General features: G+C 38.0%; 1 long non-coding RNA gene across 1 annotated transcript; it reads left to right on the top strand.

The window, feature by feature from the left end:
• Positions 1-24,193: 24,193 nt before the first annotated feature.
• LOC147378673 (uncharacterized) lies at positions 24,194-64,921 on the top strand. Its single transcript, XR_015153028.1, has 2 exons — positions 24,194-24,283; positions 64,707-64,921. It is a non-coding gene; the product is annotated as an uncharacterized LOC147378673 (long non-coding RNA).
• Positions 64,922-72,089: the final 7,168 nt, after the last annotated feature.

Genomic DNA, 72,089 nt, shown 5'->3' with positions numbered 1-72,089 from the left:
ATAGTAGGTGAAAAGAAAGAAATACATTTTCATAAACTCTATTAAGTACTCACAGACATGCCTTGATTTGGAGGGGTGAGAGGTGAGATGAGGGCAGGCCATGGGAGAGATAGGGGCTGACAACACTGAAGAAACTTGCTCTCATTCTTAAACACCCCATCGGAGCTGGAAGGAGAGAAATGCATAGCCTTATCAAACTCCAAGTCAGGAGTGTCATGTACTGGGAAGGGTGCAGTTGACACTAGGAAGCTTTTATGAATCATAAAGTAGCCTCTAATCTGGAGTACTAGCGACTATCAAGAAAGGCTCTGAAAGAAATGATGACCAAACTCCACTTAAAGACGAGTTTTCTGTCACAATACCAATATGAATCATAGCTGGCTGCCACACACACACACACACACACACACACACACACATCCCTTCCCACCCTCACACACACACACACACACACACACACATCCCTTCCCACCCTCACACACACACACACACACACACACATATACAAGCAGTCCAATTTTCTTTCTTTCTTTCTTTTTACCAATTTTCTTTGCTCAGAGCTTGCGCTTCTCATCTGTAATTTACACTGGTCCCTCAAGTGGTTTTAAAGCTCATACCTATGCTGATGACTTTCAAATTTGTATCTGCAGTTCTGACCTCTACCCTGAACTTGATTTGTGAATCCCCTTGCCAACTCAAGTAGCTGATGTCTAATATGCATCTCATAGCATCACGTTTTAAACTCAACTCCTGATTCCAGTTGCTCTGCACCTTTGCCCTTCTCCAAGTTTTCTTCATCAGAAAATGACAACAAAAACACAGAACTTGTACTGGATTCTTCTCTTTATCTTATTTTCTAAATCTAATCCATCAATACATGCATGCATGCTTCAGTCACATCCAACCCTTTGTGACCGTATAGACTGTAGCCTGCCAGACTCTTCTGTCTGTGGGATTTCCCAGGCAAGAATACTGGAGCCCATTGCCATGCCCTCCTCCAAGAGATCTTCCTGACCCAGGGATCAAACCTGCTTCTCTTGGGTCTCCTGCATCAGCAGGTGTGTTCTTTACCACTAGCACCACCTGGGAAGCCAAATCCATCAACATATTGTTTAATTTACCTTGAAAGAGTATCAGAAACCTGACCACATTTGGTCTCTTCCACTGCTACCTCCTCTTACGGGCCTCTGCCAATCACCCAAACCTCTGCAACAGGCTTCTACCTGGTCTTCCTGTTCTGCTCTTGCCAACCCCCTCCATTGACAGAGGAATTCTTAAAAATACAAATCTTAATACTTCCCTATTTAAAACTCTGAGATGGCTTTGCATCTCAAAGTAAAATCCAAACACTGTGACCTCCAAGCCTGCTGGTGATTGGGCCCCAGACACAATCTCATTTCTTCCCATTCATTCTAGGTTCTCTCAAGGCTCTCTTTGCTGAGGGGACAAGAGCCTAAGTTGGTTCAGGGAGGACAGTCAAGGGTTCAGTTGTAGAGATACTGATTTTAATGTACTTGTGACATGTCCTAGAGACATGAAGAAGGGAGTTTCATCATGGATCTGGAGTCCAAGCAGAAATGTCTGAAACTAGAGATATATATCTGCAAGTCATCTGCGCATGTGTCATTTGGAACTCTTGGCATGGATGTCCTAGAAAGAGGAGATAAGGAACCTAGAACCACAGGAATATAACTTTATAAAAAAGACAGATAAGCAGCCACCAAGAGGAAAGAGGAAAATTGGGAGAGTGATTTGGTAGAAGCCCAGGAGGTGAGATGGAGAAGGCAATGGCACCCCACTCCAGTACTCTTGCCTGGAAAATCCCATGGACGGAGGAGCCTGGTAGGCTGCAGTCCCTGGGGTCGCTAGGAGTCAGACACAACTGGGCGACTTCACTTTCACTTTCATGCATTGGAGAAGGAAATGGCAACCCACTCCAGTGTTCTTCCCTGGAGAATCCCAGGGATGGGGGAGCCTGGTGGGCTGCCGTCTATGGGGTCGCACAGAGTTGGACACGACTGAAGTGACTTAGCAGCAGCAGCAGCAGCAGCAGGTGGTGAGAAATGGGAGTTGGTATCAACAGCTATCTTTTAAGAAGTTTGATAGTGAGGAAAGGAGAGGATGCAGTTGCAGGGAGAGATGTGCAGTCATGGAAAAAAGATTCCTTTTTATAGGTGAGATATGAACATGCTTAAAAGCAGATAAGAATTATACATTTGAGGGGAGAATGATAATAAGTAAAACTTTTTTAAAGGAGGAAGGAAATAAAAGCATCACAAGTCTGAGAAGGTGGGATGCCATGATACCAGAAACATAGCTGATTAATTTTTGAAGTCAGTAACTTAGAAAATAAACATTTACAGAGTTTTTCAAGAAGCATTTAACAGATGTCTAAATGCAAATCTTATACATTAAAATTGCAAGAGAGAAATAAATGAAAGAAATCTTAGATAATACAGCTAAAGGAAAATAAACAAAAAACACTGGGAAGCAAAAAATTAAAAGATGAAACTAAAGTAAAAGAGAAAGAATGAGTGGGAAGGAGAGTCAGCCTAAAAATGACAAGATGAATAGGATAAATATATTACTGAAATAAAGAGATTTCCAATATTTGGTCAAAAAATTAAAATCTATATGCTACATACAAAATATCTATAAGCGATACACATAATGAAACTCAGTGAATAAAAGGAAAATGTTGGATAATCTTACTATTTATTTATTTAGCAGTTCAACTTGCTTTAAAGACAACCAAAGCCTAATATGACAGTATAATTGCTGTAATCATAAAATGCTGAATAATTTAGTATCAAAGTATTTATGAAGTAAAACTAAAGAAAAAACACAGAAAAGTAATGGGAAACTTTAGCTCACAGGTTTTTTTTTTAAAGAACATCAGATAAAAATGATTAAGGTTATAGAGGACATGAATGATACCAGTCCTAAAGTTTATTTAACAGTTATATCATGAGTTCTGTACCTTATAAGGAGGGAGTCTCCATTTTTCAACTGTCTTTGAAAAATTTACCAAAAAATGATCATATGTAATAACCTCAAAACAACCAATACAAGTATAACAGACCAATATAAGCCATTTTCATAGATCATAGTGCAATAAAATTTCATAAGTAACTTTAGGTCAGCACGCTTTTAGAAAGAACCATTTGCAGAATGTATGTTAACAGAATATGTCATGGTTGTGAAACTGTGGATTTACTTACTTACCAGTCATTTTCCATGGACAAGTGTTTATGGAGCTATTTATCAAAAGACTATTTCATAATTTTCAGAATATTTTCAGTGACTTCTTTTAATGAATGTTTACAAGGTTATTCAGATTAATATAATAATTTAGCTTACTCCAACTAGTAGTTATGTACCGACGTGAGAGTTAGACCAGAAAGAAGGCTGAGTACCAAAGAATTGATGCTTTTGAACTGTGGTGCTGGAGAAGACTCTTAAGAGTCCTGGGACTGCAAGGAGATCAAAGTAGTCCATCCTAAAGGAAATCAACCCTGAATATTCATTGGAAGGACTGATGCTGAAGCTGAAGCTCCAATACTTTGGCCACCTATGCGAACAGCCAACACATTGGAAAAGACCCTAATTCTGAGAAAGATTGAAGGTAAAAGGAGAAAGGGCAGCAGAAGATGAGATGGTTGGATGGCATCACTGACTCAACAGATATGAATCTGAGCAAATTCTGGGAAAATGTGAAAGACAAAGGATCCTGGTGTGCTGCAGTCCATGGGGTCACAAAGAGGTGGGCACGACATAGCAACTGAGCAACAACAACAACTCCAACCAAGGTATGTGCTCCAGATCCAGATCTGCAACTGTCACATTCAGTACTGATTTCATGTGGAATAATAATAAATTTTGTTTACCTTGAAAGAATAAATTTAGTCTATTCAAAGGAGAGAAAATATATCACTGACGTGCTGATCTGCAAAGTCAATCTAAATTATGCATATGTTCCTACTCACTGTGTAGATCTTATCATGAAAGACATGAAATTTTTCTCCAAATTATCACAGAAAACAGTAATTGTTTGTCATCATTGCTAATACTTTCTCACAGCTGAGACAAAAATAGAGCATTCAATTTGTCTGTCCTTAGCACAATTGACAATCATTATAGCTTCATTTGGTTCTTTCCCTTAAATTTTAAAAACATCTCTGGTAGGGAGAGCTTCTGGGATGCACGACATAGCTAGTAGATCTTATTTTCAGAACAGCACCTTAAACATATGGAACAAGTTGTTCTCATTAGGTACCACTGCCTTAGCACCATCTATGCATAACCCAGTACATCACTTGTGTGCTATTGTTCACCTTGAAGTTATCAATAATTTTAAAATTTCTTTCCCAGTTCTAAGAGTTAATAAAGAATGGCCAAACAATATTTCTTCTTGGACTGCTTTATCCAAATTACGTTTCACAAACACCAAAAGATCAGCTGAGTGGCTATATCAGAGAATTCGTCTTAGAGACTCCGGGGAGTATTATGGACTCTTTTGTAATCAACACAACAAATGGAACCCCATATTTGGACTACCTCTGTCATTGTTTGATAAATTATTACATTTGACAGAGTTGCTCCACAGGATTTTTTTTTCCTTTGCTTTGTTCCAGAGAGCATTATTTGCACTGTATGGCAGCCAAACAGTAATGGGTGTCTCATCAATAACTCGAATAACTCTAAATTTGACGTTGAACACACTGTAAACAAGACTTCTGCAACTTTTGCAGTTTCATCTACCACCCTGCGTTGATGTTTCTGTCTATCCAATGCCTTCCTGCTTTGTTTTAAAAAGCTCAACATTTCCCGTAGTAGTCCTTGTACATTTCAAAATTGATGTTTCAGATAGAATGCTTCCTTGCCACCACTGTGAATGTCCCTAAACATGCTTATTCTATTTTTTTGTTTGTTTGTTTGTTTGTTTATTAAATATTTAAAAAAAAATCACATGCTCCCCATCCTGAACCCTCCTCCCTCCCAACCTCCCCATACCATCATGGAAGAATTTAAGTTCATTTTCAACCCACTAAAATCCAAATATAAAACAATTTTCACTATATGTCCATATTTCTTGTTTACAGCTGGTGTTTTTACAACAGTAACAGGTGGTATCAGATGGTTCATCAATTTGACCTTCCTACTATTCTGAAAGCATATGACTCATTTCATTACAAACACCATTGCACCCATATTTCCATCAACCTCTTCAGGTATAATGCTTTAAAAGACTTATATATAAAGCCCAGAACTGTGTGTGATAGGTTCAAGGAAAAAAAAGGAAATCAAAGAATCCACAATCCCAAATACAGTTAATATTTACTGTTTAAAATGATAGGTAGGTGCCATCAATGAAAAAACGCCATAAAAACACAAAAATTCAGTATATGAGGATCCATTTTAGTGATCAAACAAGCTATTTCATACTAACATCCTAGGAGTTTCACTTCAAAGGGTCTTAATAGGTGTGCCTGAACACCATCACAAGACACACGAGGCCTAGGTACACAGTCGCCCCTTGGGCTAACTAAGTTAGCCACATCCCATGTGAAAATATTTTAAGAACACTGGATCTATGGCTACTCTTCATCCCCTACAAAAGCAGTCATTGACCCAAATGTCAACTTATGCTTTTTGCTAAAAACAAACAAGACTGCTTTTGGTATTTCTTCATAGTTTCCTGCTACGGAGGGATGAGGAGGTTGGAAAAAAAAAAAAAGAACACTGATTTAAGTCAAAATCTTAAAATACATATTTAAATAACTATGTAAATTATTTTAAATCCTGTAACATATATATTATACATTTAGAAATACTGTATGTTACACTATAATGTAATGTATGATTTTCTGTGATTAACTTTCAGTTCTAATTAATATTTCATACTGGTAAACTTCAGGCCTTGGGGCAAGTTTATATAACTTCTCTAGTCTTCAGATCTTTGACCCATAAAAGGAAAAATAATAGTATACTTCTATCATTGAGTTATTGTGAAGATTAAATGAAATTACCCATATGGAGTGTCTAGAAGAGAGTAAATTTTTATAAATCTTGACTACTATGATGATATAAACACTAGATTCATACAGACTTTTTTGTTGTTAACTAAGAATATTAGGATTTGCATTTGTATATCAGCCCATTAACTCTATGCCCTCAGTAATTAAGCAGCAATCACTTCAGAGAACAAAAAACAAGTTAGCCCTGCTGTACTAATGTGATTTTTTAGCTGAAGAAATTAATGACTAAAGCTGGACTTTCTACTCTTGTGAAGGGTAGTGCACAGTTCTGCTTGCACAAACAGTTATATAACTTCATATGGTCATGTAACCAATAATATTGATAGTGAATATTATATTAAATTGAATATTGGCTATATAAGTTCAGTTCAGTTGCTCAGTCATGTCCAACTCTTTGAGATACCATGGACTGACTGCAGCATGCCAGGCCTCCCTGTCCATCACCAGCTCCCAGAGTTTACTCAAACTCATCTCTACTTAAGAGTTGGTGATCCCATCGAACCATCTCATCCTCTGTCGCCCCCTTCTCCTCCCACCTCAACCTTTCCCAGCATCAGGGTCTTTTCTAAGGAGTCAGCTCTTCACATCAGGTGGCCAAAGTATTAGAATTTCAGCTTCAACATCAGTCCTTTCAATGAATATTCAGAAGTGATTTCCTTTAGGATGGACTGGTTGGATCTCCTTGCAGTCCAAAGGACTCTCAAGAGTCTTCTCCAACACCACAGTTCAAAAGCATCAATTCTTCGATGCTCAGCTTTCTTTATAGTCCAACTCTCACATTCATACATGACTACTGGAAAAACCATAGCCTTGACGAGATGGACCTTTGTTGGCAAAGTAATATCTCTGCTTTTTAATATGCTGTCTATGTTGGTTATAATTTTTCTTCCAAGGAGTAAGCATCTTTTAATTCCATGGCTGCAGTTACCATCTGCAGTAATTTTGGAGCCCCAAAAATAAAGCCTGCTACTGTGTCCACTGTTCCTCCATCTATTCGCCATGAAGTGATGGAACCAGATGCCATGATCTTTGTTTTCTGAATGTTGAGCTTTAAGCCAACTTTTTCACTCTCCTCTTTCACTTTCATCAAGGCTATATATGAACTGCTTTATAGCTGTTACCTAAGTCATTTCTTACCACATCCCTACAACACTGTGTATCATTACTTTTCCTATTTTATTAAGGAGGGGTCTGAGATGCAGAGAAGTTATGTAACCATATAGCCATACAGCTAGTAACTATTGCTACTGCTAAGTCACTTCAGTCATGTCCGACTCTGTGAGACCCCATAGATGGCAGCCCACCAGGCTCCCCCGTCCCTGGGATTCTCCAGGCAAGAACACTGGAGTGGGTTGCCATTTCCTTCTCCAATGCATGAAAGTGAAAAGTGAAAGTGAAGTCGCTCAGTCATGTCCAACCCTCAGTGACCCCATGGACTGCAGCCTTCCAGGCTCCTCCGTCCATGGGATCTTCCAGGCAAGAGTACTGGAGTGGGGTGCCATTGCCTTTTCTGTGGTTTCAGACCATAAATTTTAAATCATTATAACTAGGCTCAAAGATATCTTTATTAATCAAAATAGGAACCATTACAATCAACACATTTTTGCCAATGAGAAATAAGTTTATTCCTGTAGCATAAAAATACATGCTTTGGGATTCCATGAACTCTTGGAATGCATTTTCTGTCTTCTGCTGTTTGCAGAAGCGTTTTCCATGCAAAAAGTTGTCAAGATGCTTGAAGTAGTGGTGGTCAGTTGGCCAGAGGTCAGGTAAATATGGTGGATGAGGCAAAACTTCTCAGCCCAATTTGTTCAACTACTGAAGTGCTCGCTGTGTGAGGTGTGCTTGGGTGTTGTCATGATGAAGAATTGGGCCCTTTCTGTTGACCAATGCCGGCTGCACACACTGTAGTTTTCGGCGCATGTCATCAATTTGCTGAGCATACTTCTCAAATGTAATGGTTTCGCTGGGATTCAGAAAGCTCTAGTGGATGAGATGGGCAGCACACCACCAGTGACCGTGACCTTTTATGGTGCAACGTTGGCTTTGGAAAGTGCTTTGGAGCTTCTCCTCGGTCCAACCACTGAGCTGGTCATTGCTGGTTGTTGTATAAAATCCACTTTTCATCGCATGTCACAATCTGATGGAGAAATGGTTCATTGTTGTTGTATACAGTAAGAGAAGATGACATGTCAGAATGACCAGCTTCTTGATTTTCAGTCAGCTCATGAGGCACTCACTTATCAAGATTTTTTACCTTTCCAATTTTCTTCAAATGCCAAAGGATCATAGAATGTTCGACATTGAGTTCTTTCGTAACTTCTCACATAGTTGTAAGAGGATTAGCTTCAATGATTGCTCTCAACTGATTGTTGTCAACTTCTGATAGCTGGCCACTGAGCTCCTCATTTTCAAGGCTCTCGTCTCCTTTGCAAAACTTCTTGAGCCACCACTGCACTGTATGTTCGTTAGCAATTCCTGGGCCAAATGCATTGTTGATGTTGCAAGTTATCTGCTGCTTTACAACTCATTTTGAACTCGAATAAAAAAAATCATATGAATATACTTTTTGGCTACCATCATTTCTATAGTCTAAAATAAACATAAAATAAACATCAAGGAATAAGTTATTAACAAAAAACATAAAGTGAGAAGTGCACATTAAAATGATATAGAGCATAATCACATTTAAGAATGTATTCTAATATCAAACAGCATAGTTCAACAATGCAAAACGGCTATTACTTTTGCACCAACCTAACAGAACAACCATGATTCAAAGAGAATTCATTTAGAATCCTGGCAAATGAGTTTATGACTTTTATATTTTGTTGCCATTTAACAGGATGCTGCATAACATAATCCTATTGTGCAGAACTTGTCTGCATAACAATATTTCCTAGGGATAATCTAGTAGAATCATATTTCCAGAATATTTGGGCTCTTGAAAAATTAAATATCGCACAATTGATAGAGATTAATTTTAGATTGTTTTAAAGTTAATATATGTATGAATTTTTATTTGCTGGTAGTTTTATTAACTTTTAAGCACATCTTTAAAATATATTAATGACAGATTAGAGAGAGGCCTGAAAAATTCTCAGAATCATTAGGATCATTTTGTTAAGGGTTTTGTACTTCTGGTAGGAGTTCTCTCTACAACATTTAACAAGGTTTCAGAAATGGTGAAGGTGCAAAATTCAGTGGTTAAATTACAACTTTACTCCATTCTTGAAAAATTTTATCATAATGGGGTTATATTGTACCTTGAAATACTCCATCACAAATTTTTCGTTTTTCTTTTATTTAAAAATGCATGTGATAGTTATTCTTACTGGACTCTTGGGAGATGCACTGAACAAGGTAAATAGATAGGTGCCTGGCATCAAGGAATTTATATTCTAGCTTGTCAATATAGCCAATTCGAAAAAGAATTTCAGAAATTTGGGAAAAAATAATCATACTGACAACTTCTCCAGTGGCTCAGCTGGGAAAGAACCCAGCTGCAAGAGACACAGTTTCGATCCCTGGGTCAGGAAGATCCCCTGGAGTAGGAAATGGCAAACCACTCCAGTATTCTTGCCTCGACAATCCGGTGGACAGAGGAGTCTGGCAGGCTACAGTCCATGGCGTTGCAAAGAGTCAGGCACAAATGAGTGCACACACACACGCACATGTGCACACACACAATCATTCTGAAGGTTACTTTCGAACAGCTTGAATACTAATAAAACTTTGAGTCTTAGTTCTAGTATAAAGGTTCAGGTTCTGGTATATTACAAACAGAAAACAATTATGTAGCTAATACCAAAGAGGCCAGGAAAAAAAATCCAAGATCTTGTAAGTAATTTCTCTCTCCCTGAAAATAGATTTTTTTTAAAGTCACAATTTAATTTTCCTTCAGTTTCTTTTTTCAATCAGCAGGGTTTCATCACCACAACCCAATAAGCAGTGGGAGTCAAAATATGGAGCAGAACACCGTGGCAGAAAAGGCAATCAGCTGTGAAAATGATATAAAAACTGAGAGGCTGAATACTGGTCCCATTGATGCATGATAAAGAATCGTCTTTCAGTGGCACTTATAAAACTCAGGTTTATCCAGAAGGGTACAAAAAATTCTATTTAGTACGTTTACCAGAGTCTGTTTATATGACACTGAGAATGTTAGGGGACAGAAAACTCTGTTCTGTGATTTGTAAAGACATAATCTTTGACCCTGGAGAAGGAAATGGCAACCTACCTCAGTGTTCTTGCCTGGAGAATCCCAGGGACAGGGGAGCCTGGTGGGCTGCCATCTATGGGGTCGCACAGAGTCGGACACGACTGAAGCAACTTAGCAGCAGCAGCAGCAGCAATCTTTGACGCAACACTGTTGGTCACATTTTGTTTTCATGGTCACAATACAAACAGGTTTGCAACTTTTATTTGCTCTGTTTAAAGTGCTTTACCCTCCTGCACTGTCAGTGGGAATGTAAATTTGTATAACCACTTTGGACAATAGCATGGAAGTTCCTTAACAATCTAAAAATAGAGCTATCATATGATCCTGCAGTCCCATTCCTGGGCATACAGTGAAAGAAAGTAAAAGTGTTAGTTGCTCAGTTGTGTCTGACTCTTTGCAACCCCATGGACTGTATCCCACCAGGCTCCTCTGTCCATGGAATTCTTCAGGCAAGAATACTGGAGTGGGTAGCCATTCCCTTCTCCAGGGGATCTTCCCAACCAGGGATCAAATCCAGGTCTCCTGCACTGAAGGCAGAGTCTTTACTGTGTGAGTCACCAGGGAAGCCCTCCTGGGCATATACTTGGAGAAAAGCATAGTCTGAAAGGACACATATATGCCAATGTTCATTGCAGCACTATTTAGAATAGCAAGAGATGGAAGAAACCTAAATATCTATTGACAAAGAAATGGATAAACAGGCGTGGTACATATGTACAATAAAATATTACATTTGATATTTGGCAAAACTAATACAATTATGTAAAGTTTAAAAATAAAATAAAATTAGAAAAAAAAAAAGAATTAAACAATGTCATTTGCAGCAACACGGATAAACCTCTAGAGATTGTCATACTGAGTGAAGTAAGTAAGAGAGGGAGAGACAAATATTATAGGATATCACTTATATGTGTAATCTAAAAAATTAATATTAATAAACTTATTTACAGAACAAACAGACTCACAAACTTATGGTTACCAGAGGGGAAGGATGGGGGAAGTGACAGTTAAGGAGTCTGGTATTGACATGTACACACTGCTATATTTAAAATAGATAACCAAAAAGGATCTACTGTATAGCACAGGGAACTCTGCTCAATATTGTGTAATAACGTAAATGGGAAAATAAAAAAGGATAAACACATGTGTATGTATAACTGAATCACTGTGCTATGTTTCAGTATATTTCAACTATACTTCAGTAAAATAAAAGTTAAACTATACACATTAAAAAAAAATGAAGGGCTTTAAAAACATTTAGTTTTCCTTAGGAAAGTTTGTAGAACAAACAGTGATATGGATCAGGCCTCTTTGTTTTACCAATGATTAAACAAATTTAATTAACCAAGACTCAAGAACATTTCTGAATATTTCTTTACTTGAAAATCTCCTATACTTTGACATGTTCAAAAAAATAAAAATCCCTACCTAGTTAAGAAAATGCAAACTTTAACTTTTCAAGCATTACTTGAAAAAAATTAAGTCCCTTGTATACTCTATAGGCACAGAGGGTTAAAGCAGTAGTTCCTTACCTTGGTTTCATATTAGAATGCAAATCTTAAAAAGTGTGAGGATGCCGGCACCCCAGCCCAGAATAGCTAATCCTGAACCCCTAAGGAGGCGGGGGGGGGGGGGGTGCCCAGGTGCATTTTAAAGTTTCTCAGGTGATTCTAATGTACAAGAGTTGATTATCATTGTGCTAGAGAAATAATGCTGGAGGGGAAGTAAGTGAAGTACAATAAAACTTGATTGTATTTGATTACTGGTATTTAATAGAAATATAACTCAGTTCAGTTCAGTTAAGTCGCTCAGTCGTGTTTGACTCTTTGCGACCCCATGAATCGCAGCACACCAGGCCTCCCTGTCCATCACCAACTTCCGGAGTTCACCCAAACTCATGTGCATCGAGTCGGTGATGCCATCTAGCCATCTCATCCTCTGTCGTCCCCTTCTCCTCTTGCCCCAAATCCCTCCCAGCATCAGGGTCTTTTCCAATGAGTCAACTCTTCGCATGAGGTGGCCAAAGTATTGGAGTTTCAGCCTCAGCATCAGTCCTTCCAATGAGCACCCAGGACTGATTTCCTTTAGGATGGACTGGTTGGATCTCCTTGCTTTCCAAGGGACTCTCAAGTCTTCTCCAACACCACAGTTCAAAAGCATCAATTCTTTGGCACTCAGCTTTCTCTATAGTCCAACTCTCACATCCATATATGACCACTGGAAAAACCAGAGCCTTGACTAGATGGACCTTTGCTGGCAAAGTAATGTCTCTGCTTTTTAATATGCTGTCTGAAAGTGAAAGTGAAGTCGCTCAGTCATGTCCGACTCTTTGCAACCCCATGGACTGTAGCCTACCAGGCTCCTCCCTCCATGGGATTCTCCAGTCAAGAGTACTGGAGTGGGTTACCATTTCCTTCTCCAGGGGATCTTCCCGACCCAAGGATCGAACCCGGGTCTCCTGCATTCTAGTCAGATGCTATAACCTCTGAGCGACCAGGGAAGTCCTTTGGCTGTCTAGGTTGGTCATAACTTTTCTTCCAAGGAGTAAGCATCTTTTAATTTAATGGCTGCATTCACCATCTGCAGTGACTTTGGAGCCCCCCAAAATAAAGTCTGACACTGTTTCCACTGTTTCCCCATCTATTTCCCATGAAGTGATGGGATCGGATGCCATGATCTTCATTTTCTGAATGTTGAGCTTTAAGCCAACTTTTTCACTCTCCTCTTTCACTTTCATCAAGAGGCTTTTGAGTTCCTCTTCACTTTCTGCCATAAGGGTGGTGTCATCTGCATATCTGAGGTTATTGATATTTCTCCTGGCAATCTTGATTCCAGCTTGTGTTTCTTTCAGTCCAGCGTTTCTCATGATGTACTCTGCATATAAGTTAAATAAGCAGGACAACAATATACAGCCTTGATGTGCTGCTTTTCCTATTTGGAACCGGCCTGTTGTTTCATGTCCAGTTCTAACTATTGCTTCCTGACCTGCATATAGGTTTCTCAAAAGGCAGGTCGGGTGGTCTGGTATTCCCATCTCTTTTAGAATTGTCTACATTTTATTGTGATCCACACAGTCAAAGGCTTTGGCATAGTCAATTAAGCAGAAATAGATGTTTTTCTGGAACTCTCTTGCTTTTTCCATGATCCAGCAGATGTTGGCAATTTGATCTCTGGTTCCTCTGCCTTTTCTAAAACCAGCTTGAACATCTGGAAGTTCACGGTTCACGTATTGCAGAAGCCTGGCTTGGAGAATTTTGAGCATTACTTTACTAGTGTGTGAGATGAGTGCAATTGTGCAGTAGTTTGAGCATTCTTTGGCATTGCCTTTCTTTGGGATTAGAATGAAAACTGCCCTTTTCCAGTCCTGTGGCCACTGCTGAGTTTTCCAAATTTACTGGCATATTGAGTGCAGCACTTTCACAGCATCATCTTTCTGGATTTGAAATAGCTCAGCTGGAATTCCATCACCTCCACGAGCTTTGTTTGCTGTGATGCTTTCTAAGGACCACTTGACTTCACATTCCAGGATGTCTGGCTCTAGGTGAATGACCTACAGTAACAAAATTATCTAATGGTTATATTATAAAGTTTTTAAAAGATAAATTTTATTTTAAGAATATATTTTATTTAACCTAGTTTAATTAAAATGTTACTTCATAACATAATCAATGAAGTTATTAATAAGATATTTTATATTTTTTGGTGCTAAACCTTCAAAATCTGATGAATATTTCATATTTATAGCATATTTCAATTTGGAATAGCCATATATCAAATATTTGAGAGCTACATGTTGCTAAAGCTGTCTATTACATACTGCAGCACATACACTGCAATGTATGATGTATAAAACCTTTACCTTCATTGAAAAATATTTAGTTTCTAATATATAACAAATTATTATGTGCATTAACAAATAATATTATAAAAAAGTATTTGTAAAGAATCATATTCTTTAGATAAATGAAGGCTGTAGATTCTCTCCTTTCCCTTCTTTCCTTCCTTTCTAAATATGTATTTCTCTTACAAAAGGGTGCACACTCTATATACTTTTATAATTGTTTATGTAGTATAACAGTATAGAATTGGCTGGGTTTGTATAGTAGTCACACTACATTCTATCTTGGTCATTAAAGGAAACTTTTCCACACTTCAGTTTGTTTTTTTTTTTTTAATCTGTAAATAACAGTATAAACATCATAGGGATATTATAAGGATTAAATGAATTCATACAAATTAATTGTTAAACAAATGATAAGCATTATTATGACTTTAATGGCTTCTTCATTTTATTTCATGTACTATTTTAATACTTCTTTGTCATCCCACATAATGAATGTAGCAAAACCTTTTTACCAGTTCTCTATTAAAGACTTGGCTTGTTTCTAATCATCATTATTGTACAAATGCTCCAGTGCATATCATGGTAGAAGTATTAGTCACTCAGTCATGTCCAAATTTTGCAAACCCATGGACTGTAGCCCTCTGGGCTCCTCTGTCCATAGGATTCTCCAGGCAAGAATCTTGGAGTGGGTTGTCATTCCCTTCTCCAGGGGATCTTCCCCACCCAGAGACTGAACCGGGTCTTCTTCACTGCAGGCAGATTCTTTGTCATCATTCTTTGTTGTTCTTTGAGCCATCAGCAAAGCCATATCATGGTACATGCAGCATTTTGCATATGAATCTGTATGTACAGAGGATAAATATCTAGAAATGGAACTTATAGATCAAATATTACACACTTTAAAAATTTTAATGTATGTTGCCAAATTGTTCCTTACAGAGGCTCTACCAATTTACTACCTAATAATAATATACAACAATGTCCATTTTTCCTTTTATAGGATGTTAAGAATTTAAGGTATTTTTTAAATGACACCTCAAATGCAACCTAAGATATATATTTTGTGCTTTCTTTAAATATGCTTTAAAGAAAGCATATTTAACTGATTTGAATGAAAAATCAAAGTTTATTTCAGAAATTTTAAACACATATCTTAGAACTCTTAGAGAATTCAGAAGAGATGTGATATAGGAGAAAAATAAGAAGAGATATAATCACTTAATTTCTCCCATATTTTTCCTATCTGATTGGAGAGTACTAATATTTCAATGTCTCACAATAATTAACAAGTTAATTTCACTAATTTATCACTTTTAAAAGTTTAATTATTTCTATATATCATTTTGGATCACTTTACATTCAATTAGGAAATAAAAGTAGTGAACTGTGTTATTATAATTTAATTTATACAACATTATGGCTTTATAACTAACTCATATTATTAAAATAACGTCTCAAGATTGGACTTTTTGATTGCTGATCTGTAAATTCCTACAGACTATGATTATAAAGTACTAATGATGAAGGTCCTGGGAAGCACTTCTGTCCTTATTCTGGTTAGGCCCATCACCCCTGAGTCAGGGCATGAGCTGTGTCAAAGCAGTGTCCTGTCTGGGGCTCCTGTCTCATTAGCAAGAACAGGAAAAAGTAGGATGTCCCAGAAATTTTCTGGCAAGGCTATAGCATGCAGTCACAAGTTAAGCAAATTGAATAAATCTGACAATATTATACTTAGGAAGGCAAATTGCAATATATTATATGCTTTAGATAGACTGAGGATAAATATGTATTTTTTCAATTTTCCTACTTGTGGTCACTGAAGCTTTTTGAAAACTGGCTTTCTCTCCTGGCTTTGTTACTCTCAGTAAAGAAAGAGGTTCTTGTTGAAGCTGAGTGAGAGGTTAAGTGCCCAGAAATAATGCACCAAACACGATATTGCAAAGGGAGAATCTGCAACAACATGGGTGACTTTGAGGATATTATGCTAAATGAAATAAGTCAGACAAAGACAAATACTGTATGATCTCACCTCTATGTAGAATTAAAAAAGCAGTAACAAAAACAATCCTCATAGAAATAGAGTTCAGCCCTGTGGTTTCTAGAGGCAGAGGGTGGGGAAAGGAGGAACTGGAGAAAGGTGGTCAAAAGGTACAAACTCCCAGCTACCAGATAAAGAAGGACTGTGGATGGAATGTACAGCAGGATGGTTGTAGTTAACACTGCTGTAAGTTATTAAGAGACTAAACAAATCCTAAGAGCTCTCATCACAAGAATATCTTTCGAGTTCTTTCTATCTATATGGGAAGATGGATGTTAGCTGAACCTATGGTGGTAATTATTTTACAATATATGTAAATCAAACTGCCATGCTGTATGCCTTAAACTTATATAGTAATTATTTCAATTATTTCTCAAAAAAAAAAAAAACTGGGGAGAGGGGGAGAAAATGAACTATAAAATAGCTTCACTTTAGGAAGCAACAGTTTAGAAGAGATTTCATTCTGTACGTTTTCTAAATATTGTCTTTAATGGAAAAATAAAGAGGCAAAGATTCAACAATGTGGCTGGAAGCCTTCTTTCAGAATCCTCTTTATTATGATTAATATGAGCCTTATAATCTTATGAGTCCTTCCTGAATAAGATTTACAAATAAGAATAGATAGGTGGGATATATATTTTTAAAATACATATAAATATGGAAATATAAATATGTGTGAATGAGAGAGGAGAGCGTGCCAAAAATAAAAGACAGGGAGCTTCCCAGTGGCCCAGTAGCTAGGACTCCATGCTCCCAATGCAGGGGCCCAGGGTTGATCCCTAGTCAGGGAACTAGATCATCCCACAGGCCACAGTTAAAAAAAGATCCTGATTGCCCAACTAAGACAGGCACAGCCAAACAAATAAGTTTATAAATAAATAAAAATAAAAGAGAAGCTGTGGCAACAAGGTATGAAGAGAAAGACAGGGAAATCTTCTGTGTGTTCATCTACAGAGTGATACCACTGAACAATATTCTATTTTCTGGGGAAAATGTTAGTAGACAAATAAAGAAAGGGATATACATGACAGAGAATATGTACCATGACAAACTCCATTCAAAAGAAATAACATCTATTAGACTGCTCAGTCGCTCAGTCGTGGTGGACTCTTTATGACCTCAAGGACTGTAGCCTGCCAGACTCCTTTCTTCATGGGGAGAATACTGGTGTGGGTTGCCACGCCCATATACAGGTATCTTCCCAACCTAGGGATTGAACCCAGGTCTCCCACATTGCAAGTGGATTCTCTCCTGTCTGAGCTACCAGGGAAGACATAGAACACTAGAGTGGGTAGCCTATCCCTTCTCCAGAGGAACTTCTCAACCCAGGAATCAAACTGGGGTCTCCTGCCTTTCAGGCAGATTCTTTACCAGCTGAGCTACCTGGGAAGCCAGATATTTTTATAATTTACATTTTAGTCTTAATATGAGTATCCATATTCTCTAAGCCTATATTCATTTCTATAAGAATAGGAAAACATACTCTTGTTATGCTCTAAAATTGGATAAAATATTAGTTATGTATTATTTTCTTCATCATATATGTTGTTATTGTTCAGTTGCTCAGTTCATATCTGACTCTTTGCGACCCCATGAACTGCAGCACACCATACTTTCCTGTCCTTCACTATCTCCTGGAGTTTGCTCAAACTCATGTGCATTGAGTCGATAATGCCATCAAATCATTTCATACTGTGTCACTCCCTTTTCCTCCTTCCCTCAATCTTCCCCAGCATCAGGGTCTTTTCTAACAAGTCAGCTCTTTGCATCAGGTGGCCAAAGTATTGGAGCTTCGGCATCAGTCCTTTCAATGAGTATTCAGGGTTGATCTCCTTTAGGATTGACTGATTTGATCTCCTTGCAGTCCAAGGGACTCTCAAGAGTCTTTTTCAGCACCACAATTCAAAAACACCGATTCTTCGGTGCTCAGCTTTCTTTATGGTCCAACTCTCACATCCGTACATGACTTCTGGAAGAACCATAACCTTGACTAGACAGACCTTTGTTGGCAAAGTAATGTCTTTGCTTTTGAATGCCGTCTAGGTTTGTCATAGCTTTTCTTCCAAAGAACAGGTGTCTTAATTTCATGATTGCAGTCACCATCTGCAGTAATTTTGGAGCCTAGAAAATAAAGTCTGTCACTGTTTCCATTTTTTTCCCCCATCATGAAGTGATAAGACTGGATGCCATGATCTTAGTTTTTTGATTGCTGAGTTTTAAGCCAACTTTTTCACTCTCCTCCTTCACTTTCATCAAGAGGCTTTTTAGTTCCTCTTCACTTTCTGCCATTAGGGTGGTATCAACTGCATATATGAGGTTACTGATATTTCTCCCAGCAATCTTGATTATAGCCTGTGATTTATTCAGCATGTCATTTCACACAATGTACTCTGCATATAAGTTAAATAAGCAGGGTGATAATATACAGCCTTGACGTACTCCTTTCCCAATTGTGAACCAGTGCATTGTTTCATTTATGGTTCTATCTATGCTTCTTGTCCTGCACACACGTTTCTCAGGACACAGGTAAGGTGGTCTGGTATTCCCATCTCTTTCGGAACTGTCCACAGTTTGTTGTGGTCCACACAGTCAAAGGCTTTTTCAATGGAGCAGAAGTAGATGTTTTTTCTGGAATTCTTTTTCTTTTTCTATCATCCAATAGATGTTGGCAATTTGATCTCTGCTTCCTCTGCCTTTTCTAAATCCAGCTTGTATATCTGGAAGTTCTCAGTTCATGTACTGTTGAAGCCTAGCTTGAAGGATTTTGAGCATTACCTTGCTAGCAAGTTAAATGAACACAATTGTGCAGTAGTTTGAATAGTCTTTGGCATTGCCCTTATTTGGGATTGGACTAAAATTGTAGTTAAGGTAAAAAATTCTGTATGAGAAAATCAACTAACACAAAAAAGTTTTGTGTGTGTTTACCCATGTGAAACTAAATACCTAAATTAGGAAACATGGGAAATGTGTTTTATAGTTGCTGTAAACCAAAAGCATAGTCAATGCTGAAAAATACAAATTCCCCCACTCTGCTACTTTCAGGAATTTTCCTACAAGCAAATACCTGATCTGTGCATTGATGCTGCACGACACACTGAGCTGTCAAATACCAGTTCTCATAACTGGCATCGCTCAAGTGCTCTTTGTTTCTCATGTGTAATTTCACTGGTCCTTTATCACAGTTAGACATTTCCCTGCCCTGTCTTACAGTCACCAAAAGATAAGACAGTGAAGCCAGAGTTTTTTTTTTTTTTTTTTTAATAAAAATTGTGTGTTAAAATTCAGGAGATGCCAAAGCACATTAGAAGGGAGAAAAGTGTAGAAGAATTTGACCACTGATAGCAAAGAACTTGCCCTCCTACTAGATAAAATAATGTTGAGGCAGTTATTTCATATTTTTGTTTATACATATGTATTTATTTAATTATATTGTGATGGGTTCTACCATACATCAACAGGAATCAGCATTAGGTATACATGTTTCCTTTTTTATTTTGTATTTAATGTGACTGTAACTAAAGGCTCAAATAGAGAAACTTAATGGAGGAGGGCATGGCAATGCGCTCCAGTATTCTTGCCTGGAGAATGCCATGGACAGAGGAGCCTGGTGGGATACAGTCCCTAGGGTCAAAAAGAGTCAGATGTGACTGAAGCGACTTTAGCACAGCACAACTGCTCTGGTAATACTTTTAATAAAGTAAAGAAAAAAGCAAAACATTGAAAATCAGTGTGAGAAAGAACTTAAAACATGCAGGCACATGTTTGCGTCTCTGAATCTTCAGCAGTGAGTACTGATTGCAAAGGTGGTGGCACAGAGCATGGAGCAGGTGTGATGCTGAGGGCATCTGCCATCTCCTCTTTTAGAGTCTGCAGCTGGTATCACTTTTGCTTTCCTATAACCCATATTCAATTTCCAGATTTATAAAGAGAAGGTATTTGATTGGGTATTTCCTAGAATCTTCTCCAGCTCTCACCCTCTTAACTCAACACAACAACATTTTGGAGGTAGTGTCAGTGTGTGGGAGGAGAGTTGAGTAGAGGAAAATATACCTCTGATGAGCATTTACTTAGATTAGTTCATTCCATACCCCAAACCACATTTGCACAATACAACCTTCTTCTCTTTTTGCCAGATAAAGAATTGGTACTGAGAAGCTGAATAGATGTCATCACACAGCTAAAGGGAACAGAAAAGCTGAAAGTCAAATGAATGATCAGTGACATTAAGCCCTAGCTCTTTCCTCACCAGCATGCTACTTAACACTTTATTTTACTTTGCCCCAAATTGTCTGTGAAGATCTGATTTGAACAATCTTTAGGTTAACAGAAACTCCTTTTCAAAATTCTAATCTTCCCCTTCTGTTGCTGTTGAGCCCTCCATCTGATGTTTTGCTCTTCTGAGACCAGTGTTTATGTAAACCGTTGACTGCATATGTTTCCTCAAAGACAAATTTCTCTATGAGCAGAGCTGAAAATATTGCTTTAAGGAAGCTGTAGTTTCCTTAAAGCAGGTGAATAAATATACTTACATCTGCTTTTGTTTTTCATTCACTATCACATAAAAACAAGACCGAGTTTCCTGCAAATTAAAGTGAATCTTTCAAGCCTGTATGTTTAAGGATAAGCTAGTTTCTGATCAGCAAAGAGAAAAAACACTCAAGAAGCACCTATTACAGCTGAAGATCTCCTCCCTGACTGTGTACCATGATGGAGCTGAACATCAGGGTGCACCCAGATCTCCTGTCAAATATTTGTCATGGAATTAATATCAATTGGAAAAATAAAATCCAGTCAGCCCTCAGGAACCATGTTAGACATTAGTGTGAACTAAACAGATGTGAATCTGTCCTCAAAGAGCTTAGAATCTAAAGTGTGACCATTCAGTAGAGTTTCCACTAACCTCATGTAGGCTTTCAAATATAAATTAAAATTAAATAGACTTTTAAAGTAAGTCGGTTGCACTAGCCATATTTCAAGGGTTCAATAGCCAACTTATTGGACAGTCCAGATTTTACACCATTTCTATCAATACAGAAAGATACACAGTCCTGGTGTAGAATGAAATCAACATCTAGAAGTATGGTGTGCAATCAAAGTACACCTGCCAGGATGGCAACCCCACGCAGTGCCAGAGCGGAGTCAGAGAAATGGCAGACTTTCAGGTTGGGCAGAAGACTTGGAAATAGATATAAATATACAGATATGCACATAAACGCTGAAGCTCTATTTGTACCTGGGACTATTTTTGCTTCATCCAATCATTCCACTGGTCCATCTCTCTATGGTGCACCAGTACCAGACTTTTCAATTATTCACAACTTACCGTAAGGTTTTAACATCTGTTAGAGATAGTTCCCATTTAATGTTTCCTTTTTGCCTGTGTCTTTGTTTTTCTGCTTATTTCTATTTTAAATTGAAATTTAACTGACAGAAAATGTTGTATTAGTTTTAGGTGTATAGCATAATCATTTGACATATGTGTACATTGCAAAACTATTACTCCAACAAGTTTAGCTAACATCCATCACCACATGCAGTTACATTTTTTTCTTGTGATGAAGACTTTTAAAATCTACTTTCTTAGCAACTTTCAAACATGCAGTACAATATTAATTAGTATAGTTAACAACTATAGTCACTGTGTTGTTCACTACATTGCCAGATTTACTTACCTTACCTTGTACTCACCAATCTGTTCTCTGTATCTATGAGTTCAGGGTTTTTTTTTTTCTTTCAGATTTCATATACAAATGAAGTCATATGGTATTTGTCACTGTCTGATTTATTTCACGCAACATAATGCTGTCAAGGTCTACCCATGTTTTATATATGTAACATACATGTAAACATACAAACATATACTTTACCTATTCATCTATTACACTTGGTTTTTTTCCATGTTCTGGCTACTGTAAATCATGCTGCATTATTATAATGTTGTTGTTGTTGTTCAGTTGCCAAGTCATGTCTGACTCTTTGCAATCCCATGGACTGCAGCACACCAGGCCTCCCTGTTGCTCACCATCTCCTGGAGTTTGCCCAAGTTCATGTCCATTGAAGCAGTGATGTCATCCAACCATCTCATCCTCTGTCACCCCTTTCTTCTGCCTTCAATCTTTCCCAGCATCAGGGTCTTCTCCAGGCTCTTCACATCAGGTGGCCAAAGTATTAGAGCTTCAGCATCAGTCCTTCCAATGAGTATGCAGGGTTTATTTCCTTTAGGATTGACTGATTTGACCTCCTTTTGTCCAAGGGACTCTTGAGAGTCTTCCAGCACCACAGTTCAAAAGCATCAATTCTTTAGTGCTCTGCCTTCTTGGTCCAACTCTCACATCCATACATGGCTACTGGAAAGACCATAGCCTTCACTATATGGACCTTTGCTGGCAAAGGTTATGTCTTTGCTTTTTAATACATTGTCTAGGTTTGTCATAGCTTTCCTGCCAAGAAGCAGTCATCTCCTAATTTCATGGCTACAGTCACCATCTGCAGTGATTTTAGAGCCCAAGAAGAGGAAATTTGTTACTGCTTCCACCTTTTCCCCTTCTATTTGCCATGAAGTGATGGGACTGGATGCATGATCTTAGTTTTTTTAATATTGGGTTTTAAGCTGGTTTTTTCATGCTCCTCTTTCACCCTCATCTGGAGAAGAGCATGGGAACCCACTCCAATATTCTTGCTTGGAGAACCCCATGGACAGAGCAGCCTGGCAGGCTACAGTTGATAGAGTCACAAAGAGTTGGGCACAACTGAAGTGACTTAGCATCCACCCTCATCAAGAAGCTCTTTAGTTACTCTTTGCTTTCTGCCATTAGAGTGATACATCATCCACATATCTGAGGTTGTGGATTTTTCTTCCAGCAATCTTGATTCCAGCTTGTAACTCATCAAGCCTAGCATTTTGCACGATGTGCTCATGTATAAGTTAAACAGGATGACAATAAACATCCTTATTGTACTCCTTTCTAAATCCTGAACCAGTCAGTTGTTTCATAAAGGGTTCTGACTGCTGCTTCTTGACCAGCATACAGGTTTCTCAGGAAACAGGTAAGGTGGTCTGGTATCCCCATTTCTTTAAAGAGTTTTCCACAGTTTGTTGTGATCTACACAGTCAAAGGCTTTAGCATAGTCAATGAAACAGAGGTATGTTTTTCTAGAATTCTTTTGATTTCTCTATGATTCATGGAATCTTGACAATTTGACCTCTGGTTCTGCCTTTTCTAAACCTAGCTTGAACATCTGGAAGTTCTCGATTCATGAACTGTTGAAGCCAAGCTTGAAGAATTTTCAGCATAACCTTATTAGCATGGGAGATAAGTGCAATTGTCCAGTAGTTTGAACATTCTTTAGTACTACCCTTCTTGGGAATTGGGATGAAGATTGACCTTTTTCAGTCCTGTGGCCACTGTTGGGTTTTCCAAATTTGCTGACATATTGAGTACAGCACTTTGATAGCATCATCTTTTAGGATTTTAAATAGCTCTGCTGGAATTCCATCACATCCACTAGCTTTACTGGCAGCAGTGCTTCTAAAGGTCCACTTAACTTCATGCTGCAGAATTTCTGGCTCTGGGTGAGTGACCACACCATAATGGTTATCTGGGTCATTAAAATCTTTTTTGTGCAGTTCTGTGTATTCTTGCTATCTCTTCTGCTTCTTTTAGGTCTTTACCATTTCTGTCCTTTATTGTGCCCATCTTTGGCTGACACGTTTCTTTGATATTTTCAGTTTTCTTGAAGAGATCGCTGATCTTTCACCTTCTGTTGTTTTCCACTATTTCTTTGCATCATGCATTGAAGAAGGCCTTCTTGTCCCTCTTTGCTATTATCTGGAACTCTGCATTCAGTTAGGTATACCTTTCCCTTTCTTCCTTGTTTTTGCTTCTCTTATTTCCTGCGCTATGCTTAAAGACTCCTCAAATAACCCCTAATATGATTTTGTTTCTTTGGCATAAATGCTCACAGTGGGAATGCTGGATCATATGGTAGTTCTATTTTTAATTTTTTGAGGAACTTCCGTACTATTTCCTGTAGTAGCTGCATCAGTTTACAGCAACTACAGGAACCCAAAAGGATGCAGGTTTCTTTTTCTCCACGTCCTCATCATCAGTTTTTATTTTTGATAACAACCATTCTGACAGGTATGTGGTGATATCTCACTATGGCTTTAATTTGCATTTTACCTAATGACTAGTGATGTTGAGGATGTTCAGCACCTTTCTGTGTACCTGCTGGGCCATTTGTATGTTTTCTTTGGGAAAATGTCTACAGAGGTCTGCTAATTTGTAAATAAGACTGTTTTTGCTATTGAGTTAATCAGTTCTTTATATATTTGGGATATTATCCCTTATCAGAATCATGATTTTAAAATATTTTCTCCCATTCAGTAGGTTGCCTTTTCATTTTGTTGATGATTTCCTTTGGTATGCAGAAACTTTTTAGTTTGATGTAATCCCACTTGTTTATTTTTGCTTTTGCTGCCTCTTGGGGTCAAATTCAAAAAAATCATTGCCAAGACTAATGGTCAAGGAGCTTACCCACTGTTTTCTTCTAGGAGTTTTACAGTTTCATGTCTTATGTTCAAGTTTTAAATCCATGAGTTGATTTTTTTTTTGGTGTAAGATAGCAGTCTATTTCATTCTTTTGCATATGGCTGTCCACATAGCCTTTCTTTCTAGTGTTCTCTTTGCTCTTCCTGTACGTTTATTTTTATGCATGATTTGGTGGCTCAGATAGTAAAGCATCTGCCTGCAATGTGGGAGACCCAGGTTCGATCCCTGGGTTGGGAAGATCCCCTGGAGAAGGAAATGGCAAACCACTCCAATACTCTTGCCTGGAAAATTCCATGGACAGAGGAGCCTTGTAGGCTACAGTCCATGGGGTCGCAAAGAGTCAGACATGACTGAGTGACTTTCACTTTCACCTAGCTTTATAAAAATGTCTTTTGATACTTTTATCATACCTTTCATATTTATGTATTTTAAAAATATTTTACATATTTTAACCTGAATTCTTTTTCAAACTATCTTCAATTTTAACAGAGATCATGGTTTCTTTAAAAAGTACAATTTTTGTAATAATAAATTAATGAAACCTATTTATACCTTTATGAAACAGTTATTTCAACTTCAGAATTATGTAAATAGCCTGTATTAAGCCTACCATGTGTTAAGAATATTACATGCATTCTTACTTGATAAGATTCTTACACATATAAAGTACAAATTATTATCTAGTTTACATATGAGAAGTCTGAGGCATATAGAGATAATGAAAATTCTTCTAGGATTTTAAGCTGGGTCTACCTAAAATCAAAGCCTGCTGAAAATCATACTGAAAATATGAAACATTGCTTCCTTTAAAAACTAACATTAGTCAGAGTCCAAGTAATATGTAATTTGAAAAAGTGAATATACTTGCTTTCATTTGTGTTATATCAGGCTGACTAGAGTTTGTGATTTTAAAAGGTCAGTAACCACTGGAATGAATATGTTAGTATAAAATGAGATGTCACACAGAAACTCAAGAAGTTGTGTTCTAGCCTGGTCATTATGATTGCTTACTGAGGCAAGCCCCTCTTTGAAACTCGCCTTCTTCTATGTACAGTGGGATACCATATCCATCTCTCAGAGTTTGTATGGCAACAAAGTAAGCAAACATGAATAATAATACTTGGAGATAACAGAAATATTTAGGCCAATGATATCTAGAAGACATTTCAAAAGTCCATGTGCAAAACTAATACAATAGCTTCAGATTAAAAAGACAATATAAATACAGGTCAACTCTTCGCTAGATCACTCTGCCTCATTTAACACATTTTTTTCTTTTTAAACAAAAATGATGGTCATTCAATATGTTTCTAGGCAATCACATTTCTTTAATTTAGAAATAGCAGTATTAATATGTGCCTCCACATAGATATTATTCATCAGAAGGTCTAACAATTTCAATTACTTTATGTAGAAAAAAATCTACAGAAAGAATATGGAAGGTCAAATTCTTACAAAATGTATGTGGCTTTCATTTTCAATACTTCCTATTTTCATTTAGCGTTTTCTCACGGGACTTAAATACTTCTGCTTCTAATGTGAACATTTGAAACAGTAAGTAAACTTTCAAGAGGGTTATTTCTTATTTTGCCCAACCTGTTGTGCACAGCTCTAGTTTCATTTCTGAGTTGGTATAACCAGTTTTGAGAGGGAATTTATAGTGAGCAGCTATGAGGAGGGAATTTACTTTGTTCCATAAAACAGAGATTTTCTGATCCACCATATATTGTACTTGGAGAGTTTTGGAAAGACAAATTTCTCTATTTATGAAGCCTTACAAACTCAAGAAGTATGTGACTTATTTTTGTTCCCTTTTTGGCCCCTTCCATTTTCCTGCCTGGCCATGAAACACCATTTTCCCAGTAACTTAATTTACTTAACTTAGTTCTTCCTTTCACTACATCCTTTCCACCTGTGCAGGGGATTTAAGTTGGGCCTGAAGTCAAAGTCCATGCATATGAGAAAGTCACATATCTGTCACTTCTATCTTGTCCATCCCAATGGAGGATGCTGTTACCTTAAACTAAGCTAGTCTAGCCTCAGTGTAACTCCCTTCTGTGTCACTGCACATCTTTTCACAGTCCTACACACAAATGCCCCCACACTACCATCTCTCTCCACGTCAGGCCTGCCCAAATGATATTTTCTGTGTTTTTGATCATTTATACCAGTGAGTCCCACCTTGACTGAATATTAGAATCATCTCAATAGCTTTTTTTTTTGAAAAATATTTGCTAACTGTATATATTGATATCAGATGCCTTCATATCAGATGCCTCAGTAGCTTTTAAACCATATAAATGCCTCCTGGGCTTCACATAAGTCAAATAAGATTTTCTTGGGATGGCTATGGATATTCACTATTTCAGTGTGCAACTAAGGTTGAAAAAGTGAAAAATGAAAGTGTTAGTCAGTGGTGTCCGACTCTTTGTGACTTCATGGACTGTAGCCTACTAGGCTTCTCTGTCCTTGGGATTCTCCAGGCAAGAATACTAGAGTATACCTCCAGGGGACCCTCCCATTGAACCTAGGTCCCCTGCGTTGCAGGCAGATTCTTTACCATCTGAGGCCACCAGGGAAGCCCCAGGCTTGAAAATGACAAGCTTAAAATACACATTCTTTAAATATCTGCCTGAATCCTACTTTCAGAACTACATCAACTCATTTGGGTCTTATGATTGCCAGACTACCTATGTTATAATTCCTTACATTTCTGTTATCATTTAGAATTATTTCATATTTTCCCATTCATTCATTGAGTGAGTTCTTGAGTACTTACTGAGTGCTTACTACTTGCAAAGGCTTATCTTATGTCTGTCATACATATATGTAATCTCTCTGCAACCAGCTGAAACAACCTTGAAGATATGTTATATCATATTTTCCCACTAACTAAAGCAGATCCAATATAGTTATAAGTGTGTATGAGATCTCAATAAATACTTCTGATGAGTACCTCCAGTTTCACATTTTATTCTCTTAACCACTCATCTTTTCAGTACATATTTATTAAACTGCTAACTATGTGGAAGATACTTTGATAGATTTTTTTTTAAAGAATAATAGTCACCTTGCATGACTACCAAACATATTTACTTCTTTTGTGGCTTTCTGTTTATATGTTGATGTGATTTTTTTTTTCTTTTCTATTGAACAACGCATCCTGATACCTTAAATTTATTGGATACTTCTTATATGTCAGACATTCTTCTGAGTTATTTGCACTTAATTATCCAATAGCCCAGCCTCATGAGACATCACCTGTACCTTCTGAGAGGAGAAATGACTGTTCCAAGTTACCCGGACAGTAAGAGACAAAGCTGGGTCTACAGCCCAGACAGCCTGGGCTCAGAGCCTACCACTGTGTCTTCAGCAAAGAGACAGTTTTCTAAAGAGAGTTTTTAAGATGATGTCTCTTAAATTCAAGGAATATAGTCACAGTTTCCTAACAGCTATTGGGTTATGTGTGTTTACTGACTTAATATAAAAATTCTAAAATAATTGTATAGCAAAAATGGCCATTTGTTGTTGTTGCTCAGTCGCTATGTCATGTCCCATGGACTGTAGCACGCCAGGCTCCTCTGTCCTCCACTGTCCTGGAGTTTGCTCAAATGCTTGTCCACTGAGTCAGTACAAAACTGTCACTACTGTGCTTAAATTGATTCTCAAGCAATGCCACTGATATCACTCTAATATTTTGCAGAAAAAAAAGTTCTAAGAACTTCAATAACCAATAGAAATAGCCTGATCATTTTAACAGTTTATCACTTTTATTATTAAAGTATATTTTGACTCTTTACAACTGCCCGTAGATGAGGTTTCCATTTCTAAGTGATTGGGAACAAACTTCTCCCTCTAACTTCATGATTTTTTTTTTGAAGAGAAAAAAAGCAAAGGTTCCAGTTACTAAGTAAACAATCTATAAATGTACATCCTGTGTAAAGAAGCAGAGACTATGAAACCAGAGGATTTTCAAGACTGAAGAGCAGAGGACTCACAGCTATTTTATAAATACCTTTGTTCTTCTAGACATTTTCTTTCGCCATCTGTGTATCATTTTTCTCCCTCCCACTCCCCCGCTTTCCCATTTTTCAATATCTTTTCTATGTTTCATTTCTGAATCTCTTTTGCAGCTGTGAACAACATTCTCTTAAATATTATCTTAAGTAAAGATATCACAGAAATTTTTCAAAATGTTCCTTTCCTCATTTATCTGCCTTCTTTATCAGTCGCTGTCTGCCCATTGACTCTCTTTTGTCCATCTTTGTGCCTTGGTAAATTCTCCACATCTCACTCTCCAAGTACGTGAGATCACAAAACATCTTTTTGCAATAAAAAACAACTCTTTATTAGAAACACTCAGTTTAGGAGTTAGGAATTAAGTTCTCCTTCCTTGGTTAGTTGTAAATACTTTTCAAAACTCAGTATTTACTGAATAATTTCAGTATCAAGCTTCTAACCATATTTAAGCACAAATTAAGAACAGTTTTTGAAGTCTGATATTTAGGCAGAACTGAGAATTAAATCAATAGTGAAAGGGAAAAAGACAAATAATATGAAAACTCTCAGATATGTTTACAAACTATGTATTAAACAAGCAGGAACATTTTGACTGAATTTTCTGTAAGGGACTAGATATATCTTTCAGGTCTAATTAATCCTGCTCAGGAAATACTAAAATAGTTGATACTGGCAAAGAAAATTCAGGGTAGCTTCTTCTTAGACTCTATGAACTTGGCGTTTAGGACAACCCTTTCAAAAGGTGGCTTGCTTATGGAAACTCAAACTATTCAGAAACACCACTGACGGTTTGTTCATCAGGCTCAGTAGTGAACATCCGTGGTAAACAAGACTTTTCCTACTCTTGTGGTCAAAGGCGGAAGATGTTGATTGCTAAGTCACAGGAAAAACAAGTATTCTTACCTTCCCAAATATGCAAGAGGTTCCTGGTTAGTGCCTGTGTGTGTGTGTGTAACTGGTATAACAAACAGTATGGTCACTTTGTCTGAAGTACTCAAGAACCTTGAAAGACAAACCTAAAACTATCAGAGATAAATATGTCCACTTCACACAGAGAAATGGAGATACAACTGAGAAGTGAGAACTCTCAGCAAGAATTATATTTATGTATACTTACTTTTGGGGGGGGCCTTTAATATATGATTTGCAACACACCCTCAGGATCTAAAATCATGTTATCTTGAGTTTCCCTATTCAGTACTATGAACTGTTAAATTAATAAGATTAGCAAGTTTTTGCAACATTAGCTTAATAGTCTCTTTTCAGGGTGAAGTTATATTTGTATTTTATTTGTCCAGGGAAGTCATAAACTTGCTATACTATAATGGAACTTTAGAATAGCCTTGCTCACAGCTGTCAAGAGATAGAGAAAAACAGAAATAGTCCTATCCATAATTGATCATCTTTTAACTGATAGCTTCTCATCTCCAACGGGCACTAATGCTGTCCTTTATCGACACTCACACTACCAACTGAACACTAACTATGAAGTGAGGAAATATCAAGACTTGATCTTTCCTTACAGACCCTATTTTGTCAACATACATCAACTGTTGTAACACATGCTCCTCAAGATAAGAAAGCATACCGCATTGCAGACGTATATATATATACACACACTCTGAATTGGTGAAACAGCTTCAACTGTCACCATGCTTTCCAAACCACAAACAGTGCCTCCACTCTGCAGGGAGAGCAACGGACATGTTTTAAGCAATTCTCTTGTACGATAGCTTCTTTTCTATTGACAGTTACTCTGAGCCTCTGGCCTGCACTGACGGTAAAGGACACTGTTAGCAGTCACCTTTCATGCTTCTTACCTGCTGACTCCCCTGTAATCCCTCTGAGCAATCAGTAAGAAGACTCTGAGGAGCACACAACTACAACAAGTATGCATTGGGTCCACAAGGAATCTCTTGTTTCCAAAGAGGCATTTAACTAAGTCCACTAGCACCTGTCAATTTAAACCAGGGCACTTACCAAGGTAAATCAGACTTCATATTCAGCATGATTTCTACCTCCAATGATAACAGTAAATAGCTCACACTTTTTCTAGAAATGCACTCCTTCTTTAAGGTGCACTGTTGATACTGATGATTAATTTAAAGGTGAAAATAACCAGTATTTTTTAAATTCCCAATTCAAAGTAAATTGTAATGAACAAAGAACAATTTCTGAGGTCATGATAACTCTAGTTTGTATTCCATGGAAGACCCATTGTGGCCTTAGACTATTCATCTAATATCTCTGAGAGTTATTCTTTCAATAAAAACGGGGAGAAAGATACCCACTTCATACCTTTGGTGTGGGGTTTAAGTGAGGTCAAGCGTCTGCCGTACTGTGAATACACAGTAAATGTTGGCCCTTCTCCCTCATGTGGAAAAACAATACTAAGTTTACAAGCTGTATTTACCTTTGAACAACTTTTTTTTTTTAATTATTGAGGAAAACTACCAAGTTTAAATTATAAGGAGATAAAATTTTTGAGGCAATTTTGAGGGCTTTTTACTTTCTGAAATAAGACATATGATGATTTTACTGTGTTTGAACTATAATTTAAGACATAGGAATAATTTAAATCCAAACAACTACTTAAGTTCTATTATTCAAGGTTCAGTGGTAAAATGGGAAAAAGTTACATATTAAGTATAGTTGTCACTTAAAACCTTATTTTCTTTTCTAGTATAATGAACCTACATTTAAAGTCACCCAAGCTCTTGAAAAAGAATCTAAAACTCATCATCACTACCCAAACAGAAAAGAGATTTTTTAAACTTTTAATTAAATTCTAGAAGACAGTGAAAAACATCCTATAGTAATAAAGAGCAGTCCTCAATATCTTGTTGAAGGAGCAAGCTTAAGCTGCAGTATGTAAAGATCTATAGCTAGATAAACTCACAAATCTATGTCACTAACAAGGGAAATGATATAAAGACTCAAATCTCTAGTTCTAGCAAAGGCTTCAAAGAATTACAAAAGTCAAACTTACCACAAAACCCAGTTCGTAACCATGGCTAACCGAATACTATAGCAGCTGTGGAGTCAGTAAAAGATAACAAGAGGTCATTTTTGTGTCACCTAAAGAGAAGGGCTACTACAGATGCCAGCTTTCCCTTTTTGCTGCCAGGGTGCTCTGCAGAGGAAGGCAGGTAAGACGTGGCTCTAACTCTTGGGTAACACACAGGCTGGCAACAGAAAGCTGAGACTCCAGGTATTTGGATGTCTTGCCACCAAGCTACCAAGGGTTGGGTAGTATTGTCTGTGCCCTTGGTGTCAAACCAATATCTGAGCACATAATGCTCAGATACAACTGTCAATCCTTTTCAAACTGACAGGTGGACTCTGGAGTAATTTTGTTGTTGTTGTTTTAATTTTAACTGTTGTGTTAGTTTCAGGTATACCTCCACTACTTTTTTAAGATTCTTTTCCCATATAGGCATTACAGAGTGGTGAGCAGTAGGTTACTTAACTTTCTTATCTACAAACTGGGCACTAGAGTAGTTTCTGCTGCTGTTCCCAGCATTGTCAGGAGGGTTAACTGAATTAGTATCTGTAGAGCGGCTGGAACGCTGGTGGCTTCAGGAGGCTCTTTGATAGAGTTTCTTAAATAAAAATAGTCTACCCCCCTCATGGACAGCACCAAGATATTCAGAAAAACAACATAAGATTTAGATCAAAATCTCAAGTTCAACTAGGTAAGAAGTCAGAAAGTTTTTTAATGATTGAAATATGTCACTTATACTAATAAGCATTAATTAATACATGTATATAAATAGTATATATTTTAATATTTAAATATATAAACCACATTCAATACACTGTTTATTTTACTTAATATGTTAATGTACAGGGTTCTGCTTTTAAATGTGTTCAATTTCAAGATCAGATTAAAGAAGTATTTACTGTGAATATATATGTACACTATATAAACAATGCTTTTGTATAGTTCATAACATTTTTATCCTATAATGTATCAGTTAAGGTTATAATTGGCTCATATCAACATGCCATGCATTATTGTTAAGTAGTAAAAAAATCAGATCTCAGAAAGTTGGCTGTGCAAAGTACAGTCATTGACTATACAATCTCTATATACAGAAATAAAATTATGATCCAGTCATAACTTAAAATAATGATATTTGTAGTCTTCAATTTTTTTTTTTTTTTTTACATTTTGTTTTTATGACAAAGCTCAGTGGTAAAGAATCCTCTTGCCAATGCATAAAACATGGGTTCAATCCCTTGGTTGGGAAGATCCACTGGAGAAGGGAATGGCAACCCACTCCAGTATTCTTGCCTGGGAAATCCCATCGGCAGAGGAGCCTCACTGACTGCAGTGCTTAGGGTCACAAAAGAGTCAGACACGATTCAGCCACTAGACAGAAACAATAATAGCTCTCTTATTCATTAAGAATATCATAAGAGTATGAATTATAATTAAACACAGGATATAGGCACTCCCATAATTTACACTAGAATTTGTAGCATGTCTTGCACATGTAAATTTCAAAATTCTTCACTCTTGTTTGCGATTAGGAGTAGTGAAGAGCTGGCAAGTGGATCCACTATTTCTCCTCTGTGAATGAGCATCATGTTTCTGTCGATGGACCTATACTGGTGAATAGTGGAATATATATACGTAAACCATCATGGGTAATATTTTATGTTTTTTAATATTATATTTGCATTTAGACTATACCTAGAAAGAGAAAAATATATAGCCATAATCTAACAACCAACTGAACAAAAAGAATATAAAGTCAACGATTATTTTACTCAAAACTATTACCAACTAACCAGCTTAAATGATTATTTATGCTTTATTCACTGAATTTATTACGAATATAAAGTCAATGATTATTTTACTCAAAACTATTACCAACTAACCAGCTTAAATGATTATTCATGCTTTATTCACTGAATTTATTACACAGTTGATCAAACAGACCAAACAAACATAAGATGTTTATAATTTATAAAGCTATATGCTTCAAAAGCAATAGTTTTTCCTATGGCTTATGGTAATATTTACAGAAGTGAAAAGCACTGAAGAGCTGTGTTCTCATGTTGGTACTGAATGAAATCAACCAACCCAGAGGTTTGATTTCCTTCACATTAGAGGGCACATACTGCTAACTTACTCTTATTTGAAATCAATTTTTAGTTTCTTCCAGAGTAGGAGCCAAGTTTGGTTCATCTTCAATCTCTCCAGAGTGTTTATCATACATTACATGTGAGAAAAGTAACTCAAACGGGTCAAGCTGAGAGGCCACACATGCCGCTCACAATAGGACGAACTGAACCACACGGATGTGCTTAAGTTCTGATCCCATTATTTGAGATACAGGTGCATGATACTGAACATCTCTTTTTAATTACTGGAAATAAACAATTACATTAAGAAAAGTAATGTTTTCTAATGCGGGGATACAAATTTTACTCTTACAAAATTATAGTGTTATTTTTCTATCTTCTCCAATAAGAAGTAGTTTTTTTAAAATTATTATGACCCTCAGCTTGAGTAGACCCTTAGTAGCTCTTCACTACTTCACTACTCCTAATTGCAAACAAGAGTGAAGAATTTTGAAGTTTACATGTGAGCATGTTCCTTAAAACATGCTCACACAAGGTGTTTCCTACCTATTTCCCTCTTGGTCTGGCATTCCTAGCATAAGCTGAAATGATTCTCCAGCTATCAAAGCAGCCTAATACTGGGTGAGAACTGAAGTTAAAATCAAAACTCTCAAATGGCATATCTTGGGAACCATCAATAAGCTGACCTCACAGTTCAGATGAGGGAATCACTGAAGGGTAATAACTACAAATTACACATACACAGGTTTAGTCATATGCAGGGATAAGATCTTTATGCCCAAATTAGTCATTCACACTAAAGCCCAATGCCAAACTTTTGTTAATAACCACCACATAGGATGGGCTTCCCTGGTGGCTAAGTGGTAAAGAATTTGCCTGCCAATGCAGGAGATGTAGGTTTGATCTCTGGATCAGAAGATGCCCTGGAGAAGGAGTGGCAACCCACTCCAGTATTCTAGCCTGAAAAATCCCATGGATACAGGAGCCTGGTGGGCTATAGTCCATGAGATTGCAAAGGCATCAGACATGCTGCTGCTACTGCTAAGTCACTTCAGTTGTGTCCAACTCTGTGCGACCCCATAGATGGCAGCCTACCAGGCTCTGCCATCCCTGGGATTCTCCAGGCAAGAACACTGGAGTGGGTTGCCATTTCCATGACTTAGCAACTAAACAACAACAAAGACATAGGATACAATCTGCTTAAGTATAATAAATATTATAATAATACCTGCTTCATTATAAGGACATCCTGAAAAAATTGTGCATAAGTGGTATTTTCAATAATTAGAAAACTGCTGCAGTAATCTAATGAGAGCCCGAACTACTATAATAGTACTGAGATTGGAGAGAAGTGGATAGTCTTTAGATACAGGTCATAGAATTGACAGGCCTTGGTGGTTCATTAGATGTAGGAAAAAGATAGGAATCAGGATAATGATGAAGTTTCATGTGCAACAGCATTTGTAGTTAGTGGTACTATTTACTGAGATCAGAGCACAGGAGAAACAGATTTGTAGCTTGAAAGGAAGGAGAAGACCGAGAAGATAAGTGTACTTTGAGATGTGTTTGAGGTTTGCATGGGCCATCCAACTGAGGATATTCAGTAAGAAGGATGTCATGGATATGATAAAGGAACTAGACCAGGGCAATCACTGAAGCCCTGATTGTGTAAGATCAATCCAAGAGATAAGGTAGAGAAATGCTAAAGCTGAAACTCCAGTACTTTGGCCACCTCGTGCAAAGAGTTGATTCATTGGAAAAGACTCTGATGCTGGGAGGGATTGGGGGCAGGAGGAAAAGGGGACGACAGAGGATGAGATGGCTGGATGGCATCACTGACTCGATGGACGTGAGTCTCGGTGAACTCCAGGAGATGGTGATGGACAGGGAGGCCTGGCGTGCTGCGATTCATGGGGTTGCAAAGAGTTGGACACGACTGAGTGACTGAACTGAACTGAACTGAACTGAAGAAGAGGGAAGAGCAGAGGAACGTGGATCTCCAGACCATTAAACTGGTCACTGAGAGATATTGCCTTATTGAAAAACTGAAATACTGAAAATGCGTGATTTGATGGCATGAAGCGATGTTGTTTAACAACAGCATAGCAGTGGCAAGGATGTAAATTGATTTTGCTTTCTAACCTTTTCAACATCCTTTTGTTTCACAGTGTGGTTTCCTCAAGTTACCACACACTACTCTCTGGGCCAGTCAGTTTCACTTTATGCCATGCAAACAGCATGAGATATGAGGTTAAATCCTAACCACACATTTTGTTATTTACTTGTGATTCGAAAAAACAGATCTGCAGAACCAAGTTATTCAACTGAAATTATAAAAATCTAATTTCCTACAGATAAAATTACCTGTCAAGATGACTATGATTATTCATTTCACAATGGCCCATTTTTCAAGTTCCTCACCAAACAGTTTTTCTACACCAGCCAATAAAAAAAGAGATTACTGACTTGAGCTTTTGGTTTGTTTCTAACCTTTGGCAAGCCCTTTAAGGGCAAACAAGACCTCAATAACTGCAGTATGTCTGATCTTTGTATGGCTGTATCAGTTACAAAGGACATTCTGCAATCTTTAGACTCTGAATTGAACCTTACCAAAATAATAAGATTCCATGCATGTTTTGTGAATTAAATGTTAAACTAAAATAATATACCACAAAGAAAATAATCCCAGGCCATATATATTATTATACACAATTCTTCAAGTATTTTCTGAAACATGAACACTTGTCACATTTGCTATATAACATTATGAAATTGGCCTACTTAATTGTGGTAAAATTTTCTAATAGTTCAAGAAATATGAGTTGCTTATTCATGTCTAATTTATCAACCATTCCTATCCCTTTTCACTGAAGCCAGGATTCCAAGTTAACTTTTTAAATTAACTTTTAAACCTGGTGTCCTTATGAAAATATCTAATCCCCATCAGCTTTGCACACACAGAATTAATCTTCATTTATGTTGGAATACCACTGAATCCAAAACTTCCTCAGACAAAATATCATTTACTTCTATGATGTAAAATATGTCTATTATAAAGTCAGATTGTTTCTGCATGAAGTCTGTGAGGGCATAATACTCATTATGACACAATAGACATAATGCACTTCTGTGATCTTTGGTGTCTTAAGGTATTTTTTACTTTCCCTGATGTAAAAAGGAACCAAAATGACATGCCCTTTCAGAATATTCAAGGTGGGAACAGACTCTGAAAGTCTTAGGTTACTCTAGAGTTAAGAAACCACATAAAGTTGGATCATTTGAAATTTACTCCTGGCCGTATTTCCAATACAGGGTAAAGCTAGTGGGAAATTTTCAGGAATTGTCTTTTTTTCCCTTAATATAGTAATATTCAGTCTCAGAAAACTAATAGAGAAATTAATACCTTTGTTGATCTCAATTTAAAAAAAAAAAGTCAAATTGATCCTCCAAGAGAAATATTTCGCCTTGAATAAAAATAAGAGAAAAGCACATTAGCTATGTCCCATGCACCCCAATTGGCTTGACTTGTCTTCATTAGTCACTTTTCTGTACTGGAATGAGATGTGACCAGATAAACAATGATGATGAGTATGATCAAGTCTGATGCTCCAATATTTCCTATTAGGTCTGGTCTTAGTAGTTTCTTATTTTCTATTCAGTTCAAATTAAAGATAACATTTTCTCCATTCTATGTGTAAAATAATAAAAAGTACTTTAATATCTTTACATTCTATTTACTTTAACCTTGAACACTGATGGGCTAACGTGTCATAAATATTCAACCTCTATGTTACTGTAGGACTGTTTGTACTGCACTTGCTATACTGTAATTTAATAGTTTACTTGTCTACTTTCCTTTGAACTAGGATTTCTTCAAGGATTAGAATGTATGCAGAGACCATGTCTTATTCATCTGTATAAACTCAACATCTAGAAAAGTACCTCACTCATAAAAAGCAATAACAGTAAGTGCTTCCAGATAAATGTACTGGACAGTCAAACTAAATGGATAATGATATGATACTAATTTAGAAAGAGAATAGAGCAGTATGTAGAGTTATTAGAATATACTTTCCAGCACAATCAACTATAGGTTTAGCTTTCAAATCTGTTACTTACTAGCTGTATTAATTGGACAAATTATCTGGCTTTCCTAACTTCAGTTTCCCTTCTTTAAGAGGGAAATGGTCATGCCTATTTTTGAAGATTAGTGAAAGTGAAGTCGCTCAATCATGTCAGACTCTTTGTGACCCCATGGACTGTAGCCTATCAGGCTCCTCCATCCATGGGATTTTCCAGGCAATAGTACTGGAGTGGGTTGCCATGAGAATGTGTATAAAACATCTATCAATGAGTAGAGTTCACAGTAAAGCTTTCAAAATGACAACAAAAACTAAATAAACAAATATTTCTGAAAGAACTGTTTCTTTTCTCATACTCCCTGTTGTTAAAAAGAAACTAGAGGTGACAAGATGGCGGAGGAGTAGGTGGATGTGGAGTACATCTCTCTCCATGGATATATCAGGAAGATACCTTCAGAAACAGAAATGTATGCAGAACACCAGCTGAAACTGGACAGGAGTACCTGACCAGTGGAGAAGAATATACAGAACCAAGCAAAACTCAGTAGCACAAAGGAACTAGGGGAAAAAAAAGGAGTCTTAATAGGGCCGGACCTGCCCTTGGCCGGTGAGGGAAATGAAGCAAGGGTCCGATCCCCACATCAGAGCAATTGTCTGAGACAGAGGAGAAACATTTAAGGTTGAGAGTGAAAGAGCTGATCTGTGGCAGCCTAAATGGGATGAGAATCAGACAGTCCTTGCCACAGCCATACACATCCCGGACAGGAAAGCTGGTCCCCTGGAAGGCACAGCAGCTGGGAACTGAAGTTTAGGGATTGTGAAGCAATCTCAGGGTGAGGACTCCTGTTAACTGTGGAGAGATGGATTGAGGGGATGTGAGGGAGGAGATAGTGGTGGGAAATGCCAATGGAGGAAAGCCAGGCAGCCATGGTAGCACAGCGATTCTGCTGAGTCACGCATAGAGGGTGGAGCCATCACCATAGCCTCTCTCCCGCAACATGCCAGCATCGGCAGCTGAACAGTAGAGAGGCTGACCCATCAAACACCTGACGCACTGAACCAAGGGGGCCCCTCTATGTGCCTGACACGCCGAACAACAGAGAAGGACCCCAGGCAAGGGAGCCCTCTAAGTGCCTGAACAAGTGGAGCTACAGAGAAAGACGGGCCAAAAAAACCTTCTGGTTGCCAGCTATAAGAGGCTTGAAAAAAGACTCTGATAGGGCTGTAACTCCTGTGGCATAGACAGTCCGTGTCCCTGCGCACCTGGTGCCACCAGGGTCCCTGCAAGCCAAGCAGCTGTGCCACCTTCATGCTCAACTCTCATTGGGGCAGAGCTGCCACAGGCAAAAGAAGTCTTGCATCTATGCGCACAGTCACTTTGGTCGTGTCCAACTCTTTGTGACCCTGTAGATTGTGGCTTTCCAAGAAAAACATTTATTATTCTTATTTTTTGACTTGTTCTGTAGATTCTTTTGGATTTTTTTTTTCTTTTTTTTATCCCTCTCTGTTGTAGTTGTCGACTTTATTGGCACTGTGAAATCCAATTAAAACTCACATTTTTTTTTTTTAATTGTTGTTATAAACCTCTGCCTCTACGCTGGGCTTCTGCAGTTCTGTGGAATTTTCTTTTTTCTTCCCCTTCTCTCTCTCTAATTTTAATTTTTAAATCTATTATTATTTTTTCTACATTTATTCCTTTGTTTGCTTTTCCTACTCTTTTTTTCCCATTGCAGTTCATCTTTGACATATATAAATCTTCTTTATCTACCTCTGTCTAACTTTGCATATCTATTTGTTCTTTCTTTTCTTTCTCCCCTTTCCTCTCAAAGTATTTGTTAATTTTATTTTCATTGCTTTATTCCTCAATTGGCACCTTGCTTTAGTTTTATTTTCCAGTTTGTGTGTTAGTTAGTTTTGTTCTGGTAGATATAATTTTTTGTTTCCCTTGTTTGCTGGGTAAATCTATTGTACTTTATTTTTGTTGGATTGTTTTGATTTTGCTTATAGGTGTATATGTATATATTTAGTCACATTTTTTATTGTTGTTATAAACATCTGCCTCTCCATTGGGCTTTTGCAGTTCTGTGGAGCTTTCCTATTTTTTCCTTTTTTCTTCTGTTTTGTTTTTTCTCTTTTTTATAATTTTGATTTTTAATTTTTTAAACCTACCATATTTTTTCTATATTTATTCCTTGTTTGCCTTTCCTACTGTTTTTTTCCCCTTGCAGTTAATCTTTAATGTATATAAATCTTCACCTACCTCTATTTAAATTTGCATATCTATTTTCCTTTCTTTTCTTTCCTTTCCTCTCAACATATTTGTTAGTTTTGTTTCCATTGCTTTATTCCCCACTTGGCACCCTGCTTTAGTTTTGTTTTCCAGTGTGTGTTTTACTTAGTTTTGTTCTTAACTGGTAAGTATAAGTTTTTATTTCCTTTGTTCATCAGGTCAGTCTACTCACTTTATTTTTGTTACACTGCTTTGACTTTGCTCATGGGTGTATATTCCATTATTTTAATTATTATTTGCCTGATGTTGTAACTGGCATTTGTCTGGGGTTCACCTTTCATTTCTCATTTTTGGATATTTGCTTTAATCTCTCTTAATGCCATAACAAACCACTTGTGAAATCTTCATTCTTGACCAGAGATCAAACTCTGAGCCTTTGGAGTGGGAGCACAGACTCCAATACCCTAGACTACCAGAGAACTAACCCTCAGTTCAGTTCAGTTTAGTCGCTCAGTCGTGTCCGACTCTTTGCGACCCCATGAATCGCAGCATGCCACGGTTCCCTGTCCATCACCAACTCCCGGAGTTCGCTCAGACTCACATCCATCGAGTCGGTGATGCCATCCAGCCATCTCATCCTCTGTCATCCCCCTCTCCTCCTACCCCCAACCCCTCCCAGCATCAGAGTCTTTTCCAATGAGTCAACTCTTCACATGACGTGGCCAAAGTACTGGAGTTTCAGCTTTAACATCATTCTTTCCAAAGAAATCCCAGGGCTGATCTCCTTTAGAATGGACTGGTTGGATCTGCTTGCAGTCCAAGGGAGTCTAAGGAGTCTTCTCCAACACCACAGTTCAAAAGCATCAATTCTTCAGTGCTCAGCTTTCTTCACAGTCCAACTCTCACATCCATACATAACTACTGGAAAAACCAAAGCCTTGACTAGACAGAACTTTGTTGGCAAAGTAATGTCTCTGCTTTTGAATATGCTATCTAGGTTGGTCATAACTTTCCTTCCAAGGAGCAAGCATATTTTAATTTCATGGCTGTAATCACCATCTGCAGTGATTTTGGAGCCCCAGAAAATAAAGTCTGACACTGTTTCCACTGTTTCCCCATCTATTTCCCATGAAGTGATGGGACCAGATGCCATGATCTTCATTTTCTGAATGTTGAGCTTTAAGCCAACTTTTTCACTCTCCTCTTTCACTTTCATCAAGAGGCGTTTTAGTTCCGCTTCACTATCTGCCATTCAGACATTAAAAAGAAGGAAACTTGCTATGTGCAACAACATGGACAGACCTTGAGGTCATTAGGCTAAGTGAAATAGGAAAGACAAATACTAAAGGGTATCACTTATATGTGGAATCTAGAAAACAAAACAAAGAACAAAATAAGCTCATAGATAGAGAAAAGATGAGTGGTTGACAGAGGTTCAATGTGGGGGTGGGATAAATGAGTGAAGAAGGTCAAATGGTACAAACTTATGGTTATAAGTGAGCTGTGGGGAGGTAATTACAGCATGGCAACTATAGTTAACAGTACCATATTGCATATATAAAGTTGTTAAAAGAGTGGATCGTAAATTTACCATCACAAGGAAAAAATATTCTGTAACTATGTATGGTGACAGATGTTAACTAGACTTACTATGGTAATTGTGTTATAATATATGGACTATAAAGAAAGCTGAGCACATCACAGAGAATTGATGCTTTTGAACTGTGGTGTTGGAGAAGACTCTTGAGAGTCCCTTGGACTGCAAGGAGATCCAACCAGTCCATCCTAAAGGAAATCAGTCCTGAATATTCATTGGAAGGACTGATGCTAAAGCTGAAACTCCAATACCCTGGCCACCTGATAGAAAGAAATGACTCATTTGAAAATACCCTAATGAGGGGAAAGATTGAAGGTGGGAGGAGAAGGGGACAACAAAGGATGAGATGGTTGGATGGCATCACTGACTCTATGGACATGAGTTTGAGTCAACTCCAGGTTGGATAGGGAGGTCTGGTGTGTTGCAGTCCATGGGGTTACAAAGAGTTGGACATGACTGAGCAACTGAACTGAACTGATATATAAAAATCAAATCCTTATATTGTACACATGAATTAATACAATGTCTGTCAGTTATCCCTCAATAAAAAAGGGACTTGACTAATGAATTAATATATAACAATAAGATGAATGCTAAATATTCATTAAAACTTATAAGAGAAATCTATGACAATATAAACTGTATAAGAAACTACTGCTACGTTATAGGGTTAAATACATAAACTACAAATAAAATTTATAAAACCAAATATGCAATTATAATTTAGCTCACATCTATCGTGTGCTTACCACATGACAAGCACTATGATACACACCAAGTGCTACAGGTTCCAGTACACACTCATGTCAGTACATATTCACAAATACATGTGAACATACGCCTCAACCTTTTATTATCCTGGGGGAGTGGGAGTACTGGAAAAGAATGGGAGAATAGAAGGAGGAGGTTTACAGGCAGGGGAGTTCAAGAAGGATAAGATACTCTTTCTACTCCACAAAACAGTATTTGTTTGACTTGTTTTTATTATGGATGCTTTTTGCTTTATTATCAGGAAAATAACAATAATAAAGCAAAAAAAGTCCATAAGTTAATACAGAACTGTACAAAAGGTCTTAATGACCCAGATAACTATGATGATGTGATTACTCACCTAGAGCCAGACATTCTGGAGTGTGAAGTCAAGTGGACCTTAGGAAGCATTACATGAATAAAGCTAGTGGAGGTGATGGAATTCCAGCTGAGCTGTTTAAAATCCTAGAAGATATTGCTATTAAAGTGCTGCACTCAGTATGTCAGCAAGTTTGGAAAATTCAGCAGTGGCCACAGGACTGAAAAAGGTCAGTTTCCATTCCAATTCCAAAGAAGGGCAATGCCAAAGAATGTTCTAACTACAATACAATTATGCCTATTACTCTCAAAATCCTTCAAGCTAGGCTTCAGTGGTATGTGAACCAAGAACTTCCAGATGTACAAGCTGGGTTTTGAAGAAGCAGAGGAACTAGAGATCAAATTGCAATGTTTGTTGGCTCATGGAGACAGCAGGGGAGTTCCAGAAAAACATTTACTTCTGCTTCACTGGCTATATTAAAGCCTTTGACTGTGTGGATCACAATAAACTGTGGAAAATTCTTCAAAAGATGGGAATACCAGACCACCTTAACTTTACCCGTCTCCTGAGAAACCTGTATGTGGGTCAAGAAGCAACAGTTAGACCTAGGCATGGAACAACTGATGGGTTCAAAATTGGGAAAAGAGTATGATACAGCTGTATATTTTCACCCTGATTATTTAATTTATATGTAGAGTACGTCAAGCTAAATGCCAGGCTTGATAAATCACAAGCAGGAATCAAGATTGCCAGGAGAAATATCTATAACCCCAGATACACAGATGACACCACTCATGGTAGAAAGTGAAGAGGAACTAAAGAGCCTCTTGATGAAGGTGAAAGAGGAGAGTGAAAAAGCTGGCTTAAAACTCTACATTCAAAAAACAAAGATCATGGCATCCAGTCCCATCATGGCAAATAGATGGGGAAAATGGAAACAGTGACAGATTTTATTTTCTTGGACTCCAATATCATTGTGGATGGTTACTGCAGCCATGAAATTAAAAGACTCTTGCTCCTTGGAAGCAAAGCTATGACCAATTTAGACAGCATATTAAAAAGCAGAGACATCACTTTACTGACAAAGGTCTGTCTAATCAAAGCTATGATTTTTCCAGTAGTCATGTATAGATGTGAGAGTTGGACCACAAAGATGATTGAGCTCTGAATAATTGATGCTTTTGAACTGTGGTGTTGGAGAAGACACTTGAGAATCTCTTGAACATCAAGGAGTTCAACCAGTCAAAACTAAAGGAAATCAACCCTGAATATTCACTGGAAAGACTGATGCTGAAGCTGAGGCTCGAATACTTTGGCCACCTGATGCAAAGATTTGACTCACTGGAAAAGATCCTCATGCTGGAAAATATTGAGAGCAGGAAGAGAAGGGATGACAGAGGACAGATGGTTGGATGGCATCATCAACTCAATGGACATGAGTCTGTGCAAACTCCAAGAGATAGTGAAGGACAGGGAAGCCTGGTGTGCTGCACTCCATGGTATCACAAAGAATTCCACATGACTGAGTGATTGAACAACAACAATCAGGGAAAAATCAAAGAGTTTCATTTGCGAGAAAAAGAAATAGAAAACATGGTATTTTGTTAAGTCTCAGAAAAATTATTCATTTATTTTAAAAAAGATTACAGTCTTACGTGTGCTACTTTCCAAATACAGTGCCCTGTTCATCTTTGTATCCCATATAGTTTCTTCATATGAATAGTATTAGTAAATGGTGGCTCCCCTGAATGACAGATTACTTTTATTGGAAAGTCTTGGGAATGATAAAGTTTTATAGAGCAGTTCCCACCACATTATGAACTTAATGCTATGAAATATGCAGTTTTAAAAATTAAGTGCTTCTCTATAACATACTTATTTCAAATAATAAAAGCACAGTTTTAGTTCTTGTGAGTAATGTCATCTCTTTGAACATTTAATATTTTCAAAGATAAACATAGCTCCTTTTGGTGAAGGAATGTTCAAGCAATTTATGAACTACATAATATAAACAAACATGTATGCATAAACATAATTTGGGTATCTTTAACATATATATTCTGAAACTGGTGTATTTTAAGATCATGTAAGAAAAATCATTTGTTTTACAAGAATGCCTCCAGCAAATGTTATACCATCACTTCTTTCTCCTATTTGAGGATATACGTGGGCTCACAAACACTATTAAAATGCTTGTCAAATAAAATATTTTGGCCCTCAGGGCAGAGTTATTCACCAAGATTGAAAATATAGAAAATGACCAAAAACAGGGGTCTTAAATTCAACTTTAAACTTCGAAAAGAGTCGCAGCCACAAGAAACACTTATAACTGAAGATCTGACTTTCTGATTTTTGGTATTGCTACCTTTTGTACCCGTTATGCTGTAAAATATGACCACATCAACTCTGAGGTAGATTATTCCATTCTAACGAAATCAAACAACCTGAAAAGTTCTACTCCTGCGGAGTGGAGAATTGTCCCCGAACTGTCAAGTGGCTATGTTTCAAGGATCCTCTTGATGAAGGCCTCCAGCAGCATTTGAAAAGAAATGTCAAAAACAAAATAGTACTGCACTACTGCCACATACAGAAATACGTGGATTTGAAAATCACAAATACAGCAGACAGAAGTTTCCATTATTCAACACCAAGTTAACCTTCTCAAAACAGTGACCTTGCTGTGGAAGTATGTGTTAAATAATAAATAGCAAAGTTTCCTTTGCAAATCCATGCATTCTTTCCCAGGAATATGCTGCTAAAATGATTCAGACTGAGCATTCAAGGATCTTAGGAGTCTGGTTTATAACAGGACTTTTATAAGAGCTTATTGTACTCCTAGGCTACAAGACAATTTCTAAATGAGTCCTCAAAAAGTGCCATTCTGACTCAGAATTCACATATTCAGTAAATATATCATGGAAAATTACATGAAATATAATCTTTCATCAATAAAAACTGTTATATCACAAGGTAAGAAGATATTGAGTAACTATTTAGCTATGTCCATCTTACTTAATATTAAATACAAGTATTCAAAAAAAGAATGAGTTCGGAGGCTTTCAGTTCAAGATGGTGGAATAGAAGGATGTGTGCTCATCTCCTCCTTCAAGAGACCAAAATTGCAACTAGCTATTGAGCAACCATCAAGAAGAGGATGTGGGATAGGTGTTAGCTCTTCTCTAAATTTTTGGTAGAATTCAGCTGTGAAGCCATCTTGACCTGGTCTTTTGTTTGCCGGAAAATTTCTTTCTTTTTTTTTTTTAAGTTTTTCCTTTTTCTTTTTTTTTTATTTTTTATTTTTAAACTATACAAAATTGTATTAGTTTTGCCAAATATCAAAATGAATCCGCCACAGGTATACATGTGTTCCCCACCCTGAACCCTCCTCTGGTTACAGTTTCAATTTCCATGCTTGTGGTGGGTCTGTTAAGATTTTCTATTTCTTCCTTGTCCAGTTTTGGAAAGTTGTACTTTTCTAAGAATTTGTCCATTTCTTCCACGTTGTCCATTTTATTGGCATATAATTGCTGATAGTAGTCTCTTATGAGCCTTTGTATATGAAATGAGTTGCCAGTCCAGGTTCGATGCACAATACTGGATGCTTGGGGCCGGTGCACTGGGACAACCCAGAGAGATGGTACGGGGAGGGAGGAGGGAAGAGGGTTCAGGATGGGGAACACATGTATACCTGTGGCAGATTCATGTTGATATATGGCAAAACCAATACAATATTGTAAAGTTAAAAAATAAAATAAAATAAAAAGAAGAGGATGTGGGAACCCACCAAATAAAGATACCCCACGTCGAAAGACAAAGAGGCAACTGCAGTGAGTTGGTAGGAGGGGTGCAATCACAATTATATCAAATCCCAGAAATGCCAGGTGGGTGACCCACAGATGGGAAAACGACAATACCAAAGAAGTTCTTGCACTATTGTGAAGGTTCTGAACCCCATGTCAGGCTTCCCAGCCTGGGGATCCAACAGAGACTGGGAATACCCAGGGAATCTGGCCTTGAGGGCAGCAGGATTTGATCATTGGCCTTCCCGAAGACTAAGGTAACCAGAGAGTCCAGTCTTAGAGGGCACAAACAAAATTCTGCATCCACCAAGACCCAGAGGAGAGAAGCCGTGACCCCACAGGAAGCTGATCCAAAACTACCCGCTAGTGTTGGAGGACCTCCTGTGGAGGCATGGCTTGGGCAGGGGCTCACCACAGGAATGGGGGCACTGGAAGGTGCCCCTTGGTGTAAACCCTCCAGTTCACCATTAACCCTACCATAGAGCCTGTAGACCCCTCAGGCCAAACAACTACCAGGGAGGGAGTGCAATCCCACCCATCAGTAGATAATTGGATTAAAGCGGTACTAAGCAAGGCCCTGCCCACCAGAGCAAGACCCAGTTTTTTCCATTACTGGTCCTTCCCATCAAGGAGTTTACACAGGCCTCTTAGCTTCATCTAGAAGGCAGAGAGCAGACAGAAGGAGCAAGAAGCACAGTCTCACAGCAGCTAAAACAAAAACCATACTATAGAAAGTTAATCACCATGAAAAAGAAGAAAGTTATGTCCCAGATGAAGGGACAAGATACAATCCCAGGAAAACAACTAAAGGAAGTGGAGATAGGCAACCTTCCAGAAAAAGAATTCAGAATAATGATAGTGAAAATGGTCCAGAATCTCGGGAAAAGAATGGAGGCAAAGATTGGGAAGATGCAAGAAATGTTTACCAAAGAACTAAAGAACAAACAAACAGAGATGAATAATACACTAGAAGGTATCAATAACAATAACTGAGGCAGAAGACAGATATATGACCTGGAGGACAGAATGGTGGAAATCTCTGTCCCAGAACAAAGAATGAAAAGAAATGAAGACAGACTCAGAGACCTCTGGAACATTAAATGCACCAACATTTGCATTATAAGGGTCCCAGAAGGACAAGAGAGAAAGGACATGAGAAAATATTTGAAGAGATAATAGATTAAAAATTCCAGAACATGAGAAAGGAAATAGTCAACCAAGTCCAGGAAGCACAGAGAGTTCCAGGAAGGATAAACTCAAGGAGAAACACACTGAGACACATAGTAATCAAGCAGACAAAAATTAAAGACAGAGGTAAAATATTAAAAGCAACAAGGGAAAAAGGACAAATAACATACAAGGGAAGTCCCATCAGGATATCAACTGATTTCTCAACAGAAACTCTACAAGCCTGAAGGGAATGGCATGACATATTTAAAGTGATGAAAGGGAAGAACCTACAACCAAGAATACTCTACCCAGCAAGACTCTCCTTAGATTTGATGGAGAAATCAAAACCTTTCCAGACAAGCAAAAGTTGAGAGAACTCAGCACAACCAAACCAGCTTTATAACAAATGCTAAAGGAACTTCTTTAGGCGGGAAACACACAAGAAGGGAAAGACCTACAGAAAAAAAAAACAAGACAATTTAGAAAATGGTAATAGGATCATGCTGCTGCTGCTGCTAAGTCGCTTCAGTTGTGTCAGACTCTGTGCGACCCCATAGATGGCAGCCCACCAGGCTTCCCCGTCCCTGGCATTCTCCAGGCAAGAACACTGGAGTGGGTTGCCATTTCCTTCTCCAATGCATGAAAGTGAAAAGTGAAAGTGAAGTCGCTCAGTCGTGTCCGACTCTAGCGACCCCATGGACTGCAGCCTACCAGGCTCCTCTGTCCATGGGATTTTCTAGGCAAAAGTACTGGAGTGGGGTGCCATTGCCTTAAATGTAAATGGATTAAATGCACCAACCAAAAGACATAGACTGACTGGGTGGATGAAAACAAGTGCATGTATGCACTTCCTCTTACCACATCACTCTGCTTGATCCCCTCCAAATTGTATGTGATTATTTTATATTGTTAGGTTAATCATGTTCCCATTATGGCTTGCAATTGTAATTATTTTTATCTTTTATTTTTCATCTGGCTATGGAGTATGAAAACTGATAAACATCTTTTACTATTGTGATTATGTAACTATTACTCACTTAATACCACTGTATCATGATTGGTCAACAGAAAAAAATAATAGAACTCTATATCACCAAAACTGGGACCTAATAGAAAAACCTGTAATTACTTTTAAAATCCAGATGCATATCAGAATTATCTTGAAATATTTTGAAAAATACAAATGCTCAAGTATTGCTTTTTTCTCCAGAGCTCCAGATGTTTCTAATGAGCTGTCTTGTTTAAAAGCAATTGGACTACATGACGATCTTTTACTTTTATCTAGTTTGTTTCACTGGAGAAGGCAATGGCACCCCACTCCAGTACTCTTGCCTGGAAAATCCCATGGATGGAGGAGCCTGGTAGGCTGCCGTCTATGGGGTCGCACAGAGTCAGACACAACTGAAGCGACTTAGCAGCAGCAGTCTGTTTCATTTTTTCTATTTCATAATCAGTGCTCCCATTTCTTTTAGTTTATGTTCTCCAATTTCTCCAACTCTTTTTTTTTTCCTTTGATGTTCTTTATCAAGCCTTTATCAAGTGTAGTGATAAAGCTTTTGTATACATGTATAAAAATATATATCAGTTCAGTTCAGTTCAGTCGTGTTCGACTCTTTGTGACCCCACGAATCGCAGCACACCAGGCCTCCCTGTCCATCATCAACTCCCAGAGCTCACTCAAACTCATGTCCATCGAGTTGGTGATGCCATCCAGCCATCTCATCCTCTGTCGTCCCCTTCTCCTCCTGCCCCCAATCCCTCCCAGCATCAGGGTCTTTTCCAATGAGTCAACTCTTCACATGAAGTGGCCAAAGTATTGGAGTTTCAGCTTCAGCATCAGTCCCAGGACTGATCTCCTTTAGAATGGACTGGTTAGATATGTATAATATATATATTTTTTAGAAAACTTATGAATTTTTGCCTAACTAAAATTCTATGACATTTTGATTCCACTTGTTGGACTTAGTATTAACAGAATGCTAGATTTTTAATTAAAAAATGGATATGCAACAAGCAAAAAGTTTTACTGTGTAGCATGGGGAACCATAGTCAATATCTTATAGTAACTTATGATGGAAAATAATTTCAAAAATAATATATGTGTATTTGTATGACTGAATCACCTTGCTGTGCACCTGAAACGCTGTAAGTCACCTATACTTCAATAAAATATATATATATATTATAAAAAGAATGAGTTCATCCTCATTATTAAATAGGAAAAATTAATAACTGAGCACATCTACATTAAAAGATGCTATGGGGTAGACGTATGAAATAGGTCTTGTTCTCCTGATATTATTTTGCAAAGCATTTTACAAGAATTTGTAAAAATTAAATCTTGTTTTTTGTATAGTCAAAGATTACTTAAGATTAAAGGCAGATCTTTAAAAGGAAACATCACTTTGAAAAAGAAAATGCTTCAGTGTTTATGCAAATACCTTGTTTGTGAATTTGAGTGATGAGACTTTACCATTTCTACATTGCTTGCTAACTGAGCCCACTGAAACATCATACTGGATTGGTAGTTGGTCTAAATGAAAGACCTAATAATGAACTTTACAATGTCATATTAAAATATTATCATATCTTTAAGAAACTTTAAAATGTGCAAGATTAACTAGAAGCCAAGAAGTAACTGTTTGATACTGGTAGTACTTAGAAAGATAAGAAAAATAAGACAGTTTGGGCAATTATTCTAATATCTTATGACCTGTATCCATCTATTAAGGGGGAGAAATAATGGATATGCCTCAATGTGGAAAGTCAGAGTTAGCCAGATTTTAATTTTCTACATTTTCTTAAAGCTAAACATAGAGTGTCAGCAACATGAATTCTAGACCATAGGAACTCTGAATGAAAAATGTTGTCACAAAATCCTGCTGCTGCTAAGTCACTTCAGTCGTGTCTGATTCTGTGCGACCCCACAGACGGCAGCCCACAAGGCTTCCCTGTCCCTGGGATTCTCCAGGCAAGAACACTGGAGTGGGTTGCCATTTCCTTCTCCAAAAACCCTGCTGCTGCTACTGCTGCTAAGTTGCTTCAGTCGTGTCTGACTCTTTGCGACCCCATGGACCACAGCACACCAGAATTCCCTGTCCCTCACCAATTCCTGGAGCTTGCTCAAACTCATGTCCATTGAGTTGGTGATGCCACCCAGCCATCTCATCCTCTGTCATCCCCTTCTACTCCTGCCTTCAATCTTTCCCAGCATCAGGGTATTTTCAAATAAGTCAGTTCTTCGCATCAGGTAACCGAAGTATTGGAGTTTCAGCTTCAGCATCAGTCCTTCCAGTGAATATTCAGGACTGATTTCTTTTAGGATGGACTGGTTGGACCTCCTTGCAATCCAAGAGACTTTGAAGAGTCTTCTCCAACATCACAGTTCAAAAGCATCAATTCTTTGGTGCTCAGCTTTCTTTATAGTACTACTCTCACATCCATACATGACTACTGGAACAACCATAGCTTGGACTAGACGAAGGTTTGTCAGCAAAGTAATGTCTCTGCTTTTTAATATGCTGTCTAGGTTGGTCATAGCTTTTCTTCCAAGGACCAAGCATTTTTTAATTTCAAAAACAGCAGAGACTTACACATAGTGTAATCTGATAAAATCTGTGAACAGAGAGAAAAGTAGCCCAGATGTTAGCAATGAGGTTTCAATGGAGAATATTTGGATTGTTTTGTGGTTCTGAAGGCTAAAGCAGTGGGGATGGAGAAAACAAATTTCTAAAGCAAAGTTCATCTCCAGAATGCTTCTGAGAAGGACTGGCTTCATCTGTTGTTTCAAGACTTGTCTGACATAAGAATCGTGCAGTATATTTGTTGGGCTTCCCAGGTGGGGTAGTGGTAAAGAATCCATTGCCAGTGCAGGAGACTTAAGAGACACAAGTTCGATTCCTGGGTCAGGAAGATTCTCTGGAATAGGAAATGGCAACCCACTCCAGTTTTCTTGCCTGGAAAATTCCATGGACAGACGAGCTTGGAAGGCTACAGTCCATGGGGTCACAAAAGAGTTGGATATGACTGAGCATATACACACAGAAATCTTGTTAAAAATATAAATTCCCAACAAGGTACCCCATTTCCTCACCTCACCCTAATTCTTATCCAATAGGACTGGAATGATATCACAATCTGCATTTTTTTGAAGAGACCCCAGGTTAGCCTTGAAAGTGAAGTCGCTCAGTCATGTCTTACTCTTTGTGACCCCATGGACTGTAGCCTATCAGGGTCCTCTGTCCATGGGATTCACTGGGCAAGAATACTGGAGTGGGTTGCCATTTCCTTCTCCAGGAGATCTTCGCAACCCAGAGATCGAACCCGGGTCTCCCACATTGCGAGCGGACGCTTTACCATCTTACCAGGGAAGCCCCCAGTCTCCTTAATTGTTCAGCCTTAAACATGACCAACATGCTTGATTACTAATCATTCAGCACTGAATAGAGAAAACTACCCTCATTCAAGTAAATGAGATCTAAGAGAGAACAAATTTCACTTTACTTTAATAGCACTAGTCAAAAACTAGAATGTTTATATCTTGCTCCCTCAATTATTACCATCATCATTTTGTTAATGATAATGCTAGTAAAAGTTGATTACTAAAGTCATGGCATGTTTTCATACTGTTGTTATTTGAGATGACTGTGTTTTCATTTAAATAAAAGAATTAAAGAAATACATTTGCTTATTCTGTCTTTATTCCATTTTCCAAAATTGTTGCCAAAACAGCAATTTTAATAATCCTCAACATGCAGTACTGCCATTTATGTAGTTTTTCATCATGTGGCCCAGTTGTCTCATACTAAGATTCTGAAGCCACATATTCAATTTAATAAAATATCCCATGCATCAGAAAAAGTTAGAAAGCAGTATTTCATAATTTTAAACATTTTTTAAAGAAAAGCAACTTCCAATACAAGCAGCTCTTCTTTCACATAATTATTAAAAGTATTTTTCACTGAGGATTTTGGTTGACCTCCTTACATTATCACAAGGATGCATATCTACGTAATTTTTCCTTTCTTCCTTAAGTGCGTGAATCTATTCCTAGTTCAGAGGATGAGCTCAGATTTTCTGCTCCCATTAGAAAGCCAACTGAAAGAATTGTCTGAAATAAGATGGTTGCATCTATCGCTTCAGTTGCTCCAGGTTCTTCATTGGATTAATAAACTAGACCACAAAAAGGCTACATAATTAAACTGTATGAATTTTGTCCTTCATGTATTTGGCTTCATTTAATTGTCTTTTGGACTTCCCTGGTGGCTCAGACAATAAAGCATCTGCCTACAATGCAGGCAACCCAAGGTTCGATCCCTGGGCTGGGAAGATCCCCTAGGAAGGAAATGGCAACCCACTCCAGTACTCTTGGCTGGAAAATCCCGTGGATGGAGGAGCGTGGTAGGCTACAGGCCACAGGGTCGCAAAGAGTTGGACATGACTGAGCATGTCTTTTAATGATAAGATTTTGATTTTTGTCAAAAGATCAAACATGAGACAATACATTACTATTTTTGTGTCAGGCATATATTTTTGAAAATATGACCTACCCTTATCCTGAAATGCCCTCTTATAAATCCTAACAGAAGAAATCCCTTGAACAAATTACTGTTCAAGAAAAACTTGGCTTGATCTGAATAGTTACTATGCTTTTTCCATATAGATTATGGAAAATTACATAGCTGGACATATTCCTCTTTCAAATGGCAGATATCAATCTTAAAGCTGAATTTGAAGCTCAGATTAGAAAGGTCAAGTGAAGTAATGTTAGTCCTAATGATATACAAAGACATAGCCCCCATATAAACCCACACAGATATATACACACCACACACATACTGACTTTGGCTTTCCTGTTTTTTCTTTTACATGTTAAAAATAAAGTCTGATTCTTCCCTTTTACTTACCATTTTTTAAAGTTTTTAAAATAATTAATCTAAAGTATTTTGTGGGACAAAGAAGGATACTCTACTTTTTGTTGTTCAGTCGCTCAGTTGTGTCTGACTCCTTGTGATCCCATGGACTGTAGCACACCAGGCTTTCCCATCCTTCACCATCTCCTGGAGTTTGCTCAAACCTGTGTCCATTAAGTCAGTGATTGCCATCCAACCATCTGTTCTCTGTCATCCCCTTCTTCTCCTCTTCAATCTTTCCCCTTATCAAGGTCTTTTGTAATGAATCTGCTCTTCACATCAAGTGGCCAAAGTATTGGAGCTTCAGCATCAATTCTTCCAATGAATATTTAGGGTTGATTTCTTTTAGGATAGACTGGTTTGATCTCCTTGCAGTTCAAGGGACTCTCGACACTTTACTTTTATTCTAATTCAAACAGTACTTCCACTACTCTTGGTTTGTTATTAACCAATAATGATTTACTGAGCATTTACCTTGCATTCAATTATTGGGTGAGTTAGCTATGGTCATTTCTGTACTAAAAATGAAGCAAAGGGAGTTTAGAGGGGTTAAATAATTGATCCACAGAATCACCACTAGGAATTACCATCTGCAGGTTTTAAAGCTTGGTCCTAGGTCTAATTTAATCCTGTATACAAACCACTGTGGTATGTTGTAAACCTCAAACATTATAATATTAAAGAAGCTAGAAAATTCTATCAATGCTAACAGTATGATTATTTGATGTCATCAACAAATACTTGTTATAGGTCAGTCTTTACTTTCCATTTTCAGTCAGCGACATTTGTTTCTTATAAACACAGATTAATACTCATTGCACTGATTAGAGGCCATGCCCTTTTCTATGTTTTTACTTTATAACATAATAATTCAGGAGTTCAGTTCATAGTTGTGAGAAAGGAAATTGCTAAAATAACCATCAACCTTAAAAAAAATACACATTAAACAAAATACATTACTCACATACTACATACCTATTCTGAAACACAATACTCCAAGTCTCATTACTAACTAGGTCACACTGCTTTAGACTCCAAAGTCAAATGGCTGAGGGAGACGTTAGAAGATAGCTATAGTAAGTCTACCCTATGTGATTCCCCTCGGATCCTAACACCTAACTCCAAGCTCCCATGTATAAGGAGTGCACTCTATTATATTTGCCTTAATGTACAGTTAGTTTCTTTGCAATGCCCTCCTTTGAAAAATGAAACTATGAGTGGCAAGTGGAAGGTAGCCATCTACATTTCCTGCTAGTGTTAAGCATAAATTAGCCAGTGGGTTCTTGGAATACTGCCATGGAGACAGGTGGTCCTCTACATTTTTATTCAGGGCTCATATTTCTAAGTGCTGAGAAACTACAATGATAGATGACATAAAATGCATGGTTAGATATTCAAGGAATTCGTTTCAGTCAAGTATTCATCAATTCTGTCTTCTAACACTTGCTCTCTGGAATTAGACACCAAATTTTCAGATTTCCTGGTCTATCAAGTTATGTCATGTTAGACCTCAAGGCTTTCTGTGGAATTTTCTTTAAGGTCTGTTCTTCATTTTCATAGGGAATGTTCATTCATTTGTAAGCTCTGTTCTTACAAATATGAACCAGAAAGACTGGCAATTTAGACCTGTTTTCTCATACTATTTATTTAGCAAAATTGAAACAATAAAAACCAGTTTTTAACCCTGCTTGCCCTACACATGTAGTTTGAAAAAGTACTTTGTTGTCTTACATGTATTATATAATAACAATTTTCTTCAACAGTCACTTTCAGTGTTATAAAAGTGAACAGAGGTTAGAAAGTTCCATAAATGCTCAGTTTGTATAAACCAGAAATCACTATCAATCACTCTATCATTCTATCAATCACCATTGAGTCATGCCTTTTTCTTAGCTTCCATATCTAATTAATCATATATGCTATTGATTTAACCTCCTAATGATATTTCAAGCCTACCCCTTTTCATCATTTTTCTCCTGGCCATTGTTCAGGCTACCACCACCTCCAGTCCAGTCAACTGCCATTATCTCCTCATTGGGTCCAGATCTTTCCTCTTTCCATCCATCCTATATACTACCATCATATTATTATTTCTAAGAAGCAGGCCTTAGAAATGCCTATCTTTTTAAACATAGTCTTTATTACAATCAAACTAACATTATGTATAGAAATACTTGATAGTAACACTTGTTGCATGGCATATGGGATCCTAATTCCCTAACCAGGGTTTAAACCCATGCTCCATGCACTGGAAGTGCAGAATCTGCCAGGGAAGAATGACTGCCAGGGAAGTCCCCAAAATGCCTGTGTCTTGATTAGAATCCTTCAGTGACACCTAACAGACTAAAAGGGATCTGGCCTAACTACTTAGAATGTCACAAAAGTCCCTTTACAAACTAGCATCTTCATACCCTGCCAGCCTCACCCTCATCACTGACACCACTCCTCCATAAAATGCTTTAGGATTAGTAATCAGTGTTTGTTGAATTCATAATTGAGTGGTCTAAAGACACTCATGCACAGTGACTAGTTTGCTATCAATACAAGCTGCTGTGGCTACCAAACATTTTTTTCCCACTCTCTATATTCATCAAACCATAAAGGAGGTATGCAATTGCATTGCTGTTTACATAATCCATCTATTAACTCACTTTAAGGAGGCAAGTGCTTGCAGCCTTGAGTAACTTCTTCCTCTCTTCAATGAGACAGATGATAAAAAGTGGAGGAAAATGGGGCCAGGCTCTGAATCAAGTTAAGAAGTGATTCCTGTACTCAAATTCTCCACTAAAATTTTCCTCAATTTTGCATTTCACTGTAAGGGCACATCTATTCAAACCACGTGCTGGGAGCTGCCTTTCATATGCTTCCCCTATGGGCTATTTCAGGAAAATTACCAGCTTTCAAGTGAGGTCTTGTAGTAATATGTGGGCTCCAAGCAACTGTGTGCTACTTTACTACGATCCCTTATGTCTTTGACAATTTGCAATTCTATAAATCACAACATAAACATAATTTTAAAATAATTTTATTCACATGTTCTAACTCTCATAGGAAATTTCACTGTGCTTAATGCATTTAATAAATCTTTAAATAAACCAAATGAAAGCAGGATGTGATATAAATAGACATGAAAGGCTTTCCCTGGATAAAATTTAAGTTTACAAATGAGTCAGGAGACTTGACCAATGGGAAGGCAGCCAGAATGTCTCTGGGGGGAGAAAAGGGAATATACAAACAATTGCATATGGTTTGACGTGAAAATATCTCTGGCTTATTTCCCCTGACATATTGATACAACTATTTAGCCTAATAAGTTTATGTTTCATTTACCCTGAATCTTAGAACATTTCCTTTGTCAAGGATCTTCATACAGTGAATTCATGTAAATTCAAAATAGTGAGTTATGATTCTCTCTGCCTGAGTATTTTAAAGCTCTCACTGCTTTCCTTCTGTTCTTGCCAGCATCCCCAATATTTCAAGCCATGTACAGTAAATTAAATATGATTTCTGCCCTTGGTATTCAGTGACAACACATGTTGAAAATTCAGGTTTGTCTTTAATCTTTTCTTCAACCTTGAAATTGCTAATTCTGGTTTTGAAAAAGTTAAAGATACAGCTAATTATGTCAGTAGGTATTGAGAGTATCCTTAAGGATATCACTTTGAATTAATTTTATCAAAAAGCATACACTGTGCAGCACTTTGTGGTAAAAATAGAGTCACTGTAAACAAATGATATAGTAATTTTCTTTAATTCTACAGAGGAGAGTCAAGCTAATTTTCTCTTTCACATCATTAAATAATGTAATCGTACTTATCATTACTGAGTGGACAATAATGCTTAATGAAGAGAGAGAGAGAATATGGAGAAAAGTTTTCATTTTCCTGAAATACTTTTTAAGTCAAGATTTTGCTATTTTGGTTGTATTTGGGATTGCAAGGCCCAGTCCTAGTTTAAATACAAACTATTTCTCAGAAAGCTACCTAATCTCCACTAATCTTTAACTTCTGAATCTGAAAATTAAAAAAGTTGGACTGGACCATTTAATCTCTGAGTATTGTCTAAAGCCCCTTCTACAGGATCTTTAGCATTTTGCAATTTCATTATTCTTCTTGAACAGTATAATTTCTCAATCCCACTGTGCTAATTTTTATGCTAGCTCAAGAGTGTCTTATTTATTTTATTTATGGTTCAATGTTAAAAGGAATATTTTCTTTGCATGAACATTGAGGGAATATAACATCTTCCTATTATTCAGGAGGATGAAACACAACCCCAGAGAGACAAGATGCATCAAAAAAAAAAAAAAAACCCTCTTAAAATTATTGTCACATATTTATTATGCCCATCCATGTCTTGAGAATGAGGGATCTGAATATTCAATATTTTTAGATTGATTAATTTATTTTAATTGGAGGACAATTACTTTACAATATTGTGATGGCTTTTGCCATACATTGACATGAGTCAGCCACAGGTGCACATGTGCCCCCCCATCCTAAAACCCCCTTCTACCTTATTCCCCACCCATCCCTCTTGGTTGTCCCAGAGCACCATCTTTGAGTGCCCTGCTTCATGTATCGAACTTGCACTGGTCATCTATTTTACATATGGTAATATACATGTTTCAATGTTATTCTCTCAAATCATCCCATCCTTACCTTTACCCATACAGTTCAAAAGTCTGTTCTTTACATCTGTGTCTCTTTTACTGCCTTGCATATAGGATTGTCATTATCATTTTTCTACATCTATATACATTAATATACTATACTGGTGTTTCTCTATCTGACTTACTTCTCTCTGTATAATAGGCTCCAGTTTCATCCATCTCATTAGAACTGACTCAAATGTGTTTCTTTTTATAGCTGAGTAATATTCCATTGTGTATATGAACCACAACTTCCTTATCCATTTGTCTGCCGATGGACATCGAGGTTGCTTCCAGGTCCTAGCTATTGTAAACAGTGCTGCAATGAACATTGGGGTACATGTTCTCTTTCAATTTTGGTTTCCTCTGTGTGATTGCGGGGTCATATGGCAGTTCTATTTCCAGTTTTTTAAGGAATCTCCTTAAAAAGAGGCTTCCCTGGTGGCTCAGAGGATAAAGCATCTGCCTGCAATGCAGGGGACCCAGGTTCAATCCCTGGGTTGGGAAGATCCCCTGGAGAAGGAAATGGCAATCCACTCCAGTATTCTTGCCTGGAGAATCCCATGGACAGAGGAGCCTGGCAGGCTACAGTCCACGGGGTCGCAAAGAGTCGGACACGACTGAGCGACTTCACACACACACACACAAGGAATCTCCACACTGCTCTCTGTAGTGGTGGTACCAGCTTGCATTCCCACCAACAGTGTAAGAGGGTTCCCTCTTCTCCACACCCTCTCCAGCATTTACTGTTTAAGGACTTTTTGATAGCAGCCATTCTGATTGGCATGAGATGGTACCTCATTGTGGTTTTGATTTGCATTCCTCTAATTATGAGTGATGTTGAGCATATTTTCATGTGTTTATTAGCCATCTGTATGTCTTTGGAGAAATGTCTGTTTAGTTCTTTGGCCCACTTTTTGACTGGGTTGTTCATTTTTCTGGTATTGAGTTGCATGAGCTGCTTGTATATTTTGAAGATTAATTCTTTGTCAGTTGTTTCAGTTGCTATTATTTTCTCCCATTCTGAAGGCTGCCTTTTCACCTTGCTTATAGTTTCCTTCATTGTGCAAAAGCTTTTCAATTTAATTAGGTCCCATTTGTTTATTTTTGTTTTTATTTCCATTACTCTGGGAGATGGGTCATAAAGGATCTTGCTGTGATTTATATCAGAGAGTGTTCTGCCTGTTTTCCTCTAAGAGTTTTAAAATTTCTGGTCTTACATTTAGATCTTCAATCCATTTTGAGTTTATTTTTGTGCATGGTGTTAGAAAGTGCTCTAGTTTTATTCTTTTACACGTGGTTGACCAGTTTTCCCAGCACCACTTGTTAAAGACATTGTCTTTTCTCCATTGTATATTCTTGCCTCCTTTGTCAAAGACAAGGTGTCCATGGGTATGTGGATTTATCTCTGGGCTTTCTATTTTGTTCCATTGATCTATATTTCTGTTTTCGTGCAGCACCATACTGTCTTGATGACTGTGGCTTTGTAGTAGAGCCTGAAGTCAGGAAGGTTGATTCCTCCAGTTCCATTCTTCTTTCTCAAGATCGCTTTGGCTATTTGAGGTTTTCTGTGTTTCCATACAAATTGTGAAATTACCTGTTCTAGTTCTGTGAAAAATACCATTGGTAGCTTGATAGGAATTGCATTAAATCTATAGATTGCTTTGGGTATTATACAGATCTGAATACTCTATTAGTGATTGATAAGGAGACCAAGTTTCCAAAGATTATTTTTTAAATTAGCCTTTCAAGACAGTAAAAAATTTGAAAGACTTACAATGGCCAAATATTTATGCAGTATTTATTACCAAAAGATTCAGTGCTTTCAAAAAATATGACCTAAGTAATCTTTATATCTAGAGTAGGAATAGGTTTCTTATATATATGGATATGATAGCACTAAAGCACAGAGAGAGCTACTGATTCAACTGATTCAATGCTTAAAAACAGTAATTGAATCCAACTGCTTTTTACTGGGTAATAAAGAGAATACTGTCTAGTAGAAACTATTCAAAATGTCTGCCCAACCCAAATCTTCTTCGAAAAGACTCTCTACTATCACTTGGCAGCCATTTTTGTATTTGGCTCCCTGCCCACAGCTGATTGGATCAATACTGGAAACCCTCACATAGCATAGTAAATCCACTGGCTGAGCTGTTACAATCAATACTCCCAATAACTAGGTCAAAAAAGACACTAGGTCAAGACACTAGCCATTTGGTCAGTGACATTCGAGCTGAAAGGCCATATAACTTAGGAGTGAGTGCCAAATGCACCCTAATGTATCAAGAGATAAAGCGGGGAAGGAATGCTATATTTCTATTTCTACCCTTTAGGTTGTTTTAAATAAATAAATAAAACTACCATCACCAATAAATTCTCTTTAACTCAGTCAAATTTGAGTTAATCATTACTTCTAACAAATCCTTCCCTAAGACCTACTGACTCTCAACTTATTCCATGATTCTTTCCTTAAACTCTCTATTACTGGTATCTAGTGACTCCTATCAGAGAAGGCAATGGCAACCCACTCCAGTACTCTAGTATGGAAAATCCCATGGATGGAGGAGTCTGGTAGGCTGTAGTCCATGGGGTCGCTTAGAGTCGGGACGACTGAGCAGCTTCACTTTCACTTTTCAATTTCATGCATTGGAGAAGAAAATGGCAACCTACTCCAGTGTTCTTGCCTGGAGAATCCCAGGGACAGGGGAGCCTGGTGGGCTGCTGTCTATGGGGTCACACAGAGTCAGACACGACTGAGGTGACTTAGCAGCAGCAGCAGTGACTCCTATCAACATTTGAAAAAGCAGATGAGGGTATAAAACACTCATCGAGGCCCATAAATATAACTTTGACCAATTACATTTAATAAGATGCAATTTTTTCTGAAAAAGATCAATGTCCTTCCTAGTCCACTTTGAGGAATAAAGTGTCCAGAGAGTGACTCTGTGTAGATCCTAGATGTTCCCTTTCTCCATTTTCTCTGCAGAAAGTAAGCTTTGGCCCTACTCCTTTTGGAACCACCCCATATGATCTTCTTGAAAGCTCTCACTCTTAACTTTAAGAGTCTCACTTTCAGTTTATGAAGGAGTTTCTGGCAAATTAGTCTGTGGAACTAAGGTGGCAACCCCTGTTAGGTCACTGTTCTGTAATGCTGCTCTTTTAGCTGCCTGATCAGCTGCTTGGTTCCCTCATGCCACTTCCATGCTCCCTTTAGATCTGAAACCTTAGTGGGCAGATGGACCCACTCCAAGAGTATAAGGATTTGATCACCATATTTGGGGACCCTCAGGTGGTCAAGTGGCCTCTTTCTTTCCAAATAGCAGCATGTGCATGTAGCACCAGAAAGACATACTTGGAGTCAGTGTAAATGGCTACTCTTTTTTCTTTTCCCAGCTCTAAAGCTTGAGTCAGGGCTATGAGCTCAGCTAATAGGGCTGAAGTACCTGGTGGCAGAGGCTTAGCCTCTATGGTCTCAAAATGGGAGACTACTGCCTATCCAGCTCTTCTTTTTCCATCCAAGACAAAGCTGCTTCCATAAATGTACCAGATTTCCTCAGGATTGGCCAGAGGACCTTCCAACAGTCCCTCTTGGGTTTTGTCCAGTGGTCCAAGGTTTCTAGGCAAGAGTGAAAGGGGAGAAAGAGCCCTCGGGGGTAAGCAGGAGGGTGGCTGGGTTAAGAACCTCACAAAGGGATATAGTGAGGCTTGGATTTTCCATCAGCACTACTTGATATTTGAGAATTCTTTGATCAGATATCCATAAATGGCCTCTCCCATTTAGGAGTTGTTTCACTTGGTGGCTGGTAAAAATAGTTAGTTTGCCCCCAAGAAAGAGCCAGAAAGAAAAACACCAATACAGTATAATAATGCATATATATGGAATTTAGAAAGATGGTAACAATAACCCTGTATACGAGACAGCAAAAGAGACACTGATGTATAGAACAGTCTTTTGGACTCTGTGGGAGAGGGAGAGGGTGAGGGTGGGATGATTTGGGAGAATGGCATTGAAATACATATAATATCATATATGAAACGAGTCACCAGTCCAGGTTTGATGCACGATACTGGATGCTTGGGGCTGGTACACTGGGACGACCCAGAGGGATGGTATGGGGAGGGAGGAAGGTTCAGGATGGGGAACACATGTATACCTGTGGTGGATTCATTTAGATATTTGGCAAAACCAATACAATATTGGGACGACCCAGAGGGATGGTATGGGGAGGGAGGAGGGAGGAGGGTTCAGGATGGGGAGCACATGTATACCTGTGATGGATTCATTTTGATATTGGGCAAAACTAATACAATTATGTAAAGTTTAAAAATAAAATAATATTAAAAAATAATAATAATAAAAAATTAAATTAAATTAAAAAAAATAATAAAATTAGAAAAAAAAAAGAGTTTTAAAGCATCTTCTATCAGGACTGCAATAGCTGTAAGATTTGAAAGGCAGGAAAGATCTCTTCCCAATAAGGGAGTAGGACACTCAGGGACCACCAGAAACTGGTGGGAAAATATTTGTCAGCAGCAAAGAAGTGCTCGGGTGAATCTTTCATAATCGTCTTTCCTGTAGCACCCAAAATGGTACAGGTTTGGGAGGAGAAGGCTCTGGAGTAGGTGGTCAGGACAGAGTAGGTAGCCCCTGTGTCAACCAAGAAATTCTCAGACCTACCTGCCACATCCAGTTGCTACCCTTGGCTCCAGCCCCATGATGGTTATCTGTGACAGGCGGGCTGGCTGGAGTGTGCCACTTCAGTCCTGTTGAACCACCATGAGGGAAGGCTTGGTGCTTGACCTTGAGGGCAGAGTGCCACCCAAAGTCCAAATTGATGGGTGTTTGCTCTCAGATGGACCAGTGTTACAGCTCAGTTTTATTTGGAAAATAAAGGAAAATACATTCTCGAGGTGTGAGGGCACGCTGACCCAAAAGACACAAAGAGAAAAGAGAGATCTCTGGCCCTTTGGCTCCTCTTTTTATATGTTTTGTTTTTTCTCCTTCCCCTGAGCCTGCCCTATGTAAACTGGGCTAGCCAGGAGTGCTATTTGTTCTACCTGAGGTCCTCACTCAGGTCCTCAGACCTTCCTTTGTTCTATTTTCAAGGGCTTTTCCCTTCCTTTTCTTTTAGCCATCGCCGTTCTGGACTCCTTTTTCCTATTCTAACTACCTAACAGTATCAACCATGAAAATGAGATGGAAACTAGAACTGATTCATAAGAGTTTTTGTTATTTCTAATTATTTCCTAAGCCCAGAAGAGCACAGAACTACTTTGAAAATGCCTTTTGCTTTGTAAATATTAACAAGTTAGTGTAAAAAATGGTTTAACTTGCATCAGTTTTGAAAAAGTATAGGATATCACTTCTGACTTCAACAATAAATTCCCTAATTTAAATCCTTTTTCAGTGTATGTCCCTTTAGTTATATCGGGTCATATGGGTATATGACATCAACCAGAAAAGCAGAACCAATAGGAATGATATAGAAAAGGGATTACAATGGATGTTTGCTCTTACACAGCTATGGAAGCGAGTTAAACAGTCCTTGTAAGACTGTTGCTTCTACATCCAGTGCTGACCTTGAAGTAGGCAGGACAAGAAGTAAGGAAGGAAAGACGGACCTGCATTAGGAAGGATAAGGTGAAACCAAAGTCAGTCTCCCAGAACCTCTAAGTTTGATGATGTGAGGCAGCACAAGAAGCTAGTCCTCTGTATCACAGAGCTCAACACACACCTGGCCAGGGAGCCAAAGCAGCTGAAGACCTGCCAATAGCTAAAGAAGCTGCAGGCCCACCACAGTTCCAGGTCAACAAGGTACACCAGCAAAGGAACAGCAATATTCAAGAGCTGCCAGCAGAGCATGGTAGACTGAGGTGACCTTCCAAGCATAACATAATATGCCTTTAATCTCACTTCCACCTACCAGATCTCATACACAATGTCTCGTGCATCCCATATTAACCTGGAAGTTGATAGGCACGGAACTCTGGGAAATTCATTTCCAGCTTAACTAAATTGACATAATGCAAATCCACCACAACTCTTATTACTGGCTAACATTCTCTTATCAATAAAGAGAAACAAACAAAGGTCAAATCTTAACTGCTTCATTTATCTGACAAGTTATTCTTTTGCTGAAACAAGAAATATTATGACCAAGTTTCAGGTTTCCAATTTTTTATCAAAGAATGTTAACCTATGTTGATATTAATAATTAATTAATGCCCATAATTAGTATTGCTGAGTCAATTAATTTGATTTAATTAGGTGTTCTGTAACCCATGACTTGGCACTTGATCCAAACTTTTCTGTTTATCTGTGTCAGTATCCCTTGATCATAAGGTTGAATCCATACTTATTTCTCATTTCCTTTTTCTTCCCAGATAATTCCTGAGTGATTGCCAAAAATGCACAATATGGTGCAACCTTATGGGTACTTCTCATGACTCTTCAGATCGTTCATACTGTAAGGAGACAGAAGAGAGGATGTCTGATGACAAAGAGCTTGGACCTACTTCTAAAACACATATTTAAATGGAAACTATGTTACCAGAGTTGTATTTGAAGGTATAAACATAATGCTTAACTTTGTTTTACACTTTGGCTATTTGCAAAATTTTTTATGTAAGATAAATCAAATTGTCTCCTACTATTAGTAGAGCTCTGTTTTTCAAACACAGATTCTTAATATTTGAGAAGCCATGAGCCCTCAGCAGAACATATGAAAGCTATCCACTCTCTCCTGATAAAAATACAAATAAATATACATTGTATACAATTTTAGCAGAGCTGGAGAGGACCCTCTGGAGCCCATCTACAGATCCTCTGAAATACTCAGAGATCCTAAAGTAGGAAATTCTATTCTTACTTAATGATGATAGTTATGAAAAGGAATGCTTGAAACTTCTAGGATATTAATTCAAATAAATCATATTACATTGAGATACCCTTTCAGGGGGATGCTTATATTACATTTTAAAAAGACCTATGAGCATATGCTGCTGCTGCTGCTAAGTCACTTCAGTCGTGTCCGACTCTGTGCGACCCCATAGACGGCAGCCCACCAGGCTCCCCCGTCCCTGGGATTCTCCAGGCAAGAACACTGGAGTGGGTTGCCATTTCCTGCTAGGCAACGATAATAATTCTGAAATTTGTTTTGGAGTTTAAAGTCTGACCACCTCCAACAGAACTGTGTCTTTTATATTTTCATTACCATTTGACCACCCACCTGGTGTTCTAACAAAGTGCTTTGCACTTAATAAATGCCCAACTCACGCATTTTAATATTAATACATTTTAAATTACCAAATAGTACATGGTTATTTTATTCTCCTTTATGAAAATGTTCTCAAATTTTCTAATCATAATTTTCCATTTGATGCATAAGCCTCAAAATTGTTTTCATTCCCATGAGGTGCTGATCTAATATCCATGTTTGGACACTGCAGACAATTGCCAAACAAAGAGATTTCTGTTTTCGTAACTGAGCCTGACTGCGTTTGGAAAGTAGGTTCCCACAATTTTTAAAATGTCCACTTTCACATGGAGAATTTTTTTCAGCCTACACACATCTGTAGAGATTGTCCAACCATCTAAATCACAAAGCAAGGTTCTAATTTTTTAATGTACTCTGGCGTGAAATTGAGTGCAACATCTGTTTGCACATGCTTCACCATTTTACCCCTTTTGGTCATTATCGCAGTTTTTCTACCCAAAGCTTCCAATTGCAAATGTTTTGAAATTTTGATCCTGTGTTCTTCAACATAAAGAATCTTTAAAAATCACTTTACTGTGCTTAAGACTCAATAAGAATGTTACAATATCAAGGTGAGTAAACCCATGGATTTGAAAGAAGAATTTATATGGCTCTTTGTCTAAAACTGCTTCTCTTTAGCAAGGTAGGGAGATAAGATATAAATTATTACTAAAGTACAATTATACCCTCCTGAGAGTTGTGGTCCTGCCACACGGCATTGTACAGATCAGGAGATATGGGCACCCTGACTTCCTGCATGGACACAGTTTCAGGGGTCAGCCAGAGCTCTGTCCCCTTGAACTCCATCCAGAAGAGCAGAAAGGGGGAGAATGGGCTGAGAGGTTGGTACTGAGAGGCTGCAACCAGAAAGTGAGGATCCTAGAATATGATGGTATGGTAGGGACAGAGGATAGTACAAGCTACGTAATTTACTAAATCTCTGTTTCCCCCTCCCTTCTGCCCTCAGATTTCTAGCTGGTAAACAGCTTTTTACAATTCTTTGTCTCAAAGATTCTTGAAGCCATTTCCTTCACTCCCAGAAGAGGTTCTGCTGAATGACTGGGAGAGGAGGAAAGAGGTTGGCTCTGAGAAAACCAAAGTGGGAAGGGGAGATTCCTGGATGGAGAAGTGTTTGGGTCCCTCAGGAGTGAGGGGGGTCAGGGAAGGGGGCCTGCTCTTCTACTAGCTCGTATTATTGAGACTTTTATAAGCATTACTTTTGTTTTTTAGTTTAAAAAATACATGTTAACAAAACAAAGACGATAACCCTTTTAGTTCTGTTTTTCAAAATAAGGATGATTAGAAGAGGGCCAGTTGGAGCCACATAATTTAGATGTCTCAAGCTGTCTTTCTTCTAATTACTGCAAGATTTCATCTCAACACCATTACATGGTAGCTTTAAATAAACCCACACATGCTAAAGCATTCCTTGAAGTGCAATCTTCTATGTAAAATAATGCTAGATGCCACAATACAAGATGCCAACATGTGTTAAAATACAAGGTGAAAATTAATAAGAAAGAATTCTCAGACTATCTTTTTAACATATTCAATATAGTGCAAATTTATCAAACTTCTACTTTCTCTCTACATATATAACTGGAAAGTTCTAATTCAGCAAATGTCACCTTAAACAATTTTTAAATTGTCAATTCTTTGAGAAATTCCTGTAACTAAAAATATTAACTATATAGTAATACATATGGTGGATGAGGAAATTACTCATAAAGAAAAAACATCCTGAAATCCATTATAAAACAATCCTCTAATTTGGTTGAACTGTTCTTTGTTAAGCTACATTCAAAATTAACATTTAAGAAGGGTAAACTGTTAAGATAATACTCTTTTTGCAAAACAGTAAGTAACTATAGGAAACATAAAGCTTTTTAAACCTGCCTAATTATATCTTCATTTATATGCATTTTTAATAAAGAACTCAAAGTAATGGCTAACTCTGGAACAGTGGTGTTCATAAACCAATTTATTTTTGTTTATAAAACACACAACTGTCCCTCTGAGAGCCTTCAGGAGGTGAACTTATGATTCGCCAATGCAGGAAGTTCCCAGCCTTTATGGCTTACACACATAATTATCTTCACCACTTGTTCTTTACATTTAGTAGCAAAAGGCTAAATTTGGAAAGGCTCTGTCTTTCCAAAGACTTCTTTCATATTCAGCAAATTTCTGAAACTCTGAGTGTCAGCATGGGTGTAAAAAAATCCCATGACAGCCAAGAATCATATCTTTTTGAGTAGCTCAAAAAAGAAAATAATAGCAAATGAAGCAACTGACAAACAACTAATCTCAAAAATATACAAGCAACTCCTACAGCTCAACTCCAGAAAAATAAATGACCCAATCAAAAAATGGGCCAAAGAACTAAATAGACATTTCTCCAAAGAAGACATACAGATGGCTAACAAACACATGAAAAGATGCTCAATATCACTCATTATCAGAGAAATGCAAATCAAAACCACTATGAGGTACCATTTCACACCAGTCAGAATGGCTGCAATCCAAAAGTCTACAAGCAATAAATGCTGGAGAGGGTGTGGAGAAAAGGGAACCCTCTTACACTGTTGGTGGGAATGCAAACTAGTACAGCCACTATGGAGAACAGTGTGGAGATTCCTTAAAAAACTGGAAATAGAACTGCCTTATGATCCAGCAACCCCACTGCTGGGCATACACACTGAGGAAACCAGAAGGGAAAGAGACACGTGTACCCCAATGTTCATCACAGCACTGTTTATAATAGCCAGGACATGGAAGCAACCTAGATGTCCATCAGCAGATGAATGGATAAGAAAGCAGTGGTACATATACACAATGGAGTATTACTCAGCCATTAAAAAGAATACATTTCAATCAGTTCTAATGAGGTGGATGAAACTGGAGCCTATTATACAGAGTGAAGTAAGCCAGAAGGAAAAACACCAATACAGTATACTAACGCATATATATGGAATTTAGAAAGATGCTAACAATAACCCTGTGTACGAGACAGCAAAAGAGACACTGATGTATAAAACAGTCTTATGGACTCTGTTGCAGAGGGAGAGGGTGGGAAGATTTGGGAGAATGGCATTGAAACATGTATAATATCATATATGAAACGAGTTGCCAGTCCAGGTTCAATGCATGATACTGGATGCTTGGGGCTGGTGCACTGGGGCGACCCAGAGGGATGGTATGGGGAGGGAGGAGGGAGGAGGGTTCAGGATGGGGAACACATGTATACCTGTGGTGGATTCATTTTGATATTTGGCAAAACTAATATAATTTGTAAAGTTTAAAAATAAAATAAAAATTAAAAAAAAAGCAAACTTTCAGAGAAATGCCAGATATTTTTCTTTGCAGCTTATACCTACAATCCTTTCATCAATATCAGAATGTTTTATTTTGAATTAATAGAGAATTATGTCCTGGGAAGTTACCAAGATACATGAGAGTATGTCTATAAAGAATGAAACAGATTTTCTCTACCACAAATGGGAATGTTGACATTCTACCCACTATAACTTGCATAGAAATTAATAATATTTCCACCAGTTAATTTGGCGTGGTCAACAAGGACATAGAGCAAAGGACAGACAGCATCTGGAGGACAGGAGGACTGTATACTTGTGAGCCCTTACTGTTCCCACAGTCAGCTTACTCACTCTGAGTCTCAGTAGTGTAATTATATTAACTACCATAAATTTGACATGAAGATTGAATACTATTAAGCCTAAAAAGCCAGAGTCCAGTATCACGCACATAAGTCCTTGATAACACTGACATTATTGCAATCACTGCTAAGAGGCCGATAACCACTGGGGCACATTTCTGTCTAAGGTGTAGCCCACATGTTTTCAGAGCTTTTCCACAGGACTAAGACAAAGTTAAGTTCCCTGGAACTTCGCTTGTTACTGAACCATCACTTGGCCTCCTCCCCATCCCAGTCCCTCTGTCTGTCCCTTTTCTGTTTTTTTCTTGGGGGCATTGCTTAGTAAACCATTTTTCCACAAACCGTCATCTGAGGGTCTGCTTCTAGGGAACCACAATCTAAAGTAGTAATGAAAAAGGAGAGAGAGGGAGAGAGGAGATACTGAAGTGATGCTTAATTTATGTGTCTACTTAATCGGGTCAAGAGTGCCCGGTATTTGGTTAAATTACTTCTGCATGTGTCTGTAAGGGTGTTTCTGGATGAGGCTAACATTTGAATCAGTAGACTGAGTAAAGCAGATTGCCCTCCCCTGTGTAGGTGGGCCTCATCCAATCTGTTGAGGTCTGAACAGAACACTGAGCAATGGAGAATGCACCCTCTACCTGCTGGTTTCCAAGCTAGGATATCAGTCTCTTCCTGCCTTTAGACTTGGACTGGAACTTACGCCCCAGGCCCACCTAGTGCTTGGACCTTTAGGCTGCAGATTCTGACTCTGCACAAATGTCTCAGTCTCCATAAATGTATTAGCCTATTCTTCACAATAAATCCTATTTATATGTATGTATACACACATATCTCAATATTGATTTCTCTCATAAACATATATATATATGTATATATATGTTTGTATGAGCTTCCCAGGTAGCTCAGTGGTAAAGAGTCTACCTGCAGATACAGGAGTCACAGGTTCAATCTCTGAGATGGGAATATCCCTGGAGGAGACAATGGCAACCCATTTCAATATTCTTGTCTGGAAAATCCCATGGAGAGAGGAGCTCGGTGGGCTACAGTCCTTGGGGTCAGGTCGCAAAGAGTCTGGCACAACTGAGCAAGCACAGTTGCATATATGTGAGGCGGGTGGGCTTCTCAGGTGGTACTAGTGGTAAAGAACCAGTCTGCCAATGCAGGACACATAAGAGATGTGGCTTTCATCCCGGGGTTGAGAAGATCCCCTGGAGGAGGGCGCAGCAACCCACTCCAGTGTTCTTTCCTGGAGAATCCCATGGACAGAGGAGCCTGATGGACTATGGCCCATAGTGTCACAAAGAGTGGACATGACTGAAGACACTTAGCATACACAATATAGATAGAGGATACACACACACACACACACACACACACACACACACACATATATATATCAGTTCAGTTCAGTTGCTCAGTCGTGTCCGACTCTTTGTGACTCCATGAATCGCAGCACGCCAGGCCTCCCTGTCCATCACCAACTCCCAGAGTTCACTCAGACTCAAGTCCATCGAGTCAGTGATGCCATCCAGCCATCTCATCCTCTGTCATCCCCTTCTCTCCTGCCATCAATCCCATCAACATCAGAGTCTTTTCCAATGAGTCAACTCTTCACATGATGTGGCCAAAGTACTGGAGTTTCAGCTTCAGCATCATTCCTTCCAAAGAAATCCCAGGGCTGATCTCCTTCAGAATGGACTGGTTGGATCTCCTTGCAGTCCAAGGGACTCTGAGGAGTCTTTTCCAACACCACAATTCAAAGGCATCAATTCTTTAGCGCTCAGCCTTCTTCACAGTCCAACTCTCACATCCATACATGACCACAGGAAAAACCATAGCCTTGACTAGACGGACCTTCATTGGCAAAGTTATGTCTCTGCTTTTACATATATATATACACACCTTCTATTGGTTCTGCTTCTCTAGAGAACCCTGACAAGTTCAGAAGAGGATTCCTAGGGATTCATAAGTACAAAAGTTTCTAACATTCTTTACTTCCCTACTGTGTAGCACAGGGAACTTAGCTCAATATTCCATGACAACCTAATTGGGAAAAGAATTTGAAAAAGAATAGATCTATAACTGAATCAATTTGTTGTACACCTGTACATTAATAATACAGCATTGTTAATCAACTGTACTCCAGTATAAGATAAAAAGTTAAAAGAAATTTTAAAAAAGAGTAAGAATGGGAAATAGGAGGCAATAAGATTGAATACAGAGCGTATTTCTGTGGTAGTTGATGAAGCCAGGACCAACCTTCCTCTCTCTTTTCCAGAGGAATATGTGGGGTGGGGCACAAAAAATATGGAATAGAAGATACATTCCTTCCCCACTTGAATGCCAGTGTGTATAATTACTGACTATTTTGCAACATTTCTTTGTACTAGTCTAGAATCCTGCTCTTGTGAGCTGTTTAAAGTCCAGGTCCATGTGGTCAGGGGCCACCTGTGAATACCCAGTGCTCACTGAATATGTAATGCATAAATTAGTGGCTGAGTAAATCAACCGAATGAACTTCAAATCATCTCGCAATGTCATATTTTGAGCATGATATTTAACATATATGTTTCTACAGCATGAGGAGAAGAACAGAGGACGGGAATCAGGAGCTCTGAATCTTAACCACTGTGTTGTCACTACATATTAATATATATATTTGAGTTGGGACAAGTTGCCGTCTTTCTTTCTGAGCTTCAATACCTTCACCAACATATTAAAATGTCTGAGTTTATAACATAATGTTAGTTTTAACATTGCAGTTTGCTACTAGAAAAAAAACAGGTTGAGAAGAATAGAAAACACAAATTTTCTGTCTGAACACTATAAACATCA

This window comes from Bos grunniens, chromosome 2 (genome assembly GCF_055505025.1).
Source record: "Bos grunniens cultivar Pamir isolate PY7600 chromosome 2, Bosgru_T2T1.0, whole genome shotgun sequence".
Lineage (NCBI taxonomy): Eukaryota > Metazoa > Chordata > Mammalia > Artiodactyla > Bovidae > Bos > Bos grunniens.
The sequence above is the reverse complement of the archived record's forward strand: the minus strand, read 5'-3'. Positions and strand labels throughout refer to the sequence as shown.